The sequence below is a fragment of the Sorghum bicolor genome, chromosome 7, assembly GCF_000003195.3.
Source record: "Sorghum bicolor cultivar BTx623 chromosome 7, Sorghum_bicolor_NCBIv3, whole genome shotgun sequence".
Lineage (NCBI taxonomy): Eukaryota > Viridiplantae > Streptophyta > Magnoliopsida > Poales > Poaceae > Sorghum > Sorghum bicolor.
Window position 1 is genome coordinate 23952275 of NC_012876.2, and position 72089 is coordinate 24024363.

General features: G+C 43.8%; 1 long non-coding RNA gene across 1 annotated transcript; it reads left to right on the plus strand.

Moving 5' to 3' along the window:
* Nucleotides 23422-55112, plus strand: LOC110437178. The gene is made up of 3 exons (XR_002455375.1): nucleotides 23422-23834; nucleotides 23922-24018; nucleotides 54919-55112. It is a non-coding gene; the product is annotated as an uncharacterized LOC110437178 (long non-coding RNA).

Below are 72089 nucleotides of genomic sequence, written 5' to 3' on the forward strand. Positions count from 1 at the left end.
ACCCGCTAGGGTTTGCTGCCTTCTCTCTCTACCGCCTCCAACTGTATCTTATTTACTTGGACATTTTTATTATGTTTTCTTAAGATTGCCATGGTCTGTATCATTTGTAACCCTTTTCGCTGGTAGATCAAGAGAGGTTTTCATGAATGTTTACATGATTCAAAGATTTTGTTCATTATGATGTACTCCGAGATTTATGCATTTTGCTGAGTTATTTGGGCATGGCCAATGATGTGTTATTTGGATCTGGGTGGTGTAATTCATTTGTCACAGCCGATCCATGTTTAACTTTTACTAGATTAGGATTTGTACATGCTCATGCACCTGGTTGAATACTAATTCCTATCCCCATGTCTTATTTAGTGCCTTGGATCCTGCTATTAAGTGTTGTCAGCTTGTCATTAGAGGAGCTTATTTGGTTGCTGTGATTAGTGTGTGGATATTTGTTAGGTTTAGGAGAATGTCTTGACTTAGGAGAGGGATCTATTATGGTCCCATGACTGTGAGGGATAGCGAAAGGATGGTCAATCTGAGGTTCATCTACCATAATGATGAAGTTCGTTGTGTTGAGCTTCTTAGGATGAAAAGGTCTCCATTTTTCTAGCTTTGTGACCTCTTTAGACAAAGGGCCTGTAAGTGCAATCTAGCCCTAATGTGGGTTTTGGTGTTAATGACCATTGAATTAGAGGACTAATGAGATTTATTGAGATGATAAGCACGGAATCAAATATCGAGGATGATGAACAGGTTGCAGGTGCCCCAGTTGCAAACATGAGCTGATCTCAACTCAAGGAAGTTCTATATTCCTTTTATTTTGGATATTGAGTTTAGGAAAAGTCATACTATTAAGGGGAACACAAGAATAGTTGGTCAACTATGCAACCATATGTTTATCTTTCTAAATAAAATCCTTTTTCCTAGCCAAAACAGCCAATGAAATATCTCTTCACATCTCTTGTTTTGTCCAGGGCCACAGTGCCACCCATTGCTGACCATTGAGACACAATAGGCACTTATACCTCTAGGTCTATCCCACAACGGTCATCTACTTCCTCAGACGACACAACTCCTAGACAGATAGAGTAGAGCTCTCTCTCCCTCCATTGTTGCTCTGTCACACCTCAAGCAAATCCTTGATTCCTAAAAGCATCTAGGCCCCTAGTGAGTTTTGGTGATTAATGACAATGTTGATTACTATGACTAACGTGTGTTTGCAGCGGTAAAATCATTTGAGTTAGATCATGGTATTGGTGATTGATGGACTAAGAAGTTCATGCCTACTTGATGGTGGAAATCATTTTTGGTTTTCGAAGGATTGTTGGACATTGTCAAGACTAGACTAGGTCTAAGTGCCATTTGGAGTTGAAGGGCACTTAGAGTAGATTAGGACTTTATTTTTCCTTTAACCATACTATTAAGGGGGGCATCGAACGGGTATCTTGACCTAGACAAGGCTTTAGGTTTACGTGTGGTGGACACTTGATAAATCTAGCAAGAGGTAGCTTAGAGAAAGTCCTTAGATCGAGAGAATTAAACTTTGTTTTGGAAAGTTCACGATTCGATGAAGTGTTGGTTGAGTAGTAGCACCGGACGCCACAGTATGACTGTTGGCGCGTCTAGTGTGTTTAGGAGTTGAGCCAGTGCACCGATTGCCTAGGGTTAGGCACTCGACGCATGCACCGGACCCTATGGTTCTCATCGGATGGTTCTCGGGTGAGGACACGGGACGGTTGAAGAGCATCCGGTGCGAGCAGATTTGTAAAGTACAACTAGCTGTTAGAGTTGCACCAGACTCACTGCAGAGTGCGTCCGGTGTACACGATCTCTGTTGATTTTGTGTGGCCGGCCCTTGGACTTGATGGGGAGTATTTATACTCCTCCACCTCGTCCAAGAGAGCTCTCTTGCCCATTTGTTCAGCTAAGAAACACCTTATGGTGCAAGAGAGAAGCAAGAGCCTAGAGAGGATTGAGAATTGAGTGATTTCTTGAGAGATCCTTCTCTAGTGAGTTCCAAGGGTTCAAGTGTGCATCCACCACTCTCTAGTGCCTTGTTTGGATCAAGTGAGTGTTCTTTGCTTGTTACTCTTGGTGATCGCCATCACTTAGACGGTTCAGTGGTGATTGGAGGCACAATGATCACCCAGAGTTCTTGTGTGTGGCTCGTGTCAAGACTGTGAGCGGTCGTGGGTGATTCAACATGATGGAGTGTCAAAGAATCAGCCCGTAGAGAGCACTTGGTCCTTGCGCGGACCAAGGAAGAGCGTCGCCCTTGCGCGGGTGCTCCAACGAGGACTAGTGGAGAGTGGCGACTCTCTGATACCTCAGCAAAATATTGCCGCGCTCCTCTTCCTCTCTTCCTTTACATTCTAGGATTTATTTTGAGCACTTACATTCTTAGAATTGCCATGCTACAATAGGATTGGAACTAGGCTGCAAAACTTTTATCCGGTAGCTCTCTGGAACACACTTAGGCACTAGGGTTGAATTGAGGCTCATAGGTTGCTTAAATTTTTAGAGAGGCCCAATTCACCTCCCTCTTGGGCATCTTGATTCTTTCAATTGGTGTCCGAGCATAGTGCTCTTAAATTAGGCTTCACCACCCAGAGAAAGTTGTCGGGATGGACCGCCACCCATGTTCGAGGGTGATGACTTTCCATATTGGAAAATACGGATAGAGTCATACCTCGAGGCTTGCGATGTCAAGTGCCTAATAGCCACGACCGAAGGATTTACTCCTCCGAGTAAGGACACTGCTCTTACTCCACTTGAGCAAGAGAACAAAAAGTGGAATACAAAGGCCAAAAACCACATCTTTAGAGGTCTTCGTAAAGAGGTGTTTAACTGTGTCCGAAACCACAAGAACACCCATGAACTATGGTCCGAACTTTGTGCACTCCATGAGGGATCCAAAAGTGAGCATGAGGAGCGCTTTCATCTTGTCATGCACAAGCTTAATACATTTGAGATGCTTCCAAAAGAAAACGCTAATGAAATGTATTCTCGCTTGAATGTCATTGTAGAGGAGCTAAATGGACTTGGACTCAACAAGATGAGTCCAGCGGATATGGCAAGGAAGATTCTATATGTCCTTCCCATTGACAAATATGGGCACATAGTCACCATGCGTCATCAAGGAGATCTCTCAACCGCCATACCATCATCCATTTTGGGGAAGATCAATGCTCATGAGATGTACATGCACGTCAACCCACAAGATAGCTCCTCATCGTCCAAGAAGAAAAGAATGATTTTGCTCTCAAGGCCGCGCTCAAGGGCAAGTCGAAGAAGATTGAACTTGAATCATCAACTTCAAGTGATGATGACGCTACCATTGCTCTTATGGTGAGCAGAACCACCAAGATGCTTAAGAAGCTCAACAAGAATGGAGTCAACTTTGACTCCAAGAAGAAGAAGTTCTTCACTAGTAGCAAGGGAGAGCCCATCTCCGAGATGGATTGCTACAATTGTGGTGAACTTGGTCATCTTGCTCACCAATGTCCTAAACCCAAGAAGGAGAAATACAAGAAGAAGAACAAGGACCAAGATCAATAGTGGAGCCAGGAATTACATATAGGGGGGCCAACAAAAAAACCAACTTGTCAAAACTAAGCATAATCGGTGATCGCCTAGCTTGATTTATTGACTTGACGTAGGTGCTCGCATTTTCTATATGTATCTTAGGATCAGATGTGTTATTTTTTTGGTGGTAAATGACACACCCTTAACACAAAGATGTTTGAGATGATTTTGTAAACTAGCTTGAGAGACGCGTCTCTATTTTTCTCACGTGCTTCTTAGTATTATCTAGTTATGTTTTGTATTCCCTCCATCCCAAATTATAAATCATTCTAAGAATTTTGGAGAATCAAAGTAGAAAGAATCACAAAGATTTATGTCATCAAATTGGAATACTGTGAAAATATAATTAATGAAGAACCTAGTGGTACTTAGTTGTTATCATAAATATTACTTTATTATATAAATTTGGTCAAATTTAGGATGCTTGTGCCCTCTAAAATTCATAGAATGACTTATATTTTAGAATGGAGGGAGCACAATTTTACTATCTTTAGGATACTTATAAGTATATACAACAAAAAATGTTATATTTTTCTCTTAATATAATTAAAAATCATAAATTTATACTAATAAAAATGTTTGTTGACACATGTTAAGGGTGGCCATAGCCCCTGCCAGCCCCCCCTTAGCTCCGCCACAGACCAAGATGACTCAAGTGATCATGAGAAGAATGACAAGAAGTCCTACAAGAAGAAAGGTGACAAGAAGAAAAGGTACCACAAGAACAAGAATGGCAAGGCATACATTGTTGGTGATTGGCTCACCGACATTGAAAGCTCAAGGGGTAACTCCTCCGGCAATGAGAGTGATGATGAAAAGGTGGCCACCATTGCTATTGATGCTTCATCTCCACCACCTTCGCCATCATCTTCATCCTCTACGCACCTATGCCTCATGGCTAAAGGTGACTAGAAGGTACAAAGTGAGGATGAGAGTAGTGAGAGTGATAGTGAGTTTGAATCACCTTCTTATGATGAGCTTGTGAACTTGCTAAACAAATACTCAAAAATCATAAGAAAGACTAGAGGTGAAAATGAGAAACTTGAATATGAAAATGAATCTCTTCTTGCAAGGCTCAAGTCTAGTGATGAGCTTAGAGATCAAAATGAAATCATGACCAGAAAACTCAAGGAGCTCAAGCTTTCCTTAAAAGAGCTCAAAGAAAAACATGATAAACTTGAGAGTGTGCATGATGAGCACATTAATAGACATAGAGCGTTGAAGGAAGAGTTTACAACTCTAAAAGTGAACAATTACAATTTTGAGCTAGCTTATGATCTTGCTATAAGTGAAACACACATTGCTACTAACCATGTTGCTAAGCTTGATGTAGCCACTTCTTGTGATGACTTACTTACGCAGGTATTGGCAAATGTGGTAATTGCAAAGGCAAGTGTCGAGGGTGTCAATAGGGGGTACCCCAACAGACATTCCTGATGAAGAGATCCGAAAGCAACCCAAGGGTCAAGCTCGACGATGTAGTGCAAACATAAGTTCGTCGACGCCCTGGCTCAACCCACAGCACGATGTTGACCCTGGCCTCGAACACAGAAATACGGTCAAGCGAATGGCCAAGGGTTCGATAGCCAGCGACCGTCGATTATGGGAACTGGCATCAAGCGAATCGACAGACCTCGAGCGCAAAAACGTTCCTCCACCGCCTGAAGCGGGTACGGAAGTCAGGGCATTTAATGCGACTCACGTGCTCCCACCTAACCCGACAGTCATGGGAAACGTGATAGGGGAACGTTGTTGGTGCCCCATATCTTATAATTATAAACATCATTTTAATAAATAAAATAAATAGATGGTAGGGCTTTGAACTAACCTTTCCACCAGTTTTGTTGCAAATATCAATTTCAGGTATGACACGTGGAAAGGCGCAAAAGACATGAGAAAGCGCACTTCAAGGAAGCGTATTCAGAAAAGGCGCAAATCAAAGATAAATGGAAAAGCCCACCAAAACACCGAACTAGATCCATCCGTAACCACGGGAAGGATCAGGGCCCAGAGACGAACCGACCACGCGAAGGCGGTGGCCAGAGGGGCCCACCAGTGCTGTGGCCACACCCTGGTGCGGGCGCACCCCTTGTGGCGACAACTCGGTCCCACCTTTTTCAGGCGGTTGCATGGCGGCATGCATAAGATGGTTTCACCTCCTACCAAATTTAGATCGCCATGAACCGTCCTTATTGGGCTAGAAATAGATGGCTCCACACCATTCAACATACACACCATCATTTGGAGCAATACACCTCACATTTCTACACTTGTTCTTTAGTTAAGATTCAGTACTAGAGCAAGGCAAAGCTAGAAAGGAGAGCTTGTCTCCTTGGAGGATCTTAGAGCTTCTTGGTATGAATACAATTCAGTTCTCCTCCATGAGCAAGTTCTTATCTTATTTATATGATTATGCAATTGAATTAGAGTATAGTTGTGTTCATATCCTGTTCATAGTATATGAACTAGTTCTTAGTTCTTGTGCTATGTTATTGATGTGTTCATCCATGTTCTTCATTGTTCATCGAATTAGTATGAATAGACAAAGGATTAAGATTGGGGTAACAGTTCGTTGGGCTGTGATGGCCACTCTTAGCCGAGCCTATCAATCTGAAGGGTTGGGATCCCGGGAGGCTAGGAGGCGTTTCCAATTACACAGGCGAGGTGCTCGGGTATGCGGAGATCAGCGGATGCGTGGGTATCTTTCGGGTAGAGGGGTAGGTTGTAGGGTAGTGACAGCCCTGTCATCCTTGGTATTCCCCCACGATCAGGTATTCCAGTAGGAGTTCTGTAAAGTCCCTATCGGTTGGATGTCTAGCTGCGGCGATCTGCCCAGAGCCTCAGACTTAGTTCTAACTCTAGTTATATTGATTAGATTTTCTACTAACAATTCTTTGCATAGTTATATAAGATCAATGCCGGCTCAAGTAGTTGTTCTTTATTTTTTTTATTTCCTTATTTTCTTGAGGTTGCCCCGATGAGTGTGTCCACTATCCATATTTTAAAGAGCCTGCCGTGACCCCTGATTAGACTATGTCTACCTATGCATCTCAATAAGTGATCATGCTACAAACCAAGCTAGATACATTTGTTATGCCCTCCTACAGGATTAAATATGATAACCCTTGAATACTCACGGGTTGAAATGCTACAATGATAGTTCTATTTGCTTGCGGTTTTATTCTTTATATTCATGAACTATTGATTGGCGTACCTAAGTACCGTTACTTAAGATTGTAAACTCTGTGCATTTATGTGGTGCCGTGCTACAGCTTTGCATATCGTAAGTAAGGATGGTTAGGATGGCCAATCCGGCATTCCTAATTATTGTTACCAGACTGCACTACTAAGGCCGGCGCCGTTAAAGGCCTTGGGTTACCTCTCTGACATAACGATAGTTATGGTATACCAACACCCGACATTTCTGGTGCCATTGCTAATGATGGGTTTATAGTCTATCTTTAGTAGTGACGCTAAGAAATGCCAACAAATGTGCACCCATCAAATCCCCACTTTCCCAGCTTTATCCCAAAAACGAAAAAGGTACACACAGGTACAGTGCCGCAGGCGTAATATCCCATCATGAGACCCCTCGAGGCAACAAGGTCAGCGCTCTTGTACGCCAAGAGCCAATAATACACCCGGACCCTCGAGTACGTATGCTCCTTCCTAGGGAAGGACTGGGCGATGGAAGTCAGCGCTCCAACTACTCCCGACACGACGATTACCGAAGCGTACAAGCATGCGAATACATGAACCAATACCACACGATGCATAGGGATAAGCTCAAGAAACGCACGCGCCATCATCACCAAAGTACACCGAAACAAGACAGCTCGAGGCCACGCCAGTACGGAGGCCTCGAGTAGGTCAGCACCAGGCCTCTATCAAAGCCTATGCTAGCGTCTATACTCTGTAAACCTGGGCCTCCCCTTGGACTATAAAAGGGGACGTCGGGCATAGGCTACCAGACAAGCTTCTCCACACACGAAGAACACCATTCATACACTCCCACAACCTGCTAGGACTTAGAACCCTCAGCTGAATCTGCTTGTATTCACCCCTGTACAAGCACTTAGGTTCAAGATAATACATACTCTCCCCCCCCCGCTAGATGTAGGGCCTTCCTTTGCCCGAACTAGGATAAATACTTTTGTCATTCTTGCATAACCATCCGGAAAGGAGAGCACACACACAAATTCACTCGTTGGTGTTATCCCCCGGTGTCAAAACACCGACAGCAAGAATGTGGTAGTGGCAGAGTTATGGGGACACTATCAAAATCAAGGAAGGGAATGAAAATATCAAGTGTGAGAATGTGAAGCACAAGAAAGAGTTGCAAGAGCAAGCAAAGCACAACACCGTAGTGATTCAAACTCTTGATCGTGACAAGGATCTTGCATATGAGAACAAGAAGCTCAAGGAAGAAAACCAATACCTCAAGCTTGTATTGTTATATGACAAGCAAGAAGAAGATGAGTCCTTCATCTTGGAAGAGCTTGATAGCAAGGATGATCCCATCATCAAAAGGCTAACTCAAGAGAACAAGAAGCTAAAGCTAGGAAGGAACATCTCACCAAGGGGTTAGCCAAGTTCACTAGAGGCAAGGACTTACAAAGTGAGCTCTTCATGAACACTATCATGAAGATGGATAAGAGTGGAATTGGCTACAAGGCTCAATAAAGCAAGCTAATCAAATCACAAGCGACTCATGGTCAACCAAGCAAGCCCGAGCCAAAGAGATGCTTTGAGTGTGGACAAGAATGTCAATTTGCTCATGAGTGTGAGGCACCACTACCACATCCTTTGCCCAAGCATGCTAGACCATTTGCTTTCAATGCTCACTACATTGTAAGGCAAGACAAGAATGGCAAAGTCAAGGTTAGTTTCATGGGGCCACCCAACAGGCAAAGGCCAAAGAAGGTTTGGGTGCCAAAGTCACTAGTGGAGATTGTTAAGGGCCATAAGCAAATGTGGGTCCCCAAAACCGAAGCTTGATCTCTTGTGTGTGTATGTGAACTACAAGACCGGTGGATCACATTGTGTAATTGATAGTGGTTGCACTCAACATATGACCAGAGATCCCCGGATGTTCACCTCACTCAATGAAGATGTGGACAATCAAGAGAAGATCACATTTGGGGACAATTCAAAAGACAAAGTCAAGGGTTTAGGAAAGATTGCAATATCAAATGACAACTCCATCACCAATGTGCTCTATGTGTCTTCACTAAGCTTCAACTTGCTTTTGGTTGGACAACTTTCTGATCTTGGCTTCCAATGCCTATTCAACGAGAAAGAAGTGACAGTGACCAAGGAGGATGACAATGAGATGGTATTGAAAGGCTTTCGATACAACAACTTGTATCTTGTTGATTTCTCCTCTGATGAAGTTGACATCAAGACTTGCTTATTCACCAGGACATTACTAGGGTGGTTATGGCATAGAAGGTTAGCACATGTTGGAATGGGCACACTCAAGAAGTTGATGAAGAAAGAGTTGATTAGAGGCTTGAAGGATGTGACATTTGCGAAGGACAAATTGTGTAGTGCATGTCAAGCTGGCAAGCAAGTGGCAAAAACTCATCCAACCAAGGCCTATCTCTCTACTTCTGTTGACACCGTTTTTAGGCACAAGTTAGGATGGTCAGGGAGAACTGATCGGCAGTCAAGAAAATAATGTGTCAATATGTTAAGCCAATTGCCGATGATGCCGATGATAGGATGATAGGTGGAGGATGTTGCTGGCCTGAGGATTGAGATGGTAGTTACTGATCATTGCCGATTGATTGCCGGTGCCGATGATCACTGATACCAATAAAGAAAGGTGTGGAAGTTGCTAAGGAGGCTACAGGGAGTATGCCGGTGCCGATGAAGGAAGGTGTGGAAGTTTCTAAGGAGGCAACAAGGATATGCCGATGAAGCAGAGCCGATGAAAGGTTTCATCGTAATTGAAGGAGACACCAGAATAGATAGGTGGTTGTTTACCATATTTAGTAAAGTATGCCTTATGTTAGAGTCCTTTTGTTTAGAATTTAATCCTAGTCGTATTTGGTTGTGACTCTTTGGATCAGGGTATAAATATAGGCCTAGCAGCAATGTAAGAACAATCAATCAATATCATACACGAAGTTTTACATCTATTCTTACATCTACTTTTCGACGACTTCATCAACTTGCACATTTTCTTTTATCTACGAGTTCTTAGGAATTCATCGAGTAAAACTCGACGAATTCTCGAGTTCCACGTGAGTACCTCTTGGCCATGACATCTGGGTGCATCGTTGTTGTCGGGACCAAAGTATTCAAGTTATCACCTTTGTCGATTGTTAGGTCAAATCTGCTGGCATGCCTCAACGTTTGAATCGGATATTAGCCCTTTGTGCTTGCAGATCTATTTTTGCATCAACACATCTTTTGGCACGCTCGATGGGACAAATCTATCAACAAGATCGACATGCCTACTTCTGAGCTCGACGCAGACAATGTCATTGGCGTGACAGAAGCTGATCTCAGGGAAGAACAGAAGCAGGCTATGGAAAGGGCTATGGAGGAATATAGACAGCTCTGTCTGAAGTCTTTCAGTATGAATAGGAGCGGGGAAGTTATCGAGAAGCAGGATCTGCCGATGCCTCGGCAGGTTACTTTTGATCCCAATCCTGGTAAATTGCAAGACATGGTCAATACTGCTATTAATCATGTTTTGATTAGTCACTCCAATGTGCTGTCCAATACTATTTACAATGCTGTGGTTCGAACTTTTAAAGAAGGACAGACACCACCACTTTATGCTAGTCCAGCCTGCCATCAGCCAGGATTATCATCGGTCGCGGCTCCATTGGCTCCTCTAGCTGTTGCGGGCACAGAAGCTACTTCTCCTCCAAGTATATTAGGATGGACTAATGAGCAATCTACACCGATGAGATCTAATCCAATGACATTAGGGGGATGGGTTCAGCTCAACACAGATCTATCGACATTGGTAATGTCAGGGTCTGTATTTCAGAACTGTCAGGTTCCTCCCAATTGGTGGGGATATGGTATGCCTCCAGAGTTTTTTTGCAAATAGTTCTAGAACCTCTCAGGTAACTGACTTAGCAGGGAAAGCTCCCATGACATCGGAGCCTCCAGTTTCGCCGATGACTCAAATTCCTCAGTATTCTACAACAACCACTGCGAGACTAGTTACGGGGAATTTTCAGGCGCCCACGTTTCAGATGCCTAATGTGCCTAATGCAAATTCAACGGCAAATCCATTGCCGACTCAACACAGGTTTGTGGCTCAGACAGGTTATGCCAACCCAGCAATAGCGACTAATTATCAGCCATCGGTAGGACCTGTGCCGATGAATGCCAATAATGGTTGGACAGAGCAGTTAGTCTTTCCACATGCAACACAACAGAATCATCAGGCTGCAAGATTCCAGCAAGGTCATATGCAGGTCGGTTTTCAAAATCAAGGGCCGGCAAATCAGCACATGAATCTTGCTCAGCAGATCGGTGGTTAGCAAGCTATGGCTAATATGATGTTTCCCGGAGATCATGTACCCCTGAGACACATGGAAGCTTATTAGTAGGTACCAGAAGTTCAACCTGTACATCGGCAGGATGTCAATGCCTATTGGGCCGATAAGATAGTAGAAGTTATGAGGGATCAGTTTGGAATAAAACCCAAAGTTAACACCTATTCTTATCGAACACCATACCCTCCTCCTTATGATTTGATTCCACTCCCAAATAGGTACAAGGTACTAGATTTCACTACGTTCTCTGGGCAAGATGACACATCAACCATGGAACACGTCAATCGGTTCATCATTCAGTGTGGAGAAGCTGCTAACAGAGATGAGTTGAGAGTTCGCTTATTTTCGTCATCTTTATCAGGATCGGTGTTTACCTAGTTTATTTCGTTGCCTCTAAACTCAATAACTACTTGGGCCGATCTAGAGAAGCAGTTTCATAAATATTTCTTTTCTAGAGTTCATGAGAAAAAGCTTACCGATTTAGTAAGACTGGGACAACATAATGATGAATCGGTGGAAAGCTTTGTGTAGAGGCTGCGAGACGTAAAGAACAAATGTTACAGTCTGGTTCTGGATGATCGGCAGTTAGTCGATTTGGCTTTTCAGGGATTGTTGTCACATATTAAGGATAAATATGCTTCTCAAGAGTTCAAAAGCTTGAGTCATTTGGTGCAAAGAATTTCTGATCGAGACATCAAAGCTTTTGAACCAAGAAAGGCTTGGAATAAGAAAGTGTCATTTGTTGATGAGGCAGGGGGTTCTGATTCTGATGAAGAACCAGTCATCAGCTTGGCGGAGTGGGTGAAAAACAAAAAGCCGATGTCTTGTCCTTTTGGCTAGAAAGAACCAGAAAAGTTTGCTTTTGATATCACTAAAGCAGATAGGATATTTGATTTCTTGCTTCAGGAAGGACAGATTAAATTGTCACCTAATCATGTCATCCCATCGGCAGAAGAGCTAAAGAAAATCAAGTATTGCTAATGGCATAATGCAACATCACACAGTACAAATGAATGCAAAGTGTTTCGGCAGCAATTGCAATCGGCTATAGAATCTGGGACAATCAAGTTTGATAATTCCAAAGCACAGAAGCTGATGAAAATTGATCAACATCCTTTCCCTACAAACATGTTGGATGCCAAAGGTAAGACAAAGGTCTTAACATCAGAAATAGCTGAAAAGAACGCATTGGTGGATCCTCAACAACAAGTGACTATTGGTTATGCCAAGGGAAAAGGTTTGATAAAGGAGGGTAGTAGTTCTGACCGACCTCCCCGATCTAGTGTTGTAATTACCCATAGACGGTATCGGGAAACGTGGCAGCAACGTGAAGATTGGTATCATCGTCAGCAAGAAGACCGATGTCAAGAGGAGGAAAGGCGTCGATAGGAGTGGAATCGGCATAGGGATCATTAGGATTTCCCATTCTTTGTTCATTGCTAGGTACAAAATATCAAGTTGCCGACTGTTCAGGATTACCCTGAGTGTAATGGTTATCATCGGCGTGATCGGGCAGATCAGAGGTACCAGAACCATGATCGATGTTTCAATGGACCGATTAGGGGAAGAACGTCAGTTCACGATCGGCTGGGGGCAGGCTCAGTGTGCATGACAGGCTTGGTGAGCGTGTCAGTCCTTTCCCCAGGAATCAAGAAGAACTTGAAGAGATGGCAAATACACGGGTTCTCAATGAATTTATATTCTGCAGAGATTCAAATATTCATCGTGTGAAACCAAAGGAAGTCCGCTATCAGCTAGTGTGGAAGACAAAGCTTCCCCGATGGTGCCCAGAGGGATTAACAAGGACGCAGAGAAGCAGGGTGCAACGGGAGCGTCAAGAGGATTTGTATAGGGAAGAAAATTCTTCTAAGTCTAAATATCGGCAGCAGTTGGACCGCAAAGAGAAAGGACCATCGGCAGATGTCAACATGGTGTTTATGTTGCCGATGGAGTTTCTTGCGCCCTTTACTGATGATGAGGAAATAAATCTCCCTGATTAGATAGCTCAGTTGGCACTTGATCCAATGACAGCTATTTTTGAGAAACCTTTCGATGATGAAAGGCATCATCTTAAAGCTTTATTTGTTAAAAGCAGGGTTATGGGCAGCCGGTTTCCAAAATACTTATTGATGGAGGAGCTGCAATTAACATCATGCCATATGTAATGTATCGGAAGCTTGGTAAAGGAGACCAGGATTTAACTAAGACTGATATGACGTTGAAAGATTTTGAAGGTAATGTGTCTCCAGCTAAGGGAGCTATATGTGTTGAGTTGACCATCGGCAGCAAGACCTTGCCGACAACTTTCTTTGTTATCAATGGAAAAGGTGCATACAATCTGGTGTTGGGGAGAGATTGGATTCATGCTAACTATTGTATTCCTTCTACAATGCACCAATGCCGTGTACAATGGGTAGGTGACAAAATTGAAGTTGTTCCTGGGGATTCTTCCTACATCTTGCATCGGCAGAATCAGATACTTATGAATGGACCAAGTGCATATCAGGAGAAGCTTGTGAGAAAGATTTCCTCAAAGTTGCTGATTATGAGATTCCACCGATCCAAGCAGTCGGTTCTGATGAAGAGTTTTAATGGATAGATTCGCCAATGATGGAAAGTTAGGACAGAGATTTACATCGGCTGATGATTTAATAGAAGTAGACATAGGTAGTGGTGATAGGTCAAGGCCTACTTTTATTAGTGCTAAGTTAGATTCTGAATGTAAGCAGCAGTTAACCGATTTGATAAAGGAATATAAAGATTGCTTTGCTTGGATTATACTGAGATGCCTAGTTTAGACCGATCGATTGTTTAACATCGGTTGCCTATTAAATCTGGATTTTAGCCACATCAGCAGCCAGCACGCCGATATAACCCTAATATTCTTCCCAATATTAAGGCCGAGATAACCAAACTCATTGAAGCTAAGTTTATTCGGCAATGTCGGTATGCTAAATGGATTTCTAATATTGTTTCTATCTATAAAAAGAATGGAAAGCTTCGTATATGCATTGATTTTAGAAATCTTAATAAAGCTACGCCGATGGATGGTTATCCGATGCCAGTTGCCGATTTGTTGGTTGATGCTGCAGCTGGGCATCAGATTATTAGTTTCATGGATGGCAATGCAGGGTACAATCAAATATTCATGGCTGAAGAAGATATTCCCAAGACTGCATTTAGATGTCCTGGCCATGTTGGGTTGTTTGAGTGGATAGTCATGACTTTTGGCTTGAAAAATACTGGTGCTACTTATCAGAGGGCCATGAATTTTATTTTCCATGAGTTCATCAGCAAGTTGGTAGAGATCTATATTGATGATGTGGTGGTGAAATCTGAGGACTTCATAAAACATCTAGCTGAATTGCGAAAAGTATTGGAATGCACGAGGAAGCATGGATTGAAATTGTACCCTAATAAATGTGCATTTGGTGTATCGGTAGGTCAGTTTCTGGGTTTCATGGTGCATCAGAGAGGGATTGAAATTAGCAGGAGATACATTGATGCAATCAACAAAGTAGTTGCTCCTACCGATAAGACTGAGCTTCAATCCTTGATCGGCAAAATTAATTTTATCAAACGATTTATATCCAATTTCTCGGATAAGATCCGAGCTTTCAGCCATTTGCTTAAATTGAAAGCCGATCAAGAATTTGTATGGGAAAAGAGCAAAAACTAGCTTTAGATGAAATTAAGAGTTATTTGGCAAATCCTCTTTCAGATTATATTTATCGACCGATGATATGGTTATCGGTTCAGCTCTTATTCAAGAGTTTGAAGGGAAAGAGCGTGTGATTTATTATTTGAGTAGGAGATTGGTAGATGCTGAGACGAGGTATTCGGCTATCGAGAAATTATGCTTATGTCTATACTTTTCTTGTACTAAACTAAGGCATATTTGCTATCGGCCGAATGTACTGTTATATGCAAATATGACGTAGTTAGAGATATATTTTCCATGCTGATTATGAGTGGTAGAATCGGCAAATGGATATTGGTGTTGTAACACCCTGTATTTTCTACCATGATAAAATTTGCTAAAAATTTATACTTTTTAGAAGCTTACAAAAATTAAAACTTGATTAGTTTATTTCGCCGTGAAACCATTTTTTGAAAGTGTTTTTTTCCAAAAACCTTGAATTAAAATTCACCATATGCATTATGAGTGTTTGTGTGCTTTTTTCTAGAATTTATTTGTGGCGCCAAATTATTTCTTGTATTCCCAAATCCTATTGTTTTCCATAAATTCCCAATCTCATTTTCTTCCTTGAATTCAAATGGAAATCTTTGTTAACCCACTCCATGATTTTCTGGGAAATTTCAAAAGCTGTCACGTGAATATACAAATTTCTTTTGGGGCTAGTTTCTCCTCCTGAATTCACGTACGGCGATGGACTCATTAGCAACACCTGCTTCGTTCAGCACCCTAGCTCGGACTGCTAGCGCACGTGCGTACGCGTGTGTGGAGAAAGAAGTGCAGCAGCTGCCTGTTATGTACTGTAACTCTTCAACGGATGCTGGTAAAAATCTCAATGGCCGGAAAATATCCGAGCACTGCTGGCGCGAGCCCGCGTCAACTTCCAACTGCTTGGATGTTGTCTTCTTCGTGGTGTGTCCTTCCCAGCAATAGAAGCATGCCCCCATGGAGCCTGTCGCCAGCTTACACGCTGTGCTGTTGCCATACGCTATGCTGCTGGCAATCTGCCATGATCCAGTAAAGGCCAGCTTGAGCCAAGCGTGCGCACATGTAGACGTTGACTACCATTGCTGTGCTGCAGATTATGCATGCCCGCAAAAATCTACCGGGCCCGGAAATATCAGCCACTTTTCCACCGCCTTACTCGTATCTATAAAAGCCAGCAAGGCCACCATGGCGAGGCACCTCCGTCAAGCGGGAGGGCAGGAAACTTGAGAACGAGCTCTGCTTCTCTCTGGCTACTTGCTCCAACACTATCGACGAGCAGAGCTTGAGCTCTCTTACCACAGAATCCTTGGTCTTGCCGTACACAAACCCGCCGAAGGCAGGCACCGCCATGCTGAGGACGCCCGACGCACGAAAACGACGCCGGAGCTGCTACTACACAACGCCGCCGCCGTAACCGCGCCTCGGTCTCCTCGCCAAGCATCGCCGGAGCGGCCCTCGCCTTGAACCGCCAATGGCCGCACAGACGAGAACCTCACCTAAGCATGACACCGCTCGGTTCTGCTCTCTGCTCCACCGGCACAGTCGCTCAGTGCCACCCTCGCCTTGGTTGTTGACTTCATGCCAGAGCTGAGCACTACCAGGCATTGCCGCCCAGCTGCCCTGGCCGGCTCGCACCAAATTTGAGCACGGCAGCAGCCTAGGAACCATGGCCGCCTGCGAACTGACCGTGATCAAAGCTATCGCCGTCGAACGCCATGATTAGGCTGGCCCTGTACTGGAGCTAGGGACCGAGCCATGCACCAAGGCTGATCTCGTGCCGCTGCCACGTCTCCCTACCTCGTCTCTCTGTGCCGCTCGAGTGTTGCAGTCAGCCCGCACCAGAGCCCATCGCTGCCGGTGCCGAAGCTGCTGCCACCGTGCTGTCCCTCTGCTCTGCTCTGTACTGTCTTCCCTATCTCTCCCCTCTCTCCGTCTTTCTTCTGTCTTTCTCTTGAACGGATGGACGCAGGAGGAAACGTGAACGGAATAGCATCGGGAGCCTGGGTACTTTCACGTCACTCCAACCATGGGGCAGTCCCATGAATCCACTATGTCATATTTTTCTCTCCATGAACGTGGTGCACATAAATCAAAGGGTGGAAGCAAGCAGTTCACGGAACAGTGCCATGCAAAGGCCACGTTCCATAGAGAGGTGCATGCCAGCAATTATGCTGAGTAGAAAATAGTAAGTACACCTAGGAGATAGGCATGAGAAACTGAGCAAGCCCATTTCCCCTTCCAGGTAAAATCCCAGAAATTTCCTAAAATACTAGAGCAGTTCCAAAGCCTACACAGAACCTTTCACACGCCTTCTCCACAATTTAAAATTCTAGAAATAATTCCTAATATCCTTGTCGTACCCCTTTCTTTATTAAAGCTATAATGATCCATATGCCCATCATCCCACCTCCGAACCCCTTGATTTCTTCTACTTAAAAATACTCTAAAATGAAACCCTGCACATCCATATCCTTTTTCATAATTTCTGGTGCCCATTTAAATTCTAGTTATGCTTGTCTTACGTTTTCTTTTATTAGCGCTCACCCATAGTTGCACTCAACTACTAACACATCTTAGCACCATATATTCGTGTACGTGTGTACACTAGAACACGCATTTAAATACCCAAATATTCACGATACCCTTGCGTCCATGCACACGTAGTACGTATATACGCACACCTGTATATATATGACCAACCTCACCTTAATTAAACCCTAACATATACATACGTATATATGCCACTAAACTAGCTATCGCTACAAACCTTGCATTTCGGTGCCGCCTGTCCCAATCTATATGTATATGTATATATGCACGTACCTAACTATCCAAGCCGCTCTCATGTGTACTAGCGCGTATATGTGGAACTCACCTAGATAACAATCCGTCACCAATAGGGTCAACCCGTCTGGTACCGTTTTCTCTTCCTTGGTCGATTATGCCTGTTTGTTCCACCCGTTGGGTGTTTTCTTTGTTTGTCAATGCTAGACAGCGTAGGATAGAAGAAGCAGAGAGAACGGGATGGAACCCAGAAGCAGAATTACACAAAGACGAAGAAACAAGAAGCACAGGAATCAGAATCTCAAAATAAAAATATAATCGCCAGCGAGCGGAGGCAAGTCCTAACACCCACCTACCTCTTTTTCCCTCCATATAACGTGCCACATCCATTTTTACAGCACCACCATATTTTACCATTTCCACTACAACACCTACCACCTTTCATTAATTTATATTGACTACATCATTCTTTTATATGAGTATGAGTGATATGGGATATTGTGTCACGAAATGAGCTTCGCGATATTATATGAATACTTGTGATATGTTGCAAGCTTTTATAATATATAATACGAGTACGTGTAATATATGATACAAATCTCTATGACATTCCATAAGCCTTTAAAATATGGATGAGCCTGAGAACATGAACCGTGTTAATCAGATATAATCTAGTGAACTAAAACTTGTCTTTGACGGGAGCGAGTGGGGGGTATTTCACGTGGTGCGGACTACCTTGGCAGGTTCGCCTAGTGAGGGTTCCTGTGGGATATACTCGCTTCGGTCATATAAGGACCGGTTCATTTGCCATCTCACCTAGCCAGAATTTCGTACAGCCACATGTCTGTATGGGCAGACTTGGTCTCACACCCTGTTAGGTAGCAATACAACTACTACTAGGAGGCCGGAGTGGCAACGGACTATCAGGAGAGGACACGGTTGCTGGGTGATCTTCCGTGGTCTGGTCGGCATGGTTGCTATGTGATCTTCCATGTAAAATTACTGTTGTGCCCCATGTGAGCATTGTTTATTGAATTCGGATGTTGCGTGATCATCCCTTAAAATTGGATGCTGTGTGACCATCCAATCGTCGTGTATTTCCGACCCCTGAATAGGCCGTGGTAGTATTGTATGGATATCTAAGGTCATTCCATCCGGGTACGAGATCTCGGTAAGCCTGTTGCACCACTGGCCCTCGTGTCGGCTTTGCTTACCATGTGGGGAAAAGTGTACAATCTCTGCAGAGTGTATTGAATCTATTCGAATAGCCAAGTCCTTGGAATGGGCAATTGCTGGGATGAGGTCTCAAATGATTAGATGCTTTTATGAATAATGAAACTGTGATACTCTGGTAAGTTGTAATCAATTAATCTATAAGTTACAATTTATACACTCCGGGAACTGGTGAGAAGGGGTAATACTCTCCCAGGGCCCACACACATATTATATTTATATGTAACTCCATTTGTGACAAAAACACTTTCACCATCATCTAACACCTCCACATATAACCTCCGCCATCCACCTCACTTTATCTTAAAGTTAGGGCTTGCTGAGTACTTTGTGTACTCAATCTCCTCCATTCCATGATTTTAGGAGAAAAGCTGTCGGAGCACATATGAGGATGGAGCTATCAAAGCTACGCCAGGATGGGACAACACGAGTACACTTGAGGATGAAAATGTACAATTATGCAAAGGAGCTACTCGAGGACCACTACGATAAAGATATAGGAATGAGTTTAGGGATAAGGATTTTCGTCCGCACTCCAAGTTGCCTGTAGGAATGGAACCACGACATAGTAGGATCGCTGTGTTAGAACTCTGATGTATATCACAAGGCCAATGGCCCAAGCTATGTAGATACAAACTTTGTAACATATTTTCCCTGTTATTAATAAAAGTATGGTTTTTGATATCAATCTTGTTCAATCTGTGCATATCAGCTACTGATCCAGGGACTGATACGTGATGCACAGTGGACCCTAAAATAAGGGCCCGACAGGTGTTGTCAGAGTTTGACCTACGATATGAATTTGCTAAGGCAGTCAAGGGGTAGACTATGTCCGATTTTGTTACTCAGCATTGCGGTTTGGTGAGTTCTTTGGAAATTGCCCCTTGGGTGCTTTTAATTGATGGGTCCACGTGTGATCAAGGGGCAGGTATCGGTTTAGTATTGATTTCTCCTCGAGGAAAGAAGTATGAATTTTCTTTGCCGGTTGTTGCCACATCGACAAATAATTAGGTTGAGTAGCAAGCTTTGGTCAAAGGATTAGAGTTGTTATGGAGAGTTTGTGCCGATGCAGTTGAAATCTTCGGTGATTTTATGCTTGTTATAAATCAGTTGGCTGGGGTTTATGAATGCCGAAGTGAGATTCTGATATCTTATTATGAAAGATTCTTACAGTTATCAAATGAATTCAAAGATTACTATCCAGAGCATATTCCCCGATTACATAATGAAGAAGCTAATCGGTTGGCTCAACACGCCTCGGGATATCAACCAATCTTGGGGGTTTTGTTATCGGCAATCAGTGCCGATGATTGGAGAAAGGAGATTGTTGATTACCTAAGAGATCCCTCCAAGAAAGTTGAAAGGCGCATTAGATTTCAAGCTACCAAGTATGTGCTCCTTGATGATGAATTGTATTATCGTACTGTGGATGGAATTCTGCTTAGATGTCTTGGTGATGATGAATCCAAAACTTTAATGAGTGAAATCCATGGAGTTGTGTGGAGCGCATCAGTCAACTTTTAAAATGAAGTTGATCATTAGAAGGAATGAATATTATTGGCCGACTATTCTTGAGGATTGTTTCAAATATTTCAAAGGATGTCAAGGATTTCAGAAGTTTGGTAATATTCAAAGGGCACCCGCATCGGCTATGAATCCTATTATTAAACCTTCGCCATTTTGGGGTTGGGCTATTGATCTCATCGGTCAAATTTATCTGCCATCGAGTAAAGGGCATAAGTTTATCCTTGTTGCCACTGATTATTTCACTAAGTGGGTTGAGGCTATTCCTTTGAAGAAAGTAACATTGACCATTATGATTAATCTTGTAAAGGAGCATATTGTTTACCAATTTGGCATTCCTCGAACGATAACTACCGATCAGGGTACTATGTTTACATCGGGGGAGTTTGATGAATTTGCAATCGGTATGGGGATTAAAGTGCTGAATTGTTCTCCTTACTATGCTCAATCTAATGGATAGGCTGAAGCTTCTAATAAATGGATTATTAAGCTTATCAAGTGAAAGATTGAAGAAAACCCTAAACGGTGGCATACCGTGCTGAATGAAGCCTTGTGGTCGTACCGGATGCCGTGTCATGGTGCAACCAAAGTGTTGCCTTATCAATTGGTATATGGGCATGATGCGGTACTACGTTGGGAGGTTAAGACTGGTTCTAGGTGAATATTGTCTCAAGATCAATTAACTGCTGATGACTATACCACTCTGATGAAAGATGAGTTGGAAGATTTAGCAGGGCATCGGTTGAGAGCTTTGATTAGCATAGAAGAAACTAAAAAGAGAGTGACTAAGTGGTATGATAAAAGGGTGAAAGCTAAAGAGTTTGACGATGGAGATTTAGTTTGAAAATTAATTCTACCGATTGGGACTAAGAGTTCAAAATTTGGAAAATGGTCTCCTAATTTGGAGGGTCCTTATCGGATAAGTCGATCGGCTCCTGGCAATGTATATATTCTAGAGACTCTCGAAGGAGTTGAATTTCCCAGAGCATTGAATGGAAAATATTTAAAAGATACTACCCTAGTATCTGTGTCAATGCATAAAATGTTTAAGTGCCGATAACAATCCTATCGGCTGGACAAAATATCAGTGTATCTGGGTTAATGCATAAGGAGTTTAAGTGCCGATAACAATCCTACCGGCTGGATCAAATGATAGTGTTTTTCAAAAGAACAAACAAAACATGCTGCTGATGAAGAGGTTTATATGTTTAACAGAGCTTGGATGGCCGATATCGCACATAGGCGAATCTGATTAGCGTCTTCTATTTCTTTGGTGTCTTCATCGGCCGAACCTGCTACTGGCTTCAATTTCTTCTTCATTTGCAGCACCTTGCAAGCTTGGGCATCCCTCTCTTGCTGAATATTTCTAAGCAGGGCAGTTGACTTTCTTCCTGTTGGGCCTGGGTCAAAGCTTCCTCCACTTGTTTAAGTTCAGCGAGCAAAGCCTCTCTCTTTGCCGATAGATCGGAGATTTTCTGTTTTAGCTCAACGCTTGAGGATTGCAAAGTGCCGATGCTCTTATGCTTCTCATCGGCAACGTGCTTTACTTGTAGCATTTTCTTTTTGAGCTGGGTGTAAGCGGCTCTATCAGCAAGGCACTGAACGGCCTTTTGGTATTGAAGCTGGCGGCTCCCCAGATGGGCGGCTTGAAAAAGCATCTCCTCAGCATCGACAGGAATCTGACTGCGGAGAGTCTTGAATATAGCCTTGGCCGGACCGGAATCATCCACTAGCTGGGCTGTGTCTTGTTGTAATAAGTCTAGTAGATTTTCTAGCTTGGATTTGATCTCCGCAGATGCTATTCCAAGCGCCAATGAAGAACTTGCTTCTTCACCTTTGTCATCAGAAATGTCGATGGCAAAAGAGAACAAGTTGTCAGGAGAATCTTGTTCCTAGAAACAAAGGGGAGGATGAGTTAGTCAGAAGTAAGTATGAATGATACAAAATACAGCAGATTGGGTGTAGCTTACTTGTTTCAGAGCAATTTCTTGCCTCTGGCTTGGAGATGTGATTTGTACCGTGCTCTGATCGGCTAGAGTTGCCGATGGAATACCTTCAACTGAAAATACTAAGAGTGACGACATATTTATGTAAAGGTCCATCGGTAATAATTGTGTGATTGGTATTTTAACTTGAGGGGGAATAATGATTGTCTGGTCAGGAGTAACGGCTGATGATGTGCTTTGATCACACCACAAGAAATCTGGGCTTCTATGACGACTGCCAAATGACAGAGCACATATCTATCACAAACAGTTGTTGTTTGTGATGATTGTCCACTGATTGACTGCTGTTTATGACCAAACTGTGTCTTTGTCATTAACATCTTATAGTATACTTTCTATGGGATTTGTGATGATAAATCGATGACAGTAGTTGCTCATCATAAAGTATAGAACTATTATAATTTTTAAACCCATAAGCTTGTATGTTAGGTGACCATAAACATTTGTGAAAAATGAAAGGAAAAAAGAACTAAGAAGACAACTCGTCTATGTTTTACCATAGCGTGCTGCAGCTTGGGTTTTGATATCACACCATGGCCCAACTTAGACAAACAGGCATTGTAGGACAGGGACAAGGTCATGCGGCCAACACACAACGTTTGTATTTGTCCCACCTCATGAAGCTAAAGCAAGCGCACATACATCAAGCTTTATATAAAGGAAGGCCACTCCGAGAAGGCCGGCTGCTTCTAATCCATCTCCTCACATATCTAGGTTAGTAGTAACAAAAAAAATAAAATTTAGCAAACTAAATTTATTGAAGTTAGCTAAATAATGAAACGATAATGAATATTTATAATTTAATTTAATTAGTGTAAATGTAATTTAAATATATTTCATAATTTGATATTCATATTCATACATTGCTTTGCGTATATTGGTCGGACATTTCTGATTAAACATGTTCAAATTATTTTATATTTGATTAAACATATTCAAATTATTATTTATGAACATTTGACATATTAATAATGCAATATATAATAGAAATCAAATTAATCAATAATCGGCAAATCACTGTGAGAATTAAAAGAAAAAATCTTAAACACCAGGCTGCATTGGGTCTGAAAAATGAATACCAGATCCGACCCAAATTAGACCCAATATCATGCTTAGCCGTTCGATTGAAATGGATGGTCAAGATGCACCCTATCTCATATATAACCTCACGAAACCCTAATGTCTCTAGTTCTCCACCACCCCCTTGAGTCCCGTGCCTTTTGGCGCTTGCAAATGCTAGCCACAATCCCTCCGCAGAGCCACCGGCCTACCTACACAGGAACATCAGACCGAGGACGTGTGAGGAGGCGACCCAGATCTGACGCACGGCTGAGGCGGCGGCCCCGATCCGATGAAGTGCGACGGAGTGCGAGGCCCAACAAATCCAAGCTTGTGGCGCTAGCGGTTCCCTCGGCTCCTTCGTCCACAAGCTCGACGTGACTCCGGTGCTGCAGGTGATGGTGGTGGCAGGGCTGATGCACTAGCTTCGTGGTGGATCCGGTTTGTGGGCAACCGTGAGCTCCGCATCTCTTCTCCCCTTCTTCTTCTCACCCTGGCTCAGTCACTCTCCTATGTTTGGTACGATAGCTGAGGTGGCGGATCTCCTTTGGACTTGGAGGCGTGGGTCCCCCGGGATGGAGGGTTGTCGACGGATCGCCACCACCACATGCATCAAGCACATCAGGTATACGACATCTGCTCCCTCTGTTAATGCCCTCCTATACCTGTTGCCTCAGCATTAAATTTGGGACAAATCTTTTGATGGGCTCCAGTGCTACGATATATCCCAAATTGTAGCAGTCTTTGTGTGTGAGAATGTGATGAGCCTACTGTGTTTGTGCTGCTAGTGCTCAATAGCTTATGAATTGATCTAGTAGTACTTCTCTTGATCCAAGTGACATGCTTGATCTATGTGATTGAAACTGTAACTAGTCAGTGTACTACACCTAATTTTTTGTAGCCGTATAAAATTGTGTTGGACTTGCATCTTCATATTTTGGAATATAAGTAGCAACAACAATGGTCACAATATGCTATTGCATACTGTGCCTTTATGCTAGTCCAGATATATTTGTTACTGCTATGATCCATTTAATATTAAAATGTGAGTACATAATAAGCGAGTTCTGATATATGTGAGTTTAGTGAACTGGTGTATAGTAAACAGCTATGAAATATTAAAAGCATTTGTTACTGCTACGAAATATTAAATGTTAGTTTATGTAAAAGCAGTTCACTAGTGAACTAGAGTTCAGATATAGCAATAATATAGCAGTTCACTATTGTGGTAGAACCTTCTAAGTAGTTGGGCCCTCCGACACCTGTCATTGTCCCAAGGACCTCTGACGGTGATGCCGGGGATCCTTCTACTCTAGAAGCCCGATGAGCATCTCGGGACGCCCATTCCACTGCTACCTGTGGCATAATAACCGAGCTCGTCCTGACCACTAGTGATGGTCAATTAACGAGAATTTCTTCTTCTTGCCCTTTCAGGATAGCAAGTGGCCACCTTAACACCAGGATCATTCATTGCAAAGACATTGCAGTATCACACGCAGGGTGTAACCAAAATACCATTTCAGAGTAAAACAGCGGAAGCATTATGTAACTTAATTTACAAACATAGTTCTTTAAAATAAGACTTAGATAAAGTGTTATTACAAGCCAGGTCCAGCGGAGCAACTTTAACCATAGTACAAAGATTACAAACTTACGGACCCTGCCCACGGGTCACGCTCACTCTTCTTCGTCGTCAACCTCGACGACGGTCACACAATAGGGTCTGAAACAAGTTGGCTCCTGAGCTTCACCTGCAACAGGGGTTATAAAACCCTGAGTATGGGAGTACTCAATAAGACTTACCCAGTAGAAAAAGAGGAGAACTTAGGAATTCAGGCTTAGGGTAGACAAGGGGTGGCTGAGCAAGGAGCCAAATTGTTTTGCTAAAAAGCTTACTAATAGTGTATCCTTACTTTTAAGTTTTAACCACGAATTGCTCACCTCAAGAGGCCGAGGAATTTGAGGACAGTCTATCTAGTCGCTTATCACAGACAAGTTCTGTAAATTCCTAGTCCTTAATAAAAGTATTTTCCATCCGACGGCCATAGCTTCATGTCACTCTGAGTCCGGGAATTGGGATCAGAACCTCATGAGACATCTCACCCATTCTCATTTTACAGTTTAGTTGCATATTTAACTACGATGAGGGTCAGTGGATTGAGTCTTCCAATCGGGGAGCAACGACGATTCGAACCGCTTACCAATCCAGCTGGAGTTCCTAACCACTCGACATATGTAGAACCGAATCTTGCATATGTCAACCCAAATCTAGCTTTCCCAAGATCTGACCGGGTTCACGGCACCCGAGAGCACAGTACTCCACCGTCCAGCCCATTTGCTAGGAGGGTACACGCTACTCTCGCCATCGCTCCACGCCCAGTGCGCGAGTAGCCACTCTCGTCGAGGAATCACAAGACCGGGCTTACCGAGGGCAAGTGTCTAGTACTATAAATTCTTAACCCAGCAGGCCATCAACGGACCGGTCCTTAATCGACACAGTTGGAGACACTACTTTAAGACTCCATTCTTAAAGCAAGTCCACCGACCGGTCTCAAGTTCAAACATCATTGACCATAAAAGTATTCCACAACAACCCTTCAAACTTTCTTATTTGAAAACCTATCTAGTAAGCAGGGCTAAGCATCACTACGTAGTTTTAAAATAAAACAGGTGCCAAGGACAAGATAACAAATATCAAGGTAGTAAATGCCACAAGTAGGTTAAACCCAATTCTTGACTATGTAATGCAGCATTTTTAATTCATAAGTGATAAAAGATTTAAAATATTAAAGGAGGGGTTGAATGCTTCCAGGCTTGCCTTGGTTGCAGAGCTGAGTGGGTTCCTCAGAGGCTTCCCAAGTCTCGGATCCTACTTCCTCGAATGGAACACCAACCTCGAGGTTTGGTTCAACGGTCGCTCCTTCGGTCACGTGCACTATACGCAAAATGATGTATTCTCATGATATGCTTATGACAAACATATAAGAAGGACCGAGTTGAGTACAACTTTCCTTCTCGGTGCAAGGACAGGCTAAACAGTAATTAATGTTGTTTATCACATTAGTGTTTTTACCCAAGAGGTTGCATCAGTAAATTAATATTTTTCTTAATTCATAATTATTCTTAATTACTTAATTATTGATCCCTTTTATATTAATTAATCTTTAATTAAGCATTACTGACAGTAATTAAGTATTAACATCAAACAATAATTAAATGCCGAAGGTCGTTAAGGATAATGACCTCAGATCATCACACAATACCAAAAGCACTCAAATCCTACTTTGAGAAATTAAGCTAATTATTACTTAAATATTTTAGGATTATTACTAAATTACTAATTAAGGGTATATTAATATTTTATTCAAGCATTATCCAAATGCCACCAAATTTTGTGTGAAGCTAAGGAATAATATTCAGAGACATCCCACAAATTTTGGTGATTTTTAGACATATCAATAAATTACTAAAATTCATGGAAGTTTTATTTACTAAATAAAGGATACAATTTTTATATATATGGAAACTACCAAAAAAATGTAACCTAATATTTTTCCTATGTTCTACTCATTTAACAGAGCCTATACAAAAATTTCCACTATTTTTGGATCTGCATAGAATTTTCTATACAAATTCAAACATCAGCCACTTTTAATATAAAAGGAAAAGGAAAAAGCACACAATTGTTGTGGTCGGCCCGCTCACGCTCGGCCCAGGCCGGCCCACACGCGCGTGCTACTCCACTCCTCTCTCTGCGGGTCGCTGACGGGCGTGCCCTGTCCGTCAGCTCCATCTTCCACTCGTCCGGCGGCTCGGCCGCGTCTCCGACCGCCGCTAGCGGGGGTCTTAGCCCACGCTGAGGTGCGCAGCAGCTTCGCCTCAACCCCGCGACTCCATTGCTATCACCCGAGCACGTTCTACTCGCTTCTCTCTATCTCGACCACGCGAATGGCGGATGGCCGCGATGGTCGCCCTTAGACCGGTCGCTAGGGCTCGGTAGAGCACGAACGAACGTGGCAGGGGGTTTCAGGGAGGAGTAAGGAGCATGGTGCTCACATCACCACGGCGGGAGAAGCGGCGGAGGGCTCTGGCGACGGTGGCAGTGTCGTCGGGCGGGCGCTCTAGCCTCGGTGGGGTCGTTCCGGTGAACCTGCCCGCGTCCAGAGAGAAAGAGCCAGTGCATGAGCTTCTGGGGGATGAGAGGAACTTGAAACAACCGCTAACAAGGCGTGTTACCTACTAGAACGGCATGGTCACGGGAAAGGCTTCACGGCGGTGGTCCCGACCGGAGTTGCGGAAGAAGAGGAGTTTCCGGCGATTGGGTGGGTTAGAGAATGTTTCGGGGAGCGCACTGGGTCGGCAAGAGTGTGGCGAAGGTGGTGGGGAGCTCAATTTGGTTGGAGAGGGAGCGAGCGAGGTGTATTGGACGGTGGAGCTTCACTAGGTGGTTTCGGTCGTCGAGGTGGGAGAGTTCGAGGTCGGCTGCGCGGACGCTCAAGAGGACGAGGCGCAGGGGTCACAGGCGTCCACGTCGCGCAGTAACGCAGCTGGCAAGGAGCGGCGTGGCGGCGAGAACGCGCGTGCGGCGCTGCACGGCCTGCGGCCGCGCGGGACAGGGGCTCGGGATCCATATCGGAACACTGTAGCAAGCTCTATCCCTCCCTTTGTTGTCTTTTGGAAATTACTCCACAAAGTTAAACTGAAGTCAAAATTCTGCTAAAACAAAAGTTGTGCAGTATAAAATTTCCTACAACATTCCTTTAAGTCTCAAATTCAAATTCTGAAAGGAACCAAGTGAATTTAACCAAAACAGTTTGAAATTCAAATTCCCATTTGGGGAAAAATTCTAATTTTGAATTTGACCAGAACAGAAATTCCAAAATTACTTTTGATTTTCCATAATAACTTGAAAATTTCCAAAATAAAAGTTGTTCAATTTGTTGAGCTCTACAACTTTCATGTTGGTCACTTTTTAAGATTCCAAACAGATTTTGAATTAGGGATTCAAATTGGAAAAGGGGACAATTTCTAGAAATCTGTATTTTCAAAATTACTTTGAATTTTGTATTGAAACTACAAAAACTCAAAACACCAAAGTTGTACATCTTGACAAGATCTACAACTTTGCTTTTGGACTCATCCTCAAATTTTGCTTAGTTTTTAAAATGTACAAAAGGGGGCAAAAGCTAGGGTTTTAAAAATCAGGGTTTCCCCTCCCCATTTTCTCGGACTCCCCCAACACAAGGGATTTCACAACCACGCTAGCATCATTGCACAATATAAGCACACTTTAGTTCCCTAAGCACAAGCAACCAAAGTAAACTTGTTTTATGTTGATGCACCATGTTGTGCTTAACCAGTATGCTATGCAATGCTTATGATGACATGATCAAGTTTTAGTAACCGTAACATCAGGGATGTTACAGCCCTTCCCCCTTAAAGAAATCTCGTCCTCGAGATTTAAAGCCTTAGGGCAAGTAATGGAAAAGGAAATTTGTCATGCTAATTTATCATTAGCTTTTTCATAAGACAAGCGGTTGGGTAAGATCGTTTCATTATAAACATATATGTACATTAAGTACATGGCTTCGGCTACCCTTTGTCCACTCTAGAGTACAGTTTTTTTTACTAGGTGTTTTGTTGAAGAGAAGTGTAAAATTCAGGAAAGTTCTCCATTAGATAGTCTTTAGATTCACATGTGGCTTCTTACTCAGAGTGTTGACTCCATTGCACCTTGTACCATTTGGTAGTTGTTCTTTGGGTAACTCTATCTTTTTGGTCTAATACTCGGATGGGATATTCTGCATAAGTCAGATCTAGTTCAAGTTCCACATCTTCAAAATCTTGGACCGGGTCTGGTACTCGAAGACACTTCTTCAGTTGGGATACATGAAACACATTGTGTACCCCAGATAATCATTCGGTCAATTTAAGGCGGTAAGCTACCTGTCCACACTGGTCAATGATTGGAAATGGGCCAATGTAACGAGGTGCTAACTTGCCTTTAACCCCGAAACGATTCACTCCTTTCATTGGGGATACCTTTAGATACACATGGTCACCCTTAGTAAATCTTAAGGGTCAACGTCTTCTATCAGTATAGCTCTTTTGTCTGGATTGAGCAACCTTTAAGTTAATTTGAATTTGTCTAACTTTGTCTTCAGTTTCCTTCACCAAGTTAACCCCAAAGAACCATCTTTCGCCAGGTTCAGACCAGTGCAATGGAGTTCGACATCGACGGCCATATAGTGCCACGAATGGAGCCATTTTAATGCTTTCTTGGTAGCTATTGTTATATGAGAAATCTGCTAGAGACAGGCAGTCATCCCACTTGTTTGGAAAATTTAGGGCACATGATCTCAATAGATCTTCCAATGTTTGATTTACCCTTTCAGTTTGCCCACCTGTTTGAGGGTGATAGGCTGTACTGTATAAAAGTTTGGTGCCCAAAGATTTATGTAAGCATTTCCAAAACTGGGAGACAAATTGAGTGCCTCTATCAGACACTATTGTCTTCGGCACCCCATGCAGACTCAATATACGATCAAAATAGATCTTAGCATAAGTAGCAGCGGTGTAGGTTGCTTTTATTGGCAGAAAATGTGCAGACTTGGTGAGACGATAAATGATAACCCAAATGGAATCAAAACCTCTTGTTGTCTTGGGCAATCCCACTATGAAATCCATGCTAATATCATCCCATTTCCATGCTGGAATAGGCAAGGGTTGCAACTCTCTAGCAGATTTGAGATGAACGGCTTTGACCTTTTGGCATGTGTCACATTGGGCTACATAGCGGGCTATTTCTACCTTGATCTTCATCCACCAAAATCTTTGCTTTAGGTCCTGATACATCTTATTGCTTCCTAGTTGAATAGAATACCTTGTGGTATGAGCTTCATCTAGGATTTGCTGACGTAGCTCAGGTACCTTTGGAACTACTATCTAGTTTTTGAACCAGATTAATCCTGCATCATCCACCTTAGAGTCTGTGGGTGCTCTATTAGAAATTTTCTCTTTGAGGTATTTCATGCCCTTATCTTCTATTTGTGCCGCAATGATTTGAGCTTTGAGATTGAAATCAATCTCTAGCTTGGCAAGGTTTCCTTGGGAAGTCATCTCTATTCCCAAGTCCTCTAGCTCTTGGCATAGAGTTATATCGCTAGGCATCACTGTCAAGCAATTACAGTGAGCCTTACGACTGAGGGCATCAGCTACTACATTCGGCTTGCCCGGGTGATAATGCACCTCAAGATCGTAGTCTTTGATAAATTATAGCCAGCTTCGCTGGCGCATATTAAGTTCGTCCTGAGTAAAAATATACTTCAATCTCTTATGATCTGTGTATAGATGACAAGTGTTCCCCAACAGGTAGTGGCGCCAGATCTTCAAGGCATGCACTATGGCGGCTAGATCAAGATCATGGGTCGGTAATTCTCTTCGTGTAGCTTAAGCTGCTTAGCACACAACCTATCCCTATTCCTGATGCATCACAATACACGTCAAAGGGCTTCTCAATATTTGGTTGGGCTAATACAGGTGCAGTAGTTAGCAACCTTTTCAGAGTCTGAAAGGCCTGCTCACATTCAGACGACCAAACAAATTTTGTTTGATTCTTGAGCAAGGCTGTGATTGGCTTAGCAACCCTTGAAAAGTCCAGAATGAAGCGGCGGTAATATCCCGCCATACCCAAAAAGCTACGGACCTCATGCACCGTAGTAGGGAGCTTCCAATTCAAAACATCTTCTACTTTACCTGGGTATATAGTGACTCCCTCCGCTGATAATATGTGACCCAGGAAGTGAACTTTGTCCAGCCAGAACTCACACTTGCTGAACTTGGCATATAGTGATGGTCTCTGAGATGGGTCAGCACAACCCTCAGATGTTCAGCGTGTTCTTTCTTTGTTTTGGAATAGATCAAGATGTCATCAATGAAGACGACTACAAATTTGTCTAGCTCTGGCATGAAAATAGAGTTCATCAAATACATGAAGTGAGCTGGTGCATTGGTTAAACCAAAGGACATCACCAGATATTCATACAGCCCATAACGGGTTGTGAAAGCCGTCTTGGTGACATCTTCCGGCCTAATCTTGATTTGATGGTACCCAGATCTCAAATCAATCTTTGAGAATACCTTAGCCCCGGCTAACTGATCAAATAGTAGGTCAATGCGGGGCAGTGGGTACTTGTTTTTAATCGTCACTTCATTTAAGGGACGATAATCAACACATAGCCTTAATGTCTGATCTTTCTTTTTCACAAATAAGGCTGGGCAACCCCATGGAGATGAACTGGGTTGAATAAAACCCTTCTGCAACAACTCCTGTAATTGGGTTTTCAAGTCAGCCAGTTCTTTTGGTGCCATTCGATAGGCTCTTCGACAAATTGGGATTGTCCCTGGTTTCAATTCTATACTGAATTGAACATCCCGGTCTGGTGGCAAACCTGGTAGGTCCTCGGAAAACACATCCAGGAACTCCCGAACCACCAGAATATTTTCAACTTCTTTCACTGTGGTGGCATGAACTTGTTCAATTGCCCGTTTTGGAGTGGCTAGTTGGATTAGAAGGTAAGAATTATCATTGGACAATGGCATCTTGATGGTTCGATGCAGGGTGTCTAGCACAACCCCTCGTTGTGCCATCCAGTTCATGCCTAGTATAACATCAATATCTTGATCTTTAAGAACGATCATACTGGTGGGAAAACTATGCCCACCAAATTCGATGGGTATCTGATAAACCATTTCCATAGAACTCAGTCGTCCTCCTGGCGACTGTATATAGAAATGATCTTTAGTTTCCCCGATGGGTATGTTATGCTTTACCACAAAGGTGCGATTGATGAAAGTATAATGTGCACCAGAATAAAAAAGCATTAAGGAAGGATGATTAGCAACAGGGAACATACCCATCATCACCGGCTCTCCTTCCGGTATGGTTTCAACCTCTGTATGAAAAACTTGTCCCACCTTCTTTGCAGGTTTACCCCTCTATGCATTCTGCCCTTTGTGAGCCCCATTTTTAAACTAGCTTGGTTGGGGTTGGCCAGTGGGCGGCCTTTGGAAAGTGGGGTTATTTTGTCGAGGGTAGGGGCATTCTTTAGAGAAATGCCTGTCACAGAACCGACCAAATTATAAGAGTTCAAGTGTAGAAATGATCAACTAGCAATCTAGTTTCCAGACTTGAGCCCATATAATCCCGGTAGACAACTGAAATCATGAAGTACTTCAAACCAACTTGCAACAAACCAAGATCGTAATAGTTCAACAAAACACAGTGAATGTTACATAGTCATTCATTGCCATCGAAGCGGCACCACATCGGAGTTACTTAGTTATTACAACACAAGTTTTGGAGTAGCGGAAGCAAAATAGTTTACAACACACATTCATTTCACAAGTTCTTGTTATTGCCAGAGTCTCATGCCATCCGTCGAAAGCAACAGGTACGAAGTCGTTAGAGAATCGTGCCCAACGGTTTAGTCCTCATCCCCAGCGGGATGGAGACAGGTCTTACAGAAACCATCATAAAAGACATTATCTGCAACAGGTGGGAATAGACCTTGAGTACGAGGATGTACTCAGCTAGACTTACCCGTCTAGTCAAACATAAAAGACACCAAGGATCATGCAAGGCTGGGTATAAAGCATAGTTGGCTTGACTCAACATTTGCCAAAAGCTTAAGTGGATACTACACCATATGTAAAAGCATTATATTAATCATCATTAGCCTACCACTAGATTAGCACCTATACTAAACACTTCACTTGATTATTACAAGCAATAATAACCATATCAAGTTCATCATATGTTCTTCTTTGCTATCATCAACATCATTATCCAGAACCATTGTTACTTAGTGATTGCTACGTTTGCCGCTGCTCTGTCAAGTTCTCACTATCTGAGAGAGATGGTGATTCGAATCGACTCCTATCCAGCTGGAGGGTTATTCCTAGAACTCACCCAAGCATCCCCCGTCGGAGAGCAAACGGGTCACCTTTGGTACGACTCAGGATTCGTGGCTCCGATCAGCGCCGCACTCCCAGGGCTACCACTCTGCCAGGGAGGTCAGGACTTTTAACTCACCTGGCTTTGGTCTTACGCTAATGGTCCCCCGCACACCGCACTTCCTCCGGTAGTGCGCACTTTATACTTGCCGGTCTTCCGGCCTGAGTCATACTACTAGGCTTCGCGGTCGGAACGAGTTATCCGGCCAACTAAGTGTTAGGCATGCGTTCAACATGACAAGAGGATGTACAACGATCGGTCCTTAGCTGCCACAGACGGAGTTACTACAACCTTGAAAATCTCCACCCGGCTTAAGTCATTTTAATCAGGTTCTTTCCCACGATAGCACGTATAGTCAATCGTGATCCGACATAGCCCTATTTCGCGCAGGTGACAGGATATCACCCGACTTCTACCGATTAAAGCATGACTAAGCTGCTACTCGATCCTAACTCTAAAACTAGGTAGTGGTAAGATATCTAGACAAGGAAAAAGGGTATAATGCAGCAAGGGTTTCATCACAACTCCTATACGTAATGCATCAATAGATATAATATAATCAATAAACTTTCGAAATTAAAGTGGGAGACTTAAAATGCTCGGGGCTTGCCTTTCACGAACGATGCTGGCTCGTGATTAGGGCACTCGACCTCCACTTCGGGCTCCTCTTGTCCGGCTAGCTGGACCTCCGCTTCCGGATTGATCTCCTGGCCTTCGGGGTTCGCTTGATGGAGCTCGAACGAAGCTGTCGTTTCCGGTCGTTTCCTGTGCACCTATTGCATGTACGATGAGTAAGAAATGTGTGCATACTAGATGAGGATGAATGCTTGGTAGCATGATTAGAACTTCACTGAACACTCATTTACAGAGTAACTCCCATTACAAGCTCACAAAAGATGACTAACTAACTTAGCAAGATTCATCAACTTGAACTATAACAGCATTCATCACATAACAGGGCAGCTCACGGAATAAGTCATAACTAATGCTCTACAGATCCAAAAAACATGAATGAGAACATTATGGAAAGCTTATAAAATTGTTTACATTTCATCTTTAGACATTACAGCAAGATTCACAAGTTCAACAGGTCAATAAAACAAAGTTCCAGGTTCTGTCCCAGAAAAACAGAGAGCTCCTAGTTCTGGAACCCAACTTGAAAGAGCTATAACTTTTAAACTATTGAACCAAATGATCCCAAATTTAAATTGTAGTTATTTCATAAAGTTTACAACATCTTTGACTTAGACAAGTCTTTCAGAAAACCAAGTTATCATCAAGCAAAGGTCAGATTACTCCCTTGCTGTCCAGAACAGCTTATGAACCTTTAATTAATTATTCGATGACATAGCCAAAACATATTTAGTGTCAACCAAATGGCTTACAAGCACAAGCATAGCTTAAGATTACCAGAACATCACATGTTGACCATTAATCATTCAAAAACATGGCATTTATTAAATTAATTCCATAAAAGGACATAATTACAATATACTAGTAAAAGTGCTCAGAAAAATCTACAAAAATTACAGAAGCACAGGCATAGCATCTTGACATTACCATAAAAGTTTCAGAACAAATGCACATGCCAAACTTAAGATAGATAATTAACATGTAACAAGGTGCTTATTTCATAAATTAAGAAACATGACTTAGATAGTGTCAAACAACAGATTTCAGATTATTTACATGTTACTATTACTATAAACAAGCTTGACACCAAAGTAGAACACCAGCATAAGCATCAAATATTTATTATGATTTAAATATGAAAACAAGCCATAGGATCAACATACATTACATAATAGAGATACATTACTCCAAAAATCATGAAATATTTATCATAGCATTCTCATATCACTCAGAGCCTACCATAAAAGTTTCACACCAATTGGAGCAGTATACCAAAAGATACGAATTAACACATAAATAACAAGATTAATTCATAACCATTATTTTTCCCAGAAAACATGGTGCATAATATATTTTTATTAAAAACTAGCCATCTTATGGATCATCCAAAATTTGTTTCACAATTTTTGGATCTCAGGAACTGGAGATATGATTTTTGCAAAAACAGCACAAACCCAAATTTCAAACAAAGGAGAAAGAGAGACTGACACGGGGACGCCGCAGGTCAACGGACCCCACCCGTCAGTGACCTGAGAGCAGAGGCGAGACTTGACTGCCGGATATCTCGTCGACGGCCAAGAGCACCATCGTGCTCCTCACTCCACTCCGCGACGATTGATACCAGAAACCTTAACTCTATCGCACCCTAGGGTCATTGCTCTCGCGAATGGCGGCACGGCGGTGGTGTGTGGCCAACCACCGGCGTCTCTGGTCGGAGACCAGGTGAAAGAAGATCCGAACGAGCACCAGCATGACTCAGCGGAGCATTTGGGACAAGAACGAGAAGGAATGGTGGACTATAGAGCCCTGGCCATGACACCGGTCACCACGGCGGAGCTCCGGCGAGGTATGCTCGCGACGGAGAGGACAATGCAGGCTTACCAAAGCTCGACAGCCACAGCCAACATGACGACGGTGAAGCGGGGAAGCAGGCGGAGCACTGGGTGAAGTCGCTCGGCCGGAGGTGCCGAGACGCGAGCGCGCGAGCTCGCCGAAGCAGCGGCGACGACGCGGAGAAGACGACGAGCGAGAGAGAGCCAGAGGGGAAATTGTGCTGTCCACGCGACTCGGGGCGTCGTGGCGACCTGTAGGTCGCGCTGGGAGCTGACAAGCGGGACCAACGGCGACGTACGGACACCACGAGTCCAACACGCGGCGTCACCGGCAAGCTCCTCCCCACTAACGCTGCCTCCATTCAGTTACAGAGCCGACTGAAACTCGATTTTGGACTTCGATTATCTCCTAAACCGATCGATGATTTTGCTAGCTAATTACTCCATGTTGTAGAGCTACATGAGGACTCCAACTTTGCTTACATGATCAAGGCTTGATTCGGCCTGGATTTCAAACTAGAAGCTAACCAAACCACCCTCGAGCAAACTGGTAAAATCCCATACTTAGAAAAATTTCTAAGTGTTGGAAATAGCCCCAAATCTGCCTTGTGGGCCACTTTTGAGCTTGATGTGATCATTTTTTATGAGATGGCCATAAAACAACTTTTGTTCCTTATGAAATTTTCTACTACTTTTCTGTAGAAAGTTGTGACATGCAAACATTTTATGAAGCACATTTTAAAAGCCTAAGCAAAAGAGGTTTTTAGGGCCTATAAAAGGAAGTATGACTTAGGTACTTAATTTGGAGATGTGACCAACATGATCATTGTTCCAAAAGTTGAGTTAAGCATAGATGAACTATTTACCAAAGCATGGAATACAAACATGAGCATGACACAAACAAACATAAGCATAGAAAGCATATTTAAGCAATTTAAATCACACTTTTGCATAAAATGACATGACCCAAGGTAAATGATGATCATGATATGCTTATGAAGATGATGATGCTCATGTAATGCATGTGAATGATGCAACCATAACACTGGGGTGTTACGGCCCACCCCCCTTTAAAAAATCTCGTCCCGAGATTTGGAAGCTTACTGATTTTCGAAGAAGGTTTTATAAACTTCTTTTAAATAGTCCTCCGTTTCCCAAGTAGCATCTTCCTCCCCGTGGTTACTCCACAATACTTTGTAGAACTTAACCACACGATTACGTGTCACCCGTTCCTTGCGGTCGACAACCGCTATAGGTTTCTCTTCATACACCAAGTCAGATTTCAACTTGATATCCCGAACTTCCACTCGTTCTTCTAGAACACGAAGGCACTTCGTCAATTGTGATATGTGAGAGACAGGAAAAATAGCTCGAAGCTCAACCGGTAGTTGAACCTTGTAAGCTACGTTCCCTTTTCTCTCGAGAATCCGGTAAGGCCCCACATAACGAGGTGCAAGCTTTTGCTCGACTCCAAACCTTTGTACGCCTTTCATCGGAGACACCTTGATATACACATGGTCACCGACTGCAAACTCAATTGGCTTCCTTCTCTTATCAGCATAAATTTTCTGACGAGCTTGAGCAGCTTCTAGATGTTGTTGGATGGTACGGACTTGCTGCTCCGCTTCGTTCACAAAATCGATGCCATAATACCTTCGCTCCTCGGATTCCACCCAATTCAACGGGGTTCGACACTTTCGACCATACAGGGCTTCAAATAGAGCCATCTTGATGCTCTCTTGGTAACTATTGTTATAAGAGAACTCAGCTAACGGCAACCACTTTACCCAAGAACCTTTTGAAGAGAGAGCACATGCCCTCAACATGTCTTCTAGGATTTGGTTAACACGTTCAGTTTGGCCGGCCGTTTGAGGATGATAAGCAAAACTACGAACCAAGTGAGTACCAATTTTCTCATGAAGACACTCCCAAAAACAGGCAATGAACGGTGGTCCATGATCTGATATGATAGTCCGAGGCACACCATACTGACGGACAATGTGCTCGAAGTACAACTCTGCATACTGATGTGGACGATAATTAGTTCGAACTGGAATAAAACGAGCAACCTTGGTTAAACGATCTACAATCACCCAGATAGAGTCATAACCCTTAACAGAAGTCGGGAGTCCAGAGATAAAATCCATACTAACTTCTTCCCATTTCCAACCAGGAATTGACAATGGTTGAAGCAAGCCTGCTTTCATGTGAACTGCCTTCACACGACAATAGTTATCACAACGAGCAACAAAAGCAGCAATCTCCTTTTTCATCTTGGTCCACCAAAACAGAGGTTTCAGATCCTCATACATCTTGCTACTACCAGGATGGATAGACAACTTGGATGAATGAGCTTCTGATAGGATTTGGTTTCGTAGCTCACGGTCTTTTGGGACTACAAGTTGATCTTTGAACCACAGAATTCCATTCTCATCGACCCGGAAATGCTTGGTTTCTTCCTCTTTTATTTTCCTCTTTATATGGTGGATGCCTACATCCGTTTGTTGCAATTCGATGACTCGATTGCGAAGAGAACTCTCTAGAGCAATCTGGTGGAGCACTAGCGGGTGCATAAGACGTGACAACGATGGATCTTCCATCTGAACTGAGTGACAGTGCGCTTTCCGACTCAAGGCATCCGCAACCACGTTTCCCTTGCCCGGATGGTAGTGCACTTGAAGACTATAATTTTTAATTAACTCAAGCCACCTTCGCTGTCGCATGTTCAATTCAGGTGGAGTGAAGATGTACTTGAGACTCTTATGATCAGTGTAGATATTGCACAAATTACCCAGTAAATAGTGCCTCTAGGTTTCTAAAGCATGAACAACCGCGGCCAGTTCTAAGTCATGAGTAGGGTAATTGACCTCATGCTTTCGAAGTTGGCACGAAGCATAAGCGATAACACAACCTTTTTGCATCAACACACAGCCCAGACCGATACCCGACGCGTCACAAAAGACATCGAAAGGCTTCTCGATATCGGGTTGAGCTAGGACAGAAGCTGATGTCAGCAATGTCCTCAACTTGTGGAATGCCTCTTCACACTCAGGCGTCCACACAAACTTCTCATCCTTCTGAAGTAGGCGAGTCATAGGCTTGGATATTTTCGAGAATTCCAGAATGAAACGACGGTAATACCCAGCAAGACCCAGAAAACTCCAAACCTCATGCACCGAAGTTGGAACCTTCCAATCCAACACTTCCTGCACCTTAGCTGGATCCACCGATATGCCTTCTTCCAATAAGACATGGCCCAAGAAAGGTACTTTCTTTAGCCAAAAGTCACATTTGCTGAACTTAGCATAAAGCTGATGTTCACTCAAACGCGTCAACACTACACGCAGATGCTCTGCATGCTCTTCTTCATTGCGAGAATATACCAAGATATCGTCAATGAAGACCACCACAAACTTGTCCAATTCGGGCATGAAGTGAGATACATGAAGTGAGCAGGTGCATTCGTAAGACCGAAGGACATGACGAGATACTCATACAACCCATACCTCGTCGAGAAAGCCGTCTTAGATACATCTTCAGGACGAATCTTGATTTGATGATACCCAGATCGCAAATCAATCTTGGAGAATACCTTGGCTTTGGACAACTGATCAAACAAGATATCAATGCGACGAAGAGGGTACTTATTCTTGATGGTCACTGCATTCAGAGGACAATAGTCCACACACATGCGCAAGGATTGATCCTTCTTCTTCACAAAGATAGCCGGACAACCCCAAGGAGAAGAACTAGGACGAATAAGACCCTTCTTTAACAACTCATTCAGCTGGGTCTTAAGCTCAGCTAGCTCATTTGGTGGCATTCTATACGGTCTTCTAGAGATAGGAGCAGTACCTGGGAGCAATTCAATTTTGAACTCCACATCCCGATCTGGAGGAAGCCCGGGAAATCATCAGGGAATACATCTGGGAACTCACACACTACCGGAATATCCTTGATGGCCCTAGATGTAACTGCATTCATCGTGCTACGGATATGAATATCCCGAGGAAGTTGCACTAAGAACGCCTCTTTGGTATTCGGGTCTCTCAACATCACTACCCGAGTGGTGGTGTCAATAAGAACTCCGTTGCCACTCATCCATTTCATACCCAGAATTACATCTATACCCACACCGGGTAGAACAACCAGATCAACAAGAAACTGACGGTCTCCTATTTCCAGAGTTGCCCCCAAAACCACTTGATTGGTAGAAATATTATTTCCAGCAGCACTAATGCAATAACTGCCTTTATCAAGCGTATCTACCTTGAGATTATGCTTAGACACAAAGTCTGAACTCACAAAAAAATGCGATGCTCCTGAATGATAAAGCACAAGTGCATCACATTGGTTAACCAGAAACTTACCAGTCGTAACTACCTCACCAGCAGGGATTGCTTCTACATTGTATAGTGAACACGCCCTTGGCGGACGTTCCCTTGATTGCTCTTCTTTGGCGGGTAAGGACAGTTGCTTTGCCAGTGCCCTGTCTGATTACAGTTCCAGCACAGACGGTTGGCAGGTGGAGTCTTGGCATAGCTGGGACCAGTGTTTCCCCTAGGAAGAGCAATGGAGTATCCCTTACGGAACCCCGTCTTCGCTTGATTCTTCTTCGCTGGAGGGTGATATTGCTGGTTAAGAGTTGGAGCACGATACTAGGGCCTAGCTGCCACTGGAGCCTTGGACTGAGATGTCCCTGCTCCGGCCTCAAAAGATCGCTTGCGATTCTTGGTCGCAATGTACACAGCGTTGTAGTTCTCTTGGGTAAGAGCATCACTGATGAACTCATTGAAAGTTGCACAATTTGTGCGGCCCATAGTCTTCAACAGCTTGGGGCCAAGACCCCCTTTTGAAGCTAGCAATCTTCTTTGACTCAGTGCTCACAAACTTCGGAGCATACCTTGATAGATGATTAAAAGCGTGCAAATACTCTTTAGAGTTTTGTTGCCCTGAGTTAACTGCATGAACTCGGTATGCTTCATCTCCATGATGCTAGGAGGTTTGAAATCCCCTTGAAAGCTTCACGGAAGAGATTCCAGTCAATCACAGCGTTGGCTGGAAGAGCCTCCCGGTACTAATTCCACCAGATGCCTGCTGGACCCTGCAGTTGATGAGCTGGAATTTTTGTCAGCTGAAGTAAGCGGAATTTTTGTTCCACCGTGTTTAGCCACTCTTCAGCTTGAAGGGGTTCTTCAGCCTCTCTGAAAGATGGGGGCTTAGTGTCCATGAAATCCTTGAAGCTACTATACTGATTAGGTGCTGGCCCATTCTGTGCATTCTGACCACCCTAGTTTGCCATCTGATTGATGGTCTCGGTGAGCAGCCTCTATTTTTCCACCATCCTTTGCATCAGCTCTGCTAGATTTGGTGGTGGAGGAGGACGAGGTGGCTTCATGTTCGCACGTTGTTCCGCACCTCGAGTGCCACGAGACATCTGTAAAGACACAGTCAGTGAGCATTGATGATGACAAGATTTACCGTACAAGAACTTATAATCATGCCTGAAAGTATTCGAGAGAATAACTTTACAGAAAAAGGCACGATAATTCAATTCCACAAAACAACATCACCAATCCCAGCACATACACAGATACCCGCAATATGCACAACAACAGAAAATATTGTCATAACCGATCGAACATGATACAGTTAACAACATTGGGTCCAAGAAGTTATTCCACCATCACAGTACGGACCATAAGTCAAAGATCAAGGTTCCGGATTATAACATGATTACAAAAGCATAACTGCCGTCAGTCATTCCATAAAAGATCCTCCAAGGGTGACTACCAGCTACCCACTACACTCTAGGCTCGCCGTCCGAGTCAGCGTCGAAGATCACGTCTCCATCCTTGTCGCTAATCGGCTCAAGCTCCTCGTCCTCCCCGTCCTCGTGCAAAGGTGGTGCAGCCGCGGCCGGTCCATCTACCTCCATACCATCATCGTTGGCCACGATCACCTGAGGTCCCACCTCTGGGTACACAGGTTCAAGGCGAGGAATAGGGTGTAGCAAGTTGTTGAGACGGTGAATCTCCACAAGACCAGCCTCAATCTGATCCAGCAAATAGTTCTCCCGCTCAAGCGACTGGATACGTTGCATCTCCCATTCTCGACGCCTGTTCTCCGACACGCGGAGTGCAGTATCCCTCTCACGAGTGATCTGCACCAAGCGCTCCTGCACGGTCTCCTTCTCTCTAGCCAACTGACTCATCTGGTCCTGCTTGTGATCTCTCTCTCTAATGGCCTTCACCCACTACTGCCTGCGATACTCCGCAATGTCTTCATAGTCATTGCGGTCCTTCTAGGCTTGCTCTAGGAGTCTAGCTTGCTTGCGGAACTTGCGAGCACGCTTTTCATTCTTCTGTTGCATCTCTTGAGCATGGCGAACAGCCACCATCACCTACGCATAGGTGTCCTCTCGCTGACTGAACAGCTTAAGCACAGCCATCATAGCACTCATAGCAGAACTGGAGCTCTCAGCTCGCTCTCCTCGGCCTCAGACCAACGCACATCCATCAGCCTGCTTCCACTCTGCTGCTGCTGGGTCAGCATGGGGAATGGAGGCCGCTGGCCCTCCTGTCAGCTCATCACCAAACCTTTGACAGATGTTGAGCAATATAGCATGGGCTGCAACCTGAGCTGCTTCCCATGGGTTGTGTCCATCTGAGTTGCAGGTCCACCCAGTACATGTAGGCCTACCCCCATGTGGTGGGACAACTCCCTGCACAACAAACCACTGCAAGTCTCCGATCATGTCAACCTCCCACCAAGAATACTGAGGTGGCTCAGTATACCCCAGAGACTGCAGTACCCTCCAGAGCAGAGTAGGAGTGCCAAACTCACTCAGAAAGGTGTCATTGGGGCGAGGTGAAGCCTGCACATCCATCTATGGAAAGGAATAACCGTAGGTGAGAGGATTAATTTAAGCAACATTTATTCAATTAAAAGGGACGATATTGTAAGGGAAGGAGTAGACAGAATGTATATATGAATGCGATATGATGCATGCGCGAACTGTACGTCCTCACAACTTAGAAAATTAATATTCTAACGGATATACGGTGGCATACATTCGTCTCTCAATACGATAACTATCGATGTACACGCGCGCTGTTAGAGTACCTGCAGAAAACTTCATTGCAGCCCAACAATTCCCAATATTTCACTTCAAGAAAGCAGTAAACTAAGTGCACATTGCTTATACATGCCCAACATGCGCAAACAATGACACCATAGCTACCTGAGGAATTAAATGCTCCCCAATTAAGTTTCTTTCGTGGTTCCATGGTTTGACATGTGACCACTCTAGAAAACCACCACGAACACTCCCCTAGACTGCCGTTTGGACGATCATGCTCTCACAGCTCACACTTACCAGAGCGTAGGTGCGACGCTGCAAAATTTAAATCTAGCGACATATGTGGCTAACTCACATATGAAGGCTACCTCTACCATTAGACCACAGGGTAGCATAGTGCGATCATCACACATCCATACCTAAGTACTGTCGGATATGCATAAATAAAACCCCCCAAGTCAGTACTTAAATAGCCACCTAGAGTTCTTATATGGGCAAGGAGGATTCGACCACTGGCATAATTTAAGTATTGGTTTTCACAATTTATTTAAAAACTCTTTTGTTTTTAAATACACAAACGCTGGATATATAATGCTGAACTTGCTCCGATGCCAGCGGTCACAGAACCGACCAAATTATAAGAGTTCAAGTGTAGAAACGATCAACTAGCAATCTAGTTTCTAGACTTGTGCCCATATAATCCCAGTAGTCAACTGAAATCACGAAGGACTTCAAACCAACTTGCAACAAACCAAGATCGTAATAGTTCAACATAACACAGCGAATGTTACATAGTCATTCATTGCCGTCAAAGCGGCACCACATCAGAGTTACTTAGTTATTACAACACAAGTTTTGGAGTAGCCGAAGCAAAATAGTTTACAACACACATTAATATCACAGGTTCTTGTTATTGCCAGAGTCTCATGCCATCCGTCAAAAGCAACAGGTACGAAATCGTTAGAGAACCGTGCCTAACGGTTTAGTCCTCATCCCCAGTGGGATGGAGACAGGTCTTGCAGAAACCTTCATAAAAGACATCATCTGCAACAGGTGGGAATAAACCCTGAGTACGAGGATGTACTCAGCTAGACTTACCCGTCTAGTCAAACATAAAAGACACCAAGGATCATGCAAGGCTGAGTATAAAGTGTAGCTGGCTTGACTCAACATTTGCCAAAAGCTTAAGTGGATACTACACCATATGTAAAAGCATTATATTAATCATCATTAGCCTACCACTAGATTAGCACCTATACTAAGCACTACACTTGATTATTACAAGCAATAATAACCATATTAAGTTCATCATATATTCTTCTTTGCTATCATCAACATCATTATCCAGAACCATTGTTACTTAGTGATTGCTACGTTTGCCGATGCTCTGTCAAGTCCTCACTATCCGGGAGAGACGGCGATTCGAATCGATTCCTATCCAGCTGGAGGGTTATTCCTAGCACTCACCCAAGCATCCCCCGTCGGTGAGCAAACGGGTCACCTTTGATATGACTCAGGATTCGCGGCTCCGATCAGCGCCGCACTCCCAGGGCTACCACTCTGCCAGGAAGGTCAGGACTTTTAACTCACCTGGCTTTGGTGTTACGCTAATGGTCCCCCGCACACCGCACTTCCTCCGGTAGTGCGCACATTATACTTGCCGGTCTTCCGGCCTGAGTCATATTATTAGGCTTTGCTGTCGGAACGAGTTATCCGGCCAACTAAGTGTTAGGCATGCGTTCATCATGACAAGAGGACGTACAACAATCAGTCCTTAGCTGCCACAGACGGAGTTACTACAACCTTGCAAAACTCCACCCGGCTTAAGTCATTTTAATCAGGTTATTTCCCACGATAGCACATATAGTCAATCGTGATCCTACACAACCCTATTTCGCAGGTGACAGGATATCACCCGACTTCTACCGATTAAAGCATGACTAAGCTGCTACTCGATCCTAACTCTACAACCAGATAGTGGTAAGATATATGGACAAGGAAAAAGAGTATAATGCAGGAAGAGTTTCATCACAACTCCTATACGTAATGCATCAATAGATATAACATAATCGAGTAATCTTTCGAAATTAAAGTAGGAGACTTAAAATGCCCTGGGGCTTGCCTTTCACGAACGAGGCTGGCTCGTGATTAGGGCACTCAACCTCCACTTCGGGCTCCTCTTGTCCGGCTAGCTGGACCTCCGCTTCCGGATTGATCTCCTGGCCTTCGGGGTTCGCTTGATGGAGCTCGACCTATTGCATGTACGATGAGTAAGAAATGTGTGCATACTAGATGAGGATGAATGCTTGGTAGCATGATTAGAACTTCACTGGACACTCATTTACAGAGTAACTCCCATTACAAGCTCACAAAAGATGACTAACTAACTTAGCAAGATTCATCAACTTGAACTATAACAGCAATCATCACATAACAGGGCAGCTCACGGAATAAGTCATAACTAATGCTCTACAGATCCAAGAAACATGAATGAGGACATTCTGGAAAGCTTATGAAATTGTTTACATTTCATCTTTAGACATTACCGCAAGATTCACAAGTTAAACAGGTCAATAAAACAAAGTTCCAGGTTCTGTCCCAGAAAAACAGAGAGCTCCTAGTTCTGGAACCCAACTTGGAAGAGCTATAACTTTTAAACTATTGGACCAAATGATCCCAAATTTAAATTGAAGTTAGTTCATAAAGTTTACAACATCTTTGACTTAGACAAGTCTTTCAGAAAACCAAGTTATCATCAAGCAAAGGTCAGATTACTCTCTTGCTGTCCAGAACAGCTTATGAACCTTTAATTAATTATTTGATGACATAGCCAAAACATATTTAGTGCCAACTAAATGGCTTATAAGCACAAGCATAGCCTAAGGTTACCAGAACATCACATGTTGACCATTAATCATTGAAAAACATGGCATTTATTAAATTAATTCCATAAAAGGAAATAATTACAATATACTAGCAAAAGTGCTCAGAAAAATCTACAAAAATTACAGAAGCACAGGCATAGCATCTTGACATTACCATAAAAGTTTAAGAACAAATGCAGATGCCAAACTTAAGATAGATAATTAACATGTAACAAGGTGCTTATTTCATAAATTAAGAAACATGACTTAGATAGTGTCAAACAACAGATTTCAGATTATTTACATGTTACTATTACTATAAACAAGCTTGACACCAAAGTAGAACACCAGCATAAGCATCAAATATTTATTATGATTTAAATATGAAAACAAGCCATAGGATCAACATACATTACATAATAGAGATACAGTACTCCAAAAATCATGAAATATTTATCATAGCATTCTCATATCACTCAGAGCCTACCATAAAAGTTTCACACCAATTGGAGCAGTATACCAAAAGATACGAATTAACACATAAATAACAAGATTAATTCATAAACATTATTTTTCCCAGAAAACATGGTGCATAATATATTTTTATTAAAAACTAGCCATCTCATGGATCATCACAAAATTTGTTTCACAATTTTTGGACCTCAGGAACTGGAGATATGATTTTTGCAAAAACAGCACAAACCCAAATTTCAAACAAAGGAGAAAGAGAGACTGACACGGGGACCCCGCAGGTCAACGGACCCCACCCGTTAGTGACCTGAGAGCAGAGGCGAGACTTGACCGCCGGAGATCTCATCGACGGCGAGGTCTCGGCGACGGCCAAGAGCACCATCGTGCTCCTCACTCCACTCCGCGACGATTGGTACCAGAAACCCTAATTCTACCGCGTCCTAGGGACCTTGCCCTCGCGAATGGCGGCACGGCGGTGGTGTGCGGCCAACCGTCGGCGTCTCTGTTCGGAGACCGGGCGAAAGAAGATCCGAACGACCACCAGCATGACTCAGCGGAGCTTTTGGGACAAGAACGAGAAGGAATGGTGGACTACAGAGCCCTGGCCACGACACCGGTGACCACGGCGGAGCTCTGGCGAGGTAAGCTCACGACGGAGAGGACAATGCGGGCTTACCAAAGCTCGGTAGCCGCAGCCAACACGACGGTGAAGCGGGGAAGCTGGCGGAGCATTGGGTGAAGTCGCTCAGCCAGAGGTGCCGAGACGCGAGCGCGCGAGCTCGCCGAAGCAGCGGCGGCGACGCGGAGAAGACGATGAGCGAGAGAGAGAGAGAGCCAGAGGGGAAATGGCGTTGTCCACACGACCAGGGGCGTCATGGCGACCTGTAGGACGCACTGGGAGGTGACAAGCGGGACCAACGGCAACATACGGACGCCACGAGTCCAACACGCGGCGTCACCGGCGAGCTCCTCCCCACTGACGCTGCCTCCATTCAGTTACAGAGCCGACTGAAACTCGATTTTGGACTTCGAATATCTCCTAAACCGATCGATGATTTTGCTGGCTAATTGCTCCATGCGTAGAGCTACATGAGGACTCCAACTTTGCTTACAAGATCAAGGCTTGATTCGGCCTGGATTTCAAACTAGAAGCTATCCAAACCACCCTCGAGCAAACTGGTGAGGTCTCAGACCTAGAAAAATATCTAAGTGTTGGAAACAGCCCCAAATCTATCTTGTGGGCCACTTTTGAGCTTGATGTGATCATTTTCATGAGATGGCCATAAAACAGCTTTTGTTCCTTATGAAATTTGCTACTACTTTGCTATAGAGAGTTTTGACATGCAAACATTTTATGAAGCACTTTTGAAAAGCCTAAGCAAAAGAGGTTTTTAGGGCCTATAAAAGGAAGTATGACTTAGGTACTTAATTTGGAGATGTGACCAACATCATCATTGTTCGAAAAGTTGAGTTAAGCATAGATGAACTATTTACCAAAGCATGGAATACAAACATGAGCATGACACAAACAAACATAAGCATAGAAAGCATATTTAAGCAACTTAAATCACACTTTTGCATAAAATGACATGACCCAATGTAAATGATGATCATGATATGCTTATGAAGATGATGATGCTCATGTTGTGCATGTGAATGATGCAACCATAACACTGGGGTGTTACAATGCCTGGGTTTACCACAATTATAGCAAGGGTAATTGTGGTTCGGCGGACGCAGTAGGACGAACACCTGGGGTGTTCGGCTGGCATGGTGCTGCGGTGATGGCAGTAGGTCGAGGATAAACCTGCTGCCCAGGTTGGTACTGTATAGGAGGAAAAGGACCATGAAAAGGTGGCTGCGCCGGGAAGCGCCCGTGGCTCTAAGGGTGATAGATGATTCTCTGGCGCTTTTGGCCACGACCAGAGAATGGGGAAGAAGCGGCCTCTTTTTTGCTTCTTTATGCTTTCTATTTTTCTCTTCTGAGGCGATAGCAATGTTAACCGCCTCGTAGTAAGTGGCATTCTGACATGTGGTCATCATTGTTTGAAGCTTTGTACTGAGGCCACGCATAAAGCAGGCCTTCTTCTTCCGATCAGTGTTTACGTGCTTTGTGGCATATTGAGAAAGGTGATTGAATTTGGCCACGTATTCCATCACAATTTTGTCGCCTTGTCGCAAGGCGAGGATCTCTTCCGCTTCCACTGCCATAAGTCCTTCTGGAATATAATGGGCGCGAAAAGCATCCTTGAATTCTGTACAGGTGACCTGGTGTCCTGGATTCTATATGGCAAGGAAATTTTCCCACCAGGCCCCTGCAGCTCCCCGAAGCTGTTGGGCTGCGAAGAGGGGCTTTTGGGTTTCTGAACAATAGATCAGTCTAAATTTATGCTCCATTGTCCGAAGCCAGTCGTCAGCCTCCAAAGGCTCATCTGCCTTTGTAAACACTGGTGGCCTTGTCTCGGTGAAATCCATGTAACGGGTTTCTCCCTCCTGGTTATGTTGTGCTGGGAAGTTTGCGGGAGGGTGGGGTTGTCGCTGCGCTAACTCGCGCAACAGACGAGCATTGTCTGTGGTGGCACTCAGAAGAACAGCAATTGCACCGGCCAAGGAAGGTGGAGCAGGTGGAGGGTTGGGGATGTCCTCCCCTCCCTAGGAATATCCAGCTCCATTAGATCCGTGAGTGCGCATCGACATCTGCTACAACAGTTATAGTTACCCATTGTCACTTAAGACCCACAATTTTAAAAAACATATATTGCATACTTCAACTTATTTATCATACAACAGTTCAACAGATTGAAAACAAACGAGTACAACCTTTAATCTTGAAGAAAAACACTTTACTACTGACCCAACCCAACTATGGTAGTCTAGAAAGCTCTATAACGACGTCGCCCGCAACTCCACCGAACTAGTCGGTGTGGTCGGAACCATAGCCTGGGTCGTCGTCGTTATCACCATGGTCGTCCCCTGGGTTGTCGTCGCCGGAGTCGGGTTCCTCCTCACTGATGGGGTCTTGGTCAGGCTGTACCCCATCTGCTAGTTCTCCATCAGTATCCATCTCCCCTTCCCCTGGAGGCGGATGAAGCTGATGGTATAAGTCAAATGCAATATCTCGGTATTGCATCGCCATATCACTGACGGTGTGCAGATGGTGCGCCAACTCAAGTTTCTCCAGCTACAGTTGATCCTCTCGTTGCCATGTGACGTCCCTTTGTGCAGTAACAGTGGCCGCCATCTTCTTGTATAAATTTTCAGTGTACTTGCTTTTGGTCAACTTGGCCTTCATTCGGGTCAGCTCATGCATATGTGTGCTCTTGGCCTCCTCCTCCTGGGCAATGGCTGCATTTCACTCTTCCACCATGCGAGTCAGCATCACCTCGCAGTTCTCTATGGCTTGTTTTTGATTTGTTAGTTGGGCTTTGAGCTTGCCAATCTCCATAACGTTGAGCATTCTCTCCTTAGTCACTTCCGTCAACTCTGCTGACAACCTCTCCATCTCCTACTGAGGTTGGGAGTGGCTGCTACTAGCTTGATCATTTCTCAGAGCCAACTGATGTCTAGGCACTCCCTTGGGACCTGTTCTCTTGCGAGGAGTTTGCTTCCAACGGCCCATCCTGTAGAGGGTAAGTTTGGATTAGTAAGGAAGAACTTAAAGGTTAGCAAGAATGGGATTGATCCTATACAACCCAACTCGGATAAAGAGGAAGGTAATTGACCAAGTGATATATCATGATGCATGCACGTACTTACGATTCGCAATAGAAATTCATAACTATATCGCTTAAAATTTAACATCATAGGGCTATACTTTATGTTGCTCCTCCGCACGGCCGAAAAAATTCTAATAAAGCCTACAGCCAAGGGTAAGATAGAGCTAAAGCATTTGGACTCAAAATAGGCAAGTTTATATTATTGGATCCAAATGGATTTGAAGTTTTTCAAAGGATACAACAGTCATCTTAGCAATGAATGCTCCGATACCAGCTGTGGCCGAACCTCCTAAGTAGTTGGGCCCTCCGAAACCTGTCATTGTCCCAAGGACCTCTAACGGTGATGCCGGGGATCCTTCTACTCTAGAAGCCCGATGAGCATCTCGGGACGCCCATTCCACTCCTACCTGTGGCATAATAACCGAGCTCGTCCTGACCACTAGTGATGGTCAATTAATGAGAATTTCTTCTTCTCGCCCTTTCAGGATAGCAAGTGGCCACCTTAACACTAGGATCATTCATTGAAAAGACATTGCAGTATTACACGTAGGGTGTAACCAAAATACCATTTCAGAGTAAAATAGCGGAAGCATTATGTAACTTAATTTACAAACGTAGTTCTTCAAAATAAGACTTAGATAAAGTGTTATTACAAGCCAGGTCCAGCGGAGCAACTTTAACTATAGTACAAAGATTACAAACTTACAGACCATGCCCACGGGTCACGCTCACTCTTCTTCGTCGTCAACCTCGACGACGGTCACACAACAGGGTCCGAAACAAGTCGGCTCCTGAGCTTCACCTGCAACAGGGGTTATAAAACCCTAAGTATGGGAGTACTCAACAAGACTTACCCGGCAGAAAAAGAGAACTTAGGAATTCAGGCTTAGGGTAGACAAGGGGTGGCTGAGCAATGAGCCAAATTGTTTTGCTAAAAAGCTTACTAATAGTGCATCCTTACTTTCAAGTTTTAACCACAAATTGCTCACCTCAAGAGGCCGAGGAATTCGAGGACAATCTATCTAGTTGCTTTTCACAGACAAGTCTGTAAATTCCTAGTCCGTAATAAAAGTATTATCCATCCTACGGCCATAGCTTCATGTCACTCTGAGTCCAGGAATTGGGATCCGAACCTCATCAGACATCTCACCCATTCTCATTTTACAGCTTAGTTGCATATTTAACTATGATGAGGGTCAGTGGATTGAGTCTCCCAATCGGGGAGCAACGACGATTCGAACCGCTTAGCAATCCAGCTGGAGTTCCTAACCACTCGACATATCTAGAACCGAATATTGCATATGTCAACCCAAATCTAGCTTTCCCAAAATCTGACCGGGTTCGCGGCACCCGAGAGCACAGTACTCCACCGTCCAGCCCATTTGCTAGGAGGGTACATGCTACTCTCGCCATCGCTCCACACCCAGTGCGCGAGTAGCCGCTGTCATTGAGGAATCACAAGACCGGGCTTACCGAGGGCAAGTGGCTAGTACTATAAATTCTCAACCCAGCAGGCCATCAACAGACTGGTCCTTAATCGACACAGTTGGAGACACTACTTTAAGACTCCATTCTTAAAGAAAGTCCACCGACCGGTCTCTAGTTGAAACATCATTGACCATAAAAGTATTCCACAACAACTCTTCAAACTTTCTTATTTGAAAACTTATCTAGTAAGCAGGGCTAAGCATCACTACGCAGTTTTAAAATAAAACGGGTGCCAAGGACAAGATAACAAATATCAAGGTAGTAAATGCCACAAGTAGGTTAAACCCATTTCTTGACTACGTAATTCAGCATTTTTAATTCATAAGTGATAAAAAATTTAAAATATTAAAGGAGGGGTTGAATGCTTCCGGTGCAAGGACATACTAAACAGTAATTAACGTTGTTTTATCACATTAGTGTTTTTACCCAAGAGGTTGCATCAGTAAATTAATATTTTTATTAATTCATAATTATTCTTAATTAATTAATTATTGATCCCTTTTATATTAATTAATCTTTAATTAAGTATTAATTACAGTAATTAAGTATTAACATCAAACAATAATTAAATGCCAAAGGTCGTTAAGGATAATGAGCTCAGATCATCACACAATACCAAAAGCACTCAAATCCTACTTTGAGAAATTAAGCTAATTATTACTTAATTATTTTAGGATTATTACTAAATTACTAATTAAGGGTATATTAATAGTTTATTGAAGCATTATCCAAATGCCACCAAATTTTGTGTGAAGCTAAGGAATAATATTCAGAGACATCCCACAAATTTTGGTGATTTTTGGACATATCAATAAATTACTAAAATTCATGGAAGTTTTATTTACTAAATAAAGGATACAATTTTTATATATATGGAAATTGCCAGAAAATGTAACCTAATATTTTTTCTATGTTCTACTCATTTCACAGAGCCTATACAAAAATTTCCACTATTTTTGGATCTGCATAAAATTTTCTATACGAATTCAAACATCAGGCACTTTTAATATAAAAGGAAAAGGAAAAAGCACACTGTTGCTGTGGTCGGCCCGCTCACGCTCGGCCCAGGCCGGCCCACACGCGTGCGCTGCTCCTCTCCTCTCTCTGCGGGTCGCTGACGGGCGGTCTCCGTCCATCAGCTCCATCTTCCACTCGTCCGGCGGCTCGGCCGCGTCTCCTGCCGTCACTAGCGGGGGTCTTAGCCCACGCTGGGGTGCGCAGCAGCTTCGCCTCAACCACGTGACTCCATTGCTATCACACGAGCACGTTCTACTCGCTTCTCTCCATCTCGGCCACGCGAATGGCGGATTGCCGCGACGGTCGCCCGTAGACCGGCCACTAGGTCTCGGTAGAGCGCGAACGAACGTGACGGGGAGTTTCGGGGAAGAGTAAGGAGCATGGTGCTCATATCACCACTGTGGGACAAGCGGCAGAGGGCTCTGGCGATGGTGGCGGTGTCATCGGGCGGGCGCTCTAGCCTCGGTGGGGTCGTTCCGGTGAACCTGCCCGCGTCTAGAGAGAAAGAGCAAGCGCATGAGCTTCTAGGGGAGAGAGGAACTTGAAACAACCGCTAACAAAGCGTGTTACCTACTAGAACAGCGTGGTCACGGGAAAGGCTTCACGGCTGCGGTCCCGGCCGGAGTTGGGGAAGAAGAGGAGGTACCGGCGATTGGGTGGGTTAGAGAACGTTTCGAGGAGCGCACTGGGTCCGCAAGAGTGTGGCGAAGGTGGTGGGGACCTCAATTTGGTTGGAGAGGGAGCGAGCGAGGTGTATTGGATGGTGGAGCTTCACTGGGTGGTTTTGGTCGTCGAGGTGGGAGAGTTCGAGGTCGGCCGCGCGGACGCTCAAGAGGACGAGGCGCAGGGGTCGCGGGCGTTCACGTCACACAGTGACGGGGCTGGCAAGCAGCTGCGTGGCGGCGAGAACGCGCGCACGGTGCTGCACGGCCTGCGGCCGCGCAGGATAGGGGCTCGGGATCCGTATTGGGACACTGTAGCAACCTCTATCCCTCCCTTTCCTGTCTTTTGCAAATTACTCCCAAAAGTTGAACTGAAGTCAAAATTCTGTTAAAACAAAACTTGTGCAGCATAAAATTTCCTACAACATTCCTTTAAGGCTCAAATTCAAATTCTGAAAGGAACCAAGTGAATTTAACCAAAACAGTTTGAAATTCAAATTCCCATTTGGGGAAAAATTCTAATTTTGAATTTGACCAGAACAGAAATTCCAAAATTACTTTTGATTTTCCATAATAACTTGAAAATTCCCAAAATAAAAGTTGTTCAATTTATTGAGCTCTACAACTTTCATGTTGGTCACTTTTCAAGATTCCAAACAGATTTTGAATTAGGGATTCAAATTGGAAAAGGGGACAATTTCCGGAAATCTGTATTTTCAAAATTACTTTGAATTTTGTATTGAAACTTCAAAAACTCAAAACACCAAAGTTGTACATCTTAACAATATCTACAACTTTGCTTTTGAACTCATTCTCAAATTTTGCTTACTTTTGAAATTGCACAAAAGGGGGAAAAACTAGGGTTTTAAAAATCAGCCCCCCCCCCCCCCCATTTTCTCGGAATCCCCCAACTCAAGGGATTTCACAACCACGCTAGCATCATTGCACAATATAAGCAAACTTTAGTTCCCTAAGCACAAGCAACCAAAGTAAACTTGTTTTAAGTTGATGCACCAGGTTGTGCTTAACCAGTATGCTATGCAATGCTTATGATGACATGATCCAGTTTTAGTAACCGTAACATCAGGGATGTTACAACTAGTGTGTTCAGTAGTATGCAATAAGACTTCCCTAGTGAACTGCTATATCTGAACTCAAGGACAAACTCCATTTTGTAGCAGTAATAGTATTACTAGTGAACTGGAGCATACTAGTCCAGATATATCTGTCAAGGATTGCATTTACTTGCGGGCAGTAAAACTGCAGTTCTTTATTATTTTTTTTCTAAATCTGGGTTCAGTAGATGGTAGCTCTAAATCATTCGGTTACTTTACAATGCAAATTTACTAACTGACATGTTACCTTGACTTTTTTGGATAGTCTTATCTTAATATGTTACTGCCCAGTAAGCGGTATCTTAATTGGTTGAAAATAGCTAGTTTTATTTTTGCTCTGTCCTGGTGCTTTGTCTATGCATGATTCAGCTAGCTTGTCACTTGTAGCAAATGAAACACTCTTGTGCAATGAGACTTGACAACACGAGAGCTCTATTGTCAGATTTATATATTTAATCTGTAAGCAAATGGAATGTTGGAATTCCTGTCAAAGTTTTTACTTTTCTTGTTCATTTGCAGCAGCCCTATGCAGAAAGAATTATAACTTGGATTACATGTTGTTGACAGATGATAGTGTTTTGTTCTGCCTTTAAAATAATCATTTTTTATGTTTGTTGCCTTGCTGCTGCAGATGTGTCGTCGGGTTTTCTAGGACGAGAAGTTGCAGATGTTAATATTCATATGCATGTATTGGACAGTTGCAGATGTACATCATTCATGGACGTATTAGCTCTCTGCGGAGAGAATTATAACTTGTATTTCCCTAGGTTGTAATTGTTGAATGATATATATATTGGCTGTTGTACCGTGTGAATTCTTTGCCAATTATGGGTTGTGTTTCAACTAATTGTGGGCCATGAACCAAATAAAACATGGATGAAATAAAAAATAGTAGGTCAAATAAAAAAAGTATACTAACCTGAAAATGACGTGTGGACCAATCAAAATGAGCCACGTATACCAACCTTAAAATGATACGTAGAGTGGACCAATCAGAAAATGTTATTTTTTTTAATTTGTTATGACGATTTAGTTTTGTTATTACATCAATGACAGGAGAACTGTCGTCATTATATCAATGACGAAGTCCTCTAGTGGTCACAGAAGCTGTTTAGTGACCCACCTTCTGTGACGATAGTCACTTCGTCACAGTAGACTAGCAATGACAAGAATCAGGCCGTTATCGTCATAATCTAATCGTCACAGAAACCCTGAATTCTTGTAGTGTCAATTGGATCAGTGATCTGCTCCGGTGCATCAGCCAGGTCTGCTTGAGTCTGGGGCACTGGATGAGGCGGAGAAGATGGTGTTGTTTGAGTCTGAGGCGTCGGATGAGGCGAAGAGGATGGTACTGTTTTCTGCCGCTTCGGTTGAGTCTTGGTGCTTTTTGGGGCTTTTCTCTGAGGAGGAGCTTGACTAGACTGGGAGGCATCGACACCCGATGATTGAGTACCTTTGGTCTTTGCCGATGCGCCGGTGCGCTGTCACAAGATTCAATGTTTTGTGAGTTAGATATAAAAGCTGAAAAATATTGCTGGAATTTGTTAAAGAATAAAATGTTTGCGGCAAAGCGATGTTACCGATGATGTTCCAGTTGTAGCCGACGCACCCTAAAAGAATAATATAGGTATAGGATGAAATCGGTATGATAAAAAAATGAAAATTTACCTTGAAAGCCTATGCCAGAGTGGCGGCAGCTACCGATGGAGAGGTTTTTGACCGTCTGGTGGTCATCTTCTTAAAATGAACGCCTCGGTGCATTAGGGTTGCTAGGCTTGGAGCATTGTGGCCGATCAGAGAAACTAGAGATATCGAGTGAAGGTTGGTCGGCCGCCCGCTTCTGCTCATTGCTGGTGCTGGGTCATCAACCTGTTGAAATAAAGAAGTGAGTTGCCGATAAATTTAAAAGAGAAGAAAAGGTTGAGTATTGGGAAGAAACTTACAACGTCGTCTGGGACTTCATGCTCGGGGTCAATCATGTTTCGTTACATGTGAGCTGATACCTTGAATAGGTGTTCTTTCCATTCTTCCCACCACAACTTATATAACTGGGTAATGAAGGAGGCTGTAACCCAAGCCGATAGATCAATGTTTGCTGTATCGGCATCTAGCTGAAGCTGAGCTACCCTTATCCATTCAAGACCACTGGTTATTGTTTCCCTAGGCTTGACCACATCGGAATAGCAAACTTTTATAGGCAATTGACCAAAAGCTAGTTGGCAGGATAATGCCGATGTGTTGTAGGATTCATAAGTTGTGTTGGTATTCTTTCCACTCCTAAAGTTGTTCACTGGGATTGCTCTTGGAGTGATGATTGCCATCATCAAATCATCATCCTTGTTGAGTGCGTCATCGGCTGGATGAAAGGTGAGTGGGAATCTGGATTCTTCATTTTCATAAGGCATCCAAGCCCGTTGATCCCTAGAAAGGCCATTGTAGAATGTTTGGAAGAATCGGCCAATCTGGTTCTCATTTGCATCGCTCCCAGGAAGAACTATAATAGGTTCGCCAAAATTGAGGTGCGAGCGTGTTGCCGATTCATCCTCTGCCAGTTCATAGTCCTCCGGTGGGAATTGTTGTGCAAAGAAATCCCACTGTAAGTGCTTGTGCATGTGGGCATTAAGCCACATATTAATAAACCCCCAAGGGCCTCCCAGGTTGCCGATGGGTTCACCTAGCAGAAGTTTCTCCGCTACATGATGGAGGAGGTGATAGATAGAGCCTAGAAGGTATTGGCTAAGGGGGAATCGGTTACCATTGGCTAGCCGTGTAACAGAACCGTCCAATTTATAAGAATTCAAGTGAATTAGCGACCACGGGAGTAGTCAAGCCAATGGACTTGAACCCATATAAATCCGGTAGTCCGACGAAATCTCAAAAGACCTCGATTCAACCAACATACAACCAAGATCGTACATGATCAAGCATCACCATCACAGATTACAACATTCAACACAAAACATAGTTTTACAACACATCAGAGTTGAAACAGGTTATTACAAACCATAGCAGTAGCGGAAACAAAGTAGTTTTGAAACAACAACAACCCAGTTTATAATACATGCCAGTTCCATTGCCAAGTCCCAACAAAAGCATAACCGGAGGTAGAGAAGTGATCACGCCCATGATCTATTCATCATCCGCAGCTGGGTGATGACAGTTAGCGCAATAGCCGTGATAGACGACATCATCTGCAACAGGGGTAAATAAAACCCTGAGTACGAGAATGTACTCAGCTAGACTTACCCGTCATAAACCAAAAATAAAGTGACACCAAGGAGTATGCAAGGCTGATCTTAGTGGACTGGTTTGACTCACTTTTTGCATAAAGGCCTTTGTTATAAGTAATTCATTTATTTATATTTCAGCAGCAAGTTCATTACTTAGCAGCTATCCACTAGATTAGCACCTGTTCTAAGCATACACTTGAGTAATTAAACATTTCAATAGTAACCATATCAGGATTATCACTTTGCTATCAACATTCTCATCGTAACCATTATGTTTGCTTAGTGAGTTCTACGTTGCCGCTGCCCAAGTCAAGTTCTCACTATCCGGGAGAGACGGCGATTCGAATCGATTCCTATCCAGCTGGAGGGGTATTCCTAACACTCACCCAAGCATACTTCATGACGGCAGCTCGGATCACCTTTAGCACAACTCCGGACCAATTCGCGGGTCCGCCCAGCGCCGCACCCCCAGGGACCGCCAATCTGCCAGGGTCAGGACTCTAACCTGACACCTCGGTCTTACGCCATTGACTCCCCGCACATACTTACTACCAACCGGGGTGCGCACTCATACAGAACGGGGTATCCGACCGGAGTTGCACTCGTAGGCTTCGCGGTCGGAACGACTTATCCGGCCAACTAAGTGATAGGCATGCGTTCAACATGACACGGGGACGTACAGCGATTCGGTCCTTAAACGACTCAGACGGGGATAGATTCACACCCAAGACCTCCATGCCTTGTTGCTGCACTATCGTCATCCCGCCCGGTCTCAAGTTCATTATTAGCACATGGTTATTTCCACGATAGTAAAAATATAGCCAACCGTGATCAGGTATCCACCTATTTCTCGCAGGTGACAGGAAATCACCCGGCTTCTACCGAGCTAAGCATGGCTAAGCATTACTTCGATCCTGGACCTACTTTGGTAATGTTTTAAGGTGGACAAGGTAGTCATTATGCAGCAAGGGTGTCATATCAATGCCTACCACTTAATGCAACAATATATAACCATAGTCATTTGATAGCTAAACATGATAATAAAATAGTAGGAGGCTTATAATGCTCCGGGGCTTGCCTTCAACGTAGGTACAGGGACGGTGGTCAGGGCACTCCGGTAAATCCTCCTCCTCAACTCCTTGAGGTAGCTCCCCTTGCTGTCCTTCTGGCTCCGGCAACTCGAACTCCAGCACCGTCACTCCTTTGGGTACACCTATGGATGCATGACAAGGAGATGAATATGGGGAATGCACATATGATGTATGATGTCATGATGAAGAGCCAAAGGGACATAAACAAGGTATAACATGAGCATAAACTTCTAAGAATAAGTGAGTCATGGAATAACAAGTAAATGCATACTTCTTTTCTGGTAGAGAGACTAAATAGACAAGTTAAACAAGTCCTAGCTACTCTTACCCAGTCACTGGTTTAGTAGACAAACCAACCAGTCACAAGTTTCAGCTATAACTCGAGTATCACTTAACCAAATTAAGCAAGTAAGCACTTTCTGGAAAGCTTAGCAAATTGTCTACAATTTCCAAGCGAAATATGCTAAAACATACAAAGTTGTCTGGCTGCTCTGGAAATTCCAGAGAGCAAGCACTTTGCAGCAACTACTTGCAACATGCATAGCTTTTAAACTACTCAACCAAATGTCATGAAATTTGGATACGAAGTAGATTGGTAAGTTAGCTACAAGTTTGTTATAGACAAGTTTCCCAGCAAACATAATTTTTAAGTAGTTCTTAATCATTTGCTATCAGCTGTACAGAAATGCTCTAGGAAAGGCATAAATAGCCAAAAATAATATTTTGCACATATTGAGAATGTATCACAGGGATAAACCAATTGCACCAACAGATGTAACATATCTAAGGAACACCAGAAAACATCATGGCAAGGTCTACAACTATTTCTATCATCACCTTTTCCATTTATTTAATTATCAAGGTGATTTAATGAACATATACTCCAAGTGTTCCAAAAATCCTAAGAAAATTAAAGCAAGCTACTTATGCTAACATAAGATCACTGTACAATTTTCAGAACATTTGCATGTACACATTGTTAGGTATGAAAATCACAAGCTAGTAAAGGCATGCAAGGCATAAATGTAAAACCCTATCAAAAAGTGTCAAACAACAGATTTCAGATTTTTCCTTGCTTTGTCTACTCATAAGTACAACACTCAGCAAGTTTCACCATAAAAGGAGTTATACTTTAATTATCAAAAATACCACAAGATTCTCCAATTTAAGCAGGGATTAATTTTAACTTCTTAACCAGGCTTCCAAAAATCATGAAAAATTTATCAGAGCCTATTCATAACAAAAGTAACAACTCCCTAAATTAGCATGGCCAGCAGATCAATAGATCTCAAGATAAAATTACCCACAGAAAAACCAAGATTAATTTATATCTATTTATTTCTGCAAAAACATGGCATGTTTCATATTTTTATTAAAAACTAGACTTATGCAGGAACCTAACAAAATTAGAAGCACCACATTTGGATCTCTAAAACTCCAGATATGAATTTTACAAAAACAGCTTTGGCTCTGCACAACAGTGAACCAAAGGGGGTGACACAGAGAGGCTGACATCCGGGACCCACGCGTCAGCGAGACGGGGACAGGGGAGATGCTCGTCGCCGGCGAAGCTCGACGACGACGAGGTCTCGGCCGGATCCAAGGGCACCTACGTGTTCCTCTCAACAAGGCGACTCTGTTGACCTACATTACGCGCGCTCTACTAGACTCTAGGGGACTCGCCGTCGGGAATGGCGGAGCGGCGGCGCTGCGCGGCGATACGCAGGCGGATCCAGGCAACGGCGACGCGGTAGAGCGTCATGCCGAGCATCAGTGAACCAAGGGGAAGCGATAGGAGCAAGAATGGAAGGAAAATGGTGGAGCAGAGAAGCCTGGCCACGTTGCCGGTGAGCTCGGGCGGAACTCCGGCGAGGGAGAACTGCTCGGAGCCTGGCAATGCCGCCTTACCCGTGCTCGATAGTGGCCAAGGAGGTGACGCCGAGGTAGAGGAGGCTCTGGCGAAGCTTTTGGCGGGCTGGCTTGGCCGGGGACGGCGAGAAGAGCTCGGGCGACGCGGCCGTTCCACGGCGGAGCTCGCCGAGACGAAATGGAGGAGGGAGAGAGCGCTGGAGAGGCAAAATGAGGACGGCCGGGGCTCGGGGTGGCGTCGTGGCGTCCAAGTGAAGGCGCCGGGGCTGACAGGCGGGGTCGCCGTCGACGTACGGCCGCCACGGGTCGTCCACGCGTCGGCCGGCTGGCGACTGACGAAACTGAATCGCGCGATTCAGTCGTCGTCGACCGTGTCTGAAACCGGAAGTTCACCGACGTTTTACTCTCAGCTCACTCGATGGTTTTGGCTCAAACTTGTTCCTTTGGACAGAGCTACACGAGTTCTACAACTTTGGTTACAAGATCAAAGTCTAACTCGGTCTGGAGTTCAAACTACAAAGCTCCCAATCACCCCTGGTCGAAACTGCACGATCCAATACTTAGCCAAATTTGGCTAAGTATGAAATCAGCCCTGATTTTTGGCTTGTGGGTGAATTTTGGAAGTGTTCCATGCTTTTTCATAAAAAGTCATCAACATAACTTTTGTAGCTTAGGAAATTCTATACAACTTTGCTTCAGGTGTCAAAGACATGCAAGGTTTCTAACACCAGTTTCATAAAACATCTTTTAAATGGGGTCTAGGGGGTCAATTAAGCCATTCTAGGGTTAACCCTAACCTAGGGGCATTTTTGGCCAAAACCTTCAACATGAACTTTGTTCCAAATGATATTCTAAACATGATTGAAGTATTTTGGAAGACAATGTACAATTGTTTGCATTGGCTACCCCTTATAAACACTCAATTCAAGTCACACAAGCAAATTAATCATGTAGTGCATAAAGCAAATGGCATGTGATCATGGTATGATGCTCATGAGTGATCATGATGATGCTTATGTTAATGCAATGCTCATGATTCACATGCAAGCTAACACTAGGAGTGTTACAGCCCTCCCCCCTTACAAAAATCTCGTCCTGAGATTTGAAAGACGTACCATTTTTCGTAGAATGAGGGATAAGTTACTTGTAAATAGTCTTCCCTTTCCCAAGTGGCGTCTCTCTCATTTTGACGGTTCCACAAAATTCTAAAAAGTTTGATCACTTTTCCACGAGTAACTCGTTCTTTGACATCAAGAACTTGTACAGGCTTTTCCTCATAAGATAGGTCTGACTGCAACTTGATGTCTCTTGATTCAACTCTCTCTTCGGGCACACGAAGACACTTCTTAAGTTGCGATACATGGAATACAGGGAAAATAGCCCTCATCTCGGCAGGTAGTTGCACTTTGTAAGCTACCTTACCACTCTTCTCAATGATTTGGTAGGGACCCACATACCCAGGGGCAAGCTTTCTTTTAACGCCGAAGCGATTTACTCCTTTCATGGGCGATACCTTTAGGTACACAAAGTCACCTACTTCAAACTCGATTGGCTTTCTTCTTCGGTCAGCATAGCTTTTCTGCCTAGCCTGGGCGGCTCTCATGTGTTGTTGGATCAGGAGAACTTGCTTTTCGGCTTCCTTAACAAAGTCAATTCCGTAGTACCTCCTTTCACCAGGTTCGACCCAGTTTAAAGGAGTTCTACATTTGCGGCCATACAAAGCTTCGAAAGGAGCCATTTGGATACTCTCTTGATAACTATTGTTGTATGAGAATTCAGCTAAGGGTAACCATTTCTCCCACGCACCCTTGGAAGATATAACACAGGCCCTCAACATATCCTCTAGAATTTGATTCACACGCTCAGTTTGACCGGAGGTTTGGGGATGGTAGGCTGAACTGCGAACCAATTTTGTACCAAGGAGTGAATGCAGATGCTCCCAAAAGCGAGCAGTGAACTGAGGACCTCTATCAGAAATAATAGTGCGAGGCACTCCGTGCAATTTAACTATCTGAGAGAAGTACAACTCAGCATAGTCGGATGGCCGGTATGTAGAGTGTACAGGAATAAAATGAGCTGACTTGGTTAAACGGTCAACAATTACCCATATAGAGTTGTGCCCTTTTTGAGTAAGGGGAAGTCCAACAATGAAATCCATGCTGATTTCTTCCCACTTCCAACCTGGAATCGACAAAGGTTGCAATAAACCTGCAGGCTTTAGGTGAACTGCCTTCACCCTGCAGCAAGTGTCACACCTAGCAACATAAGCTGCTATCTCTTTCTTCATTTTGGTCCACCAGAAACAAGGTCTCAAGTCTTGGTACATTTTGCTACTGCCCGGATGAATGGACAACTTGGAAGAATGAGCTTCTTCTAAGATCTTGTTGCGTAGGTCACGGTCTTTAGGTACAACTAGTCGATCGTCAAACCACAGTACACCTTTCTCATCTACCTTGAAATGCTTGGTGTCTTGCTCTTGCATTTTTCTTTTTATATGAAAAATACCAGGATCAGATTTTTGGAGCTCTATGATTTGACTCTCTAATGAGCAGCTGACTATGATGTTGTGCAGGACCACAGGATGCAATAAATTGAAGCCTTCCTCTAGGAGTGGTCTAACATGTTGTTTCCGGCTGAGAGCATCAGCTACAACATTGGCTTTGCCTGGATGATAGTGTACTTCTAAATTGTAGTCTTTTATCAACTCCAACCATCTTCTTTGTCTCATGTTCAATTCGGGCTGAGTGAATATATATTTGAGGCTCTTATGGTCAGTGTAGATGTGACATAGATTACCCAACAGATAATGTCTCCAGAGCTTCAATGCATGCACAACTGCTGCTAACTCTAGATCATGAGTAGGGTAGTTGGCTTCATGTTTCCTCAGCTGCCGAGAAGCATAGGCAATAACTCGGCCCTCTTGCATAAGCACACAACCTAGGCCAGTGCCAGATGCATCACAAATGACATCAAATGGCTTTTCAATGTCAGGCTGCGCCAGAACGGGAGCGGTGGTCAGCAAATGGCGCAAAGTGGTGAAAGCAACTTCACACTCTTCGGACCACACAAACATCACATCTTTTTGTAGTAGCCTGGTCATAGGTTTAGCTATTTTGGAAAAGTCTGGAATAAAGCGCCGATAATAACCCGCTAGACCGAGAAAACTCCGGACTTCGTGCACTGAAGTCGGGGCCTTCCAGTCTAGAACCTCTTGCACTTTTGACGGGTCAACAGAAATACCCTCTTCGGATAAAATATGGCCTAAGAAAGGCACTTTCTTCAGCCAAAACTCACACTTGCTGAACTTGGCATAGAGCTGATGTTCTCGCAATCTAGTGAGTACAATCCGAAGGTGCTTCTCATGTTCTTGTGCATTTTCAGAGTACACCAAAATATCATCGATGAACACCACCACAAACTTATCCAGTTCAGGCATGAACACCGAATTCATCAGGTACATGAAATGAGCAGGGGCATTAGTCAGACCAAAGGACACGACTAAATACTCATACAACCCATACCTGGTAGAGAAAGCCGTTTTAGGAATATCTTCAGGTCGGATCTTGATTTGATGATACCCAGATCTCAGATCAATCTTGGAGAATACTTTAGCCTTGGCTAATTGATCAAACAGGATATCAATGCGAGGCAGTGGATACTTGTTTTTGATAGTCACGGCATTCAGCGGACGATAGTCTACACACATACGTAGAGACTTGTCCTTCTTCTTGACAAAGAGAGCCGGACAACCCCATGGAGAAGAACTAGGCCGAATAAGACCTTTCTCAAGCAGTTCTTGCAATTGCTTTTTCAACTCTGCCAACTCGTTGGGTGGCATTCGATATGGCCTTCTAGAGATAGGTGCGGTACCCGGAATTAGATCAATTTTAAACTCAATGTCTCTGTCCGGTGGTAACCCGGGCAGGTCTTCTGGAAAAACATCCGGAAATTCACACACTACCGGAATTTCTGCTATAGTGAGTGGTCGAATAGCATTGGCCGCGTGACGGATGTCATTGCTTCTAGGGAGTTGAACTAAGAAAGCTTCCTCACTATCAGGCTCCCTCAACATGATGACCCTAGTTGAAGTATCTATTAACACTCCATGATCACTCATCCATTTCATTCCTAGGATAACATCTATCCCCAAGCCCGGTAAGATCACAAGATTTGCTGAATAATTACGCCCTTCTATGGCAATTTGTACATCCCTCACTACTTGGTTTGTAGCAATTTGGTTACCAGCAGCACTAATGCAAAATTTTCCACTATCAAGGTCGATTACATGTTGCCCATGCTTAGATGCGAATGTTTGACTCATAAATGAATGTGAAGCTCCAGAATCAAACAAGACAACTGTAGGGTGTTGATTTACAAGGAACATACCAGCGGTGACTGCTTCACCTTCCGGAATTTCTTCAACCGTGGTGTAGTGCACACGACCCATACGGTTATTGCCTCCAGCCGCAGCATTTCTCTTAGGATAAGGGCAATCTCTCGCCCAGTGACCAACTTGTTTGCAATTGAAGCAGGGACAGTTATCAGGAGGAGTCTTGGGACTTCCTTGACCCGTGGCACCTCTTGGGAGAGCAACGGTGAAGGACTTGCGAACTCCCGTCTTCACATTTGACTTTTTCTGCGGTGGCCTATACCTTGTCACAGCATTGGGTGGACGATAGGCCGGTTTATTTGCCACTGGAGTCTTGGACTGTGAAGCACCTGCCTCATAGGCCCTCTTGCGGTTCTTGGACGCGGCATACACGGCATTGGAGTTCTCTTGAGTCAATGCATCACTTACAAACTCATTAAAAGTGGTACTTTTGTTACCAGCCATGTTCTTGGACAACTTAGGACCTAATCCCCTCTTGAAGCTAGCAAGCTTTTTGGCTTCAGTATCAACCATCTCAGGAGCATAGCGAGACAAATTATTAAAAGCATGAAGATATTCAGTCAAGCTTTTAGTGCCTTGCGTCAGGTTCATGAACTCGGTGTGCTTGATAGTCATTAAGCCTTGTGGAATATAAGTGTTCCTGAAAGCAGTTTGGAACTGGTCCCAGGTTACAACAGCATTGGCGGGCAAGCTAGTCCTGTAATGACTCCACCAAACACCCGCTTTGCCCTACAACTGGTGGGCTGCATATTCCGCCTTCAGCTCTTCGGTTAACCTTAGCAAACAGAATTTCTGTTCCAGAGTGTTAAGCCACTCATCAGCTTCTAGAGGTTCAACAGCCTCCTTGAACAACGGCGGCTTGGTGTCCTGGAAATCCTTGAAACTGCTGTACTGATTAGCCTCTCCGCCTTGGCGGACATGGCGACCACCCCGGTTTTGCTGCGCCATAGTTTGCATAGCCTCATTGAGCATACGCTGACCCTCCACAAGAGCTGCCAATAGCTCAGTAGGCGTAGGCGGGGGAGGAGGTGGTGGCGGTGGCACCTCGTTGTGACCGGAGCGAGTATTGCGAGCCATCTGCACAAGGCATACCAAGCGATTGTTTCAGGCAACAGATATAATTGTCATGAACTTCAATTGCTGCCATACGGAATTTAATGAAGTAAATTCACATAATTCAAGCCGCAGTATTCCATGTACAATAAGAAAATATCTGCCATGACACTTGGTTAATCCCGCGATCAATCACAGCCACACCTTCTCAAAGATTAAAGACATTGCAGAGAATTATTTCAGCTCAACATTAAACATGGAGCATCACAAATAAGTGCATAGGGTTACATAGAGTTATTGTCACAACTTAAGGGTTTACAGGAGGGGCACCATGGCCAAATACATAGAGTCTCAACTAAAATTCAGATTACATGTCCATTGCACAAAGAGATAGAAACTGATACATGATCACAAAATCATCGCTAGGCTACATATCTTCCTCGGATTCTCCATTAGAAACGATGCCATCATCCTGATCTTCCTCACTAGGAGCTTCTTCATGATTAAAAAGGGCTGGTTGTGGGATAGGATTTATAACATTATTTAAGCGATGGACATCCAACTGCAGCTCAGCAATCCTAGTAATCAGCTCTTCCTCTCTCATTTCAGCATGGAACAAGGCTCTAACTCTAGCAGCTTCTCTATTTTCAGCTAAGCGCATAGCCTCATCTCTCTCTAGTCATTTGCATCATGCGGGCTTGTGCTTCATTGCGCTCTCTAACTGCGTTTGCAACTTGATTGCGGCGAGCTTGCAAAGCGGTGTGATAGTTTTGGATCTCAGCTTGTGCGTCCATAAAAGCCTTGCGGTGCTTGCGCACGCGCTTGCGCAATTTGCGCTGCCCAACTTGTGCTTGTTGAAGCGCTAGCATGGCATCTATGTAGGTGTCCTGGCGTACATAGTACAGCTTAAGTACCGCTAGCATGGCACTCATGGCAGGGCTAGAACTATACCCTAGGAAGGTTTCTCTCATTTCTAGAGACTCATTCCCAACCTGGGACACAAAGGTGTCCGTCACACTCACTCTGGGAACGGATCCCGCTGGGCCATTCACCAGCTCATCACCATGCTCTTGGCAAATCTCTAGCAAAACCTCCAGGGCTGCTACCTGGGCACCCTCCCAAGGAGTTTGGCCATCACAGTCAACTAACCAACCTAGCCACTGTGGGTTATTTGGACAAGGGGGAACTGTAATTTGGACATCTACCCAAGGTAAGGCTCCTGCATGCTCAGCCTCGGTCCAAGTGTACTTAGGTGGTTCCTCGTATCCAACTGAACTTAGCACCCTCCACAACAAAGTAGGAGTGCCAAACATGTCCAGGAAAGTATCACTCGCGTGCGGGGCTGCCATCTGTAGAAAGACCACATTTGAGTAAGGGAGATTAATTACAAGGAGAGATAAAGAATCATATTTTCAAAATTAAATACCCAAGTATTGCATAAAGAATGTATGAATGATTCATGATGCATGCACGTTCCATACGTCCTTTCCAAACTTAGAATAAAGTTCTAACGGTATAGTCGGTGGCATACATACGTGCACTCTTATACGCATCTACACGGTCTAAACGTTTCGTTGTTAGTGTACCTGCAGAAGATTTCTTTTCAGCCCAACCCCACAGCAGTATAAGTGCAGAAATGTAAATCTAATCAACAATCAATCAAGCTAGGTACTCCGGTATATATTCCCGAATATATACCGCAGCACACTACCCATTTGGGATACCCCCACCTATACATCAAATATGTATACATGGCTGCACCTACTACCCACAATTAAGTACCTTCATATATACATGTGTGAAACATGTAAATATTCCAGTAACCACAGCTAACACTCCCCTAGACCGATGGTTGGACGGTCATGCTCTCACAGCTCACACTTACCGTAGCGTAGAGGCATATAGATCCATACATTACCACTCAAGCAAGTGGCATCCATATAATTACACGCCATATGGACGACGAAAGAAAACAAACAATGCTTACCATGGCGTAGAGGTATGTGATCCATTCATTACCACTTAAGTAAGCGGTATCCATATAATTACACGCCATATGGACGACGAAAAGAAAAACCCCCATGTTAGTAATATTAAGCCACCTAGGAGTCCTTATATGGGCATAAAGGGTATGACCACTGGCATGGTATAGGTTATCAAAATATTTTTAAAACAGCCCTACATATAGCCTAATTTTACCAAATTAGCTTAGGAAAACCAAATTCGTTTGTTTTTAAATACATCTATGATGGTTAAATGCTTAATCTTGCTCTGATGCCAGCTGTAACAGAACCATCCAATTTATATGAATTCAAGTGAATTAGCGACCACGGGAGTAGTCAAGCCAATGGACTTGAACCCATATAAATCCGGTAGTCCGACGAAATCTCAAAAGACCTCGATTCAACCAACATACAACCAAGATCGTACATGATCAAGCATCACCATCACAGATTACAACATTCAACACAGAACATAGTTTTACAACACATCAGAGTTGAAACAGGTTATTACAAACCATAGCAGTAGCGGAAACAAAGTAGTTTTGAAACAACAACAACCCAGTTTATAATACATGCCAGTTCCATTGTCAAGTCCCAACAAAAGCATAACCGGAGGTAGAGAAGTGATCACGCCCATGATCTATTCATCATCCGCAGCTGGGTGATGACAGTTAGCGCAATAGCCGTGATAGACGACATCATCTGCAACAGGGGTAAATAAAACCCTGAGTACGAGAATGTACTCAGCTAGACTTACCCGTCATAAACCAAAAATAAAGTGACACAAAGGAGTATGCAAGGCTGATCTTAGTGGACTGGTTTGACTCGCTTTTTGCATAAAGGCCTTTGTTATAAGTAATTCATTTATTTATATTTCAGCAGCAAGTTCATTACTAAGCAGCTATCCACTAGATTAGCACCTGTTCTAAGCATACACTTGAGTAATTAAAATTTCAGTAGTAACCATATCAGGATTATCACTTTGCTATCAACATTCTCATCGTAACCATTATGTTTGCTTACTGAGTTCTACGTTGCCGCTGCCCAAGTCAAGTTCTCACTATCCGGGAGAGACGGCGATTCGAAACGATTCCTATCCAGCTGGAGGGGTATTCCTAACACTCACCCAAGCATACTTCATGACGGCAACTCGGATCACCTTTAGCACAACTCCGGACCAATTCGCGGGTCCGCCCAGCGCCGCACCCCCAGGGACCGCCAATCTGCCAGGGTCAGGACTCTAACCTGACACCTCGGTCTTACGCCATTGACTCCCCGCACATACTTACTACCAACCGGGGTGCGCACTCATACAGAACGGGGTATCCGGCCGGAGTTGCACTCGTAGGCTTCGCGGTCGGAACGACTTATCCGGCCAACTAAGTGATAGGCATGCGTTCAACATGATACGGGGACGTACAGCGATTCGGTCCTTAAACGACTCAGACGGGGATATATTCACACACAAGACCTCCATGCCTTGTTGCTGCACTATCATCATCCCGCCCGATCTCAAGTTCATTATTAGCACATGGTTATTTCCACGATAGCAAAAATATAGCCAACCGTGATCACGTATCCACCTATTTCTCGTAGGTGACAGGAAATCACCCGGCTTCTACCGAGCTAAGCATGGCTAAGCATTACTTCGATCCTGGACCTACTTTGGTAATGTTTTAAGGTCGACAAGGTAGTCATTATGCAGCAAGGGTGTCATATCAACGCCTACCACTTAATGCAACAATATATAACCATAGTCATTTGATAGCTAAACATGATAATAAAATAGTAGGAGGCTTATAATGCTCCGGGGCTTGCCTTCAACGTAGGTAGAGGGACGGTGGTCAGGGCACTCCAGTAAATCCTCCTCCTCAACTCCTTGAGGTAGCTCCCCTTGCTGTCCTTCCGGCTCCGGCAACTCGAACTCCAGCACCGTCACTCCTTTGGGTACACCTATGGATGCATGACAAGGAGATGAATATGGGGAATGCACATATGATGTATGATGTCATGATGAAGAGCCAAAGGGACATAAACAAGGTATAACATGAGCATAAACTTCTAAGAATAAGTGAGTCATGGAATAACAAGTAAATGCATACTTGTTTTCTGGTAGAGAGACTAAATAGACAAGTTAAACAAGTCCTAGCTACTCTTACCCAGTCACTGGTTTAGTAGACAAACCAACCAGTCACAAGTTTCAGCTATAACTCGAGTATCACTTAACCAAATTAAGCAAGTAAGCACTTTCTGGAAAGCTTAGCAAATTGTCTACAATTTACGTTTAGACATCCCAGCATGATTCCCAAGCGAAATATGCTAAAAGATACAAAGTTTTCTGGCTGCTCTGGAAATTCCAGAGAGCAAGCACTTTGCAGCAACTACTTGCAACATGCATAGCTTTGAAACTACTCAACCAAATGTCATGAAATTTGGATACGAAGTAGATTGTTAAGTTAGCTACAAGTTTGTTATAGACAAGTTTCCCAGCAAACATAATGTTTAAGTAGTTCTTAATCATTTGCTATCAGCTGTACAGAAATGCTCTAGGAAAGGCATAAATAGCCAAAAATAATATTTTGCACATATTGAGAATGTATCACAGGGATAAACCAATTGCACCAACAGATGTAACATATCTAAGGAACACCAGAAAACATCATGGCAAGGTCTACAACTATTTCTATCATCACCTTTTCCATTTATTTAATTATCAAGGTGATTTAATGAACATATACTCAAATTGTTCCAAAAATCCTAAGAAAATTACAGCAAGCTACTTATGCTAACATAAGATCACTGTACAATTTTCAGAACATTTGCATGTAAACATTGTTAGGTATGAAAATCACAAGCTAGTAAAGGCATGCAAGGCATAAATGTAAAACCCTATCAAAACGTGTCAAACAACAGATTTCAGATTTTTCCTTGCTTTGTCTACTCATAAGTACAACAGTCAGCAAGTTTCACCATAAAAGGAGTTATACTTTAATTATCAAAAATACCACAAGATTCTCCTATTTAAGCAGGGATTAATTTTAACTTCTTAACCAGGCTTCCAAAAATCATGAAAAATTTATCAGAGCCTATTCATAACAAAAGTAACAACTCCCTAAATTTTCATGGCCAGCAGATCAATAGATCTCAAGATAAAATTACCCACTGAAAAACCAAGATTAATTTATATCTATTTATTTCTGCAAAAACATGGCATGTTTCATATTTTTATTAAAAACTAGACTTATGCTGGAACCTAACAAAATTGGAAGCACCACATTTGGATCTCTAAAACTCCAGATATGAATTTTACAAAAACAGCTTTGGCTCTGCACAACAGTGAACCAGAGGGGGTGACACAGAGAGGCTGACATCCGGGACCCACGCGTCAGCGAGACGGGGACAGGGGAGATGCTCGTCGCCGGCGAAGCTCGACGACGACGAGGTCTCGGCCGGATCCAAGGGCACCTACGTGTTCCTCTCAACAAGGCGACTCTGTTGACCTACATTACGCGCGCTCTACTAGACTCTAGGGGACTCGCCGTCGGGAATGGCGGAGCGGCGGCGCTGCGCGGCGATACGCCGGCGGATCCAGGCAACGGCGACGCGGTAGAGTGTCATGCCGAGCATCAGTGAACCAAGGTGAAGCGATAGGAGCAAGAATGGAAGGAAATGGTGGAGCAGAGAAGCCTGGCCACGTTGCCGGTGAGCTCGGGCGGAACTCCGGCGAGGGAGAACTGCTCGGAGCCTGGCAATGCTGCCTTACCCGTGCTCGACAGTGGCCAAGGAGGTGACGCCGAGGTAGAGGAGGCTCTGGTGAAGCTTTTGGCGGGCTGGCTTGGCCGGGGACGGCGAGAAGAGCTCGGGCGACGCGGCCGTTCCACGGCGGAGCTCGCCGAGACGAAATGGAGGAGGGAGAGAGCGCTGGAGAGGCGAAATGAGGACGGCCGGGGCTCGGGGTGGCGTCGTGGCGTCCAAGTGAAGGCGCCGGGGCTGACAGGCGGGGTCGCCGTCGACGTACGGCCGCCACGGGTCGTCCACGCGTCGGCCGGCCGGCGACTGACGAAACTGAATCGCGCGATTCAGTCGTCGTCGACCGTGTCTGAAACCGGAAGTTCACCGACGTTTTACTCTCAGCTCACTCGATGGTTTTGGCTCAAACTTGTTCC